General features: G+C 49.7%; 9 protein-coding genes across 15 annotated transcripts in view; 5 read left to right on the top strand and 4 right to left on the bottom strand.

The window, feature by feature from the left end:
• LOC119227003 (probable global transcription activator SNF2L2) overlaps positions 1–250 on the bottom strand; it is a 5,313-nt gene extending 5,063 nt beyond the window's left edge. Inside the window, exon 1 of the mRNA XM_037485444.2 lies at positions 77–250. Within this exon, the coding sequence (XP_037341341.1) occupies positions 77–232 (156 nt within the window). The 5' untranslated portion in view covers positions 233–250. The remainder of the gene's footprint in view (positions 1–76) is intronic.
• Positions 251–1,214: 964 nt separating this feature from the next.
• On the bottom strand, positions 1,215–11,431 carry LOC119226970 (KN motif and ankyrin repeat domain-containing protein 1). Its single transcript, XM_062559009.1, has 11 exons — positions 11,425–11,431; positions 10,574–10,666; positions 7,275–9,821; positions 6,836–6,991; positions 6,291–6,384; positions 6,050–6,205; positions 5,862–5,949; positions 5,276–5,495; positions 4,895–5,037; positions 4,246–4,446; positions 1,215–4,066 (listed from the first exon to the last, which is right to left on the bottom strand). Exons 1-11 carry the CDS (start codon positions 11,429–11,431, stop codon positions 3,914–3,916), a joined length of 3,858 nt encoding a protein of 1,285 aa, XP_062414993.1. The 3' UTR covers positions 1,215–3,913.
• A 1,753-nt stretch (positions 11,432–13,184) lies between these two features.
• Positions 13,185–15,425, top strand: LOC119227055 (fructose-1,6-bisphosphatase 1). Of its 2 annotated transcripts, none has more exons than XM_037485501.2 (8): positions 13,185–13,443; positions 13,671–13,833; positions 13,928–14,020; positions 14,156–14,296; positions 14,405–14,542; positions 14,618–14,737; positions 14,840–15,029; positions 15,188–15,425. In XM_037485501.2, the coding sequence occupies exons 1-7, from the start codon at positions 13,274–13,276 to the stop codon at positions 15,026–15,028; spliced, it is 1,014 nt and encodes a 337-aa protein (XP_037341398.1). In that variant the 5' UTR covers positions 13,185–13,273; the 3' UTR covers position 15,029; positions 15,188–15,425. The 2 variants fall into 2 exon arrangements, with proteins under 2 accessions (XP_037341398.1, XP_037341399.1); XM_037485502.2 differs by having other exon boundaries at positions 15,177–15,425.
• A 5,215-nt stretch (positions 15,426–20,640) lies between these two features.
• Positions 20,641–22,066, top strand: gas1b (growth arrest-specific 1b). The gene is made up of 2 exons (XM_037485440.2): positions 20,641–20,723; positions 20,882–22,066. Exon 2 carries the CDS (start codon positions 20,999–21,001, stop codon positions 21,776–21,778), a length of 780 nt encoding a protein of 259 aa, XP_037341337.2. The 5' UTR covers positions 20,641–20,723; positions 20,882–20,998; the 3' UTR covers positions 21,779–22,066.
• Positions 22,067–27,034: 4,968 nt separating this feature from the next.
• c9 (complement component 9) lies at positions 27,035–30,779 on the bottom strand. Its single transcript, XM_037484714.2, has 11 exons — positions 30,629–30,779; positions 30,421–30,511; positions 29,888–30,038; positions 29,609–29,750; positions 29,368–29,506; positions 29,048–29,278; positions 28,722–28,962; positions 28,497–28,622; positions 28,150–28,325; positions 27,571–27,805; positions 27,035–27,467 (listed from the first exon to the last, which is right to left on the bottom strand). Exons 1-11 carry the CDS (start codon positions 30,775–30,777, stop codon positions 27,310–27,312), a joined length of 1,839 nt encoding a protein of 612 aa, XP_037340611.2. The 5' UTR covers positions 30,778–30,779; the 3' UTR covers positions 27,035–27,309.
• Positions 30,780–30,889: 110 nt separating this feature from the next.
• dab2 (DAB adaptor protein 2) lies at positions 30,890–41,654 on the top strand. 5 transcript variants are annotated; one of them, XM_037484708.2, is made up of 15 exons: positions 30,890–30,938; positions 36,155–36,442; positions 36,536–36,675; positions 37,025–37,123; positions 37,220–37,351; positions 37,468–37,551; positions 37,833–37,859; positions 37,951–38,001; positions 38,076–38,138; positions 38,941–39,510; positions 39,996–40,113; positions 40,203–40,832; positions 40,909–41,078; positions 41,169–41,256; positions 41,337–41,654. In XM_037484708.2, exons 2-14 carry the CDS (start codon positions 36,286–36,288, stop codon positions 41,241–41,243), a joined length of 2,316 nt encoding a protein of 771 aa, XP_037340605.2. In that variant the 5' UTR covers positions 30,890–30,938; positions 36,155–36,285; the 3' UTR covers positions 41,244–41,256; positions 41,337–41,654. The 5 variants fall into 5 exon arrangements, with proteins under 5 accessions (XP_037340605.2, XP_037340608.2, XP_037340604.2 ...); XM_037484711.2 differs by lacking the exon at positions 30,890–30,938 and adding an exon at positions 34,028–34,261 and having other exon boundaries at positions 41,172–41,256; XM_037484707.2 differs by lacking the exon at positions 30,890–30,938 and adding an exon at positions 34,028–34,261.
• Positions 41,655–42,322: 668 nt separating this feature from the next.
• zgc:162472 (uncharacterized protein LOC553495 homolog) lies at positions 42,323–52,106 on the top strand. Of its 2 annotated transcripts, XM_037485182.2 has the most exons (26): positions 42,323–42,432; positions 43,102–43,292; positions 43,368–43,980; positions 44,117–44,220; positions 44,329–44,394; positions 44,546–44,707; positions 44,804–44,937; positions 45,029–45,123; positions 45,223–45,277; positions 45,355–45,489; positions 45,591–45,827; positions 45,947–46,010; positions 46,100–46,301; positions 46,383–46,483; positions 46,627–46,969; positions 47,178–47,312; positions 47,545–47,581; positions 47,662–47,763; positions 47,852–49,136; positions 49,281–49,420; positions 49,554–49,771; positions 50,146–50,215; positions 50,308–50,634; positions 50,721–50,931; positions 51,151–51,400; positions 51,483–52,106. In XM_037485182.2, the coding sequence occupies exons 2-26, from the start codon at positions 43,108–43,110 to the stop codon at positions 51,579–51,581; spliced, it is 5,370 nt and encodes a 1,789-aa protein (XP_037341079.2). In that variant the 5' UTR covers positions 42,323–42,432; positions 43,102–43,107; the 3' UTR covers positions 51,582–52,106. The 2 variants fall into 2 exon arrangements, with proteins under 2 accessions (XP_037341079.2, XP_062414828.1); XM_062558844.1 differs by lacking the exons at positions 42,323–42,432; positions 43,102–43,292; positions 43,368–43,980; positions 47,178–47,312 and having other exon boundaries at positions 44,098–44,220.
• A 536-nt stretch (positions 52,107–52,642) lies between these two features.
• On the top strand, positions 52,643–60,036 carry LOC119226791 (rhotekin-like). The gene is made up of 13 exons (XM_062559008.1): positions 52,643–52,689; positions 53,333–53,572; positions 54,102–54,148; positions 54,236–54,289; positions 54,465–54,582; positions 54,671–54,916; positions 55,007–55,101; positions 55,184–55,290; positions 55,387–55,515; positions 55,817–55,964; positions 57,747–57,845; positions 58,523–58,610; positions 59,686–60,036. Exons 1-13 carry the CDS (start codon positions 52,643–52,645, stop codon positions 59,690–59,692), a joined length of 1,425 nt encoding a protein of 474 aa, XP_062414992.1. The 3' UTR covers positions 59,693–60,036.
• A 581-nt stretch (positions 60,037–60,617) lies between these two features.
• arid6 (AT-rich interaction domain 6) lies at positions 60,618–64,042 on the bottom strand. The gene is made up of 6 exons (XM_037485144.2): positions 63,933–64,042; positions 63,141–63,297; positions 62,711–62,763; positions 62,487–62,584; positions 62,230–62,386; positions 60,618–61,971 (listed from the first exon to the last, which is right to left on the bottom strand). The coding sequence occupies exons 2-6, from the start codon at positions 63,283–63,285 to the stop codon at positions 60,745–60,747; spliced, it is 1,680 nt and encodes a 559-aa protein (XP_037341041.2). The 5' UTR covers positions 63,286–63,297; positions 63,933–64,042; the 3' UTR covers positions 60,618–60,744.
• Positions 64,043–65,844: the final 1,802 nt, after the last annotated feature.

The following is a 65,844-nucleotide window of genomic DNA, read 5'->3' as shown; positions in this document are numbered from 1 at the left end:
TCCTCTGTTCGCGTGCGATGTAGCCCGGCGGAATCCCGGGCGCGAGGAGGCGAAAGGCGTGCGGGAGGATATTTACCTGGCTGCGGGGCGCAGGCTGGCTGCGGGGATCGGCTGCAGCTGTGGGGGAGAGAATTAGCACGCCAGCATAGCGGCGAGCTGCTAGTCTCTTCATCAGCTGATCACTCAGAAGCGGAGCCCAGAAGGGGGGAGAATAAAAGCGCGATGTTTTCATACACAAGTCGGCGGGCTGGGGGGGTGGTGGTGGTGGTTGTTGGGGGGGAGGGAGGGGGAGAAGGAGACATGCCAGACCCATCGGCCGTCTGCAGCTCGCACGCGTCTTTTTCCTCACTCTGGAAGGCCGCGAGCTCGTGTCCCTCTGCATCTTTTTAATATCGACTGATGCCGGACGGGCCTTTGTGTGTGTGTGTGTGTGTGTGTGTGTGTGTGTGTGTGGGGGGGGGGGGGGGGGGGGGGGTCTTCCCTCCCTGCTGTCGAAGTTATCGGGCCCATTTTTGTGTATTTACTTATTTCCGCATTGCATTCCAAAGTGAACGTGGTCACTGCAGGACAGTTCACACGACGTGTGTGCACGGGCGCGAGCGCGTAACAGTTTCGCATCCAACATGTGGCCGATGGCTGATTGCTTTTTACACAACGAGCTCAAATTGGCTTTGTGCCAGACGCGTGCGCATTTGGACACGCGCGCGCCGGACTGACCGTGGAGACGAGTGGTTCCACCTTGTGGACCCCCTGCTGAGGCCGCTGGGACAGAATAGGCCTGTAGTACAAAGGTCCTCACGTTCCTTGGGGAAATGGGCCAAATGGCATTCCTTGCTTGGTGTTTAGCTGCGGAATCGCACCAAGGTTACTAAGGAAAATACCAATGACTCACATCACCCTTAAATTAGAGACAAGAAATAAACATATCTCGACCCGTCGGAGCTGTGACAATTGCAGAAATATCAGTGTTTGTTCATCAAGGGCAGCTTCCCACTTGGAACATGGATTTTTAAAATGAAATGTTCATTCTGAAGCCTTTTACAGTGTGTCTATGTCTTTTTAGAATGCCATTACTTGACCAGCTGACATTTAACAAAGCAAACCGTAAAAAAAAAAATGAAATGTTGAACGTCATAATTTAATCACCATGTTGTTTGATGAGTACATTACAGTACATTACATTACATGTCATTTAGCTGACGTTTTTATCCAAAGCGACTTACATTGCATAGAATAGATGGATTCTGTGATATATCCCTATATACCAATATGTGACTTATTGTTTTGGATGTTATGCAGCAGGGTTCACATACACAGGAACTTGTATTGGAAGAGAAAATGTCAGCCCTGAGATCTGACATTTGATAAAAAACCTGCAGTAAAAACTAACTAGAAAGAAAAGTACAGTCACACAGCATTCGTTTGATAGACAACAGCCGTCAGGCCGCACACCAGCAGGGGAAGAGATCACTGGGGCAGTAGCTCACAAAGACGCCCTCTGAATGGAGCCGAGTGACGTTTGCACTTAAGGTTGTAAGCTGTTCGGCGTGCCGCAGCTGATGGGATAATTATCTGCTCTCGATCTGAAGTCAGACCTTCCGTCTGAAGTCAGACCTTCTGTCCGAAGTCAGACCTTCTATTCGTAGTCAGACCTTCTATCTGAAGTCAGACCTTCCAGCTGAAGTCAGACCTTCTATCGGAAGTCAGACCTTCTGTCCGAAGTCATACCTTCTATCCGAAGTCAGACCTTCTGTCTGAAGTCAGACCTTCTATCCGAAGTCAGACCTTCTGTCCGAAGTCAGACCTTCTATTCGAAGTCAGACCTTCTATCTGAAGTCAGACCTTCCGTCTGAAGTCAGACCTTCTATCTGAAGTCAGACCTTCTGTCCGAAGTCAGACCTTCTATCTGAAGTCAGACCTTCTATCTGAAGTCAGACCTTCTATCCGAAGTCAGACCTTCTGTCTGAAGTCAGACCTTCTATCCGAAGTCAGACCTTCTGTTCGAAGTCAGACCTTCTATCTGAAGTCAGACCTTCCGTCTGAAGTCAGACCTTCTATCTGAAGTCAGACCTTCTGTCCGAAGTCAGACCTTCTATCTGAAGTCAGACCTTCCGTCTGAAGTCAGACCTTCTATCTGCGCGGGCGGAGGCTGATGGAAGAGGCTCCATCTGTAAACTTTAGGTCTCTCCTCAAGTTATTTCTTGCCACAGTGTACAAGGAGAGTTTCTTTCTTGCGTGCCTGTTTCATACCTCAGGTTTGAAAGAATTATGGCAGCAGGCATTTTGTTCGCTCTTTTAATTAGTGGATTGCTTGTGGGAAAATGTACTCATTATTCATTATAAGATGTAATGAAGAGCATGCCAAAGTAAAATGCCCGGGTCAGCTATATGAAATACATCATTTCAGTATTATGTTCCCACGAACCACTTGCTCAAACCTGCTGATTGTTACCATGGCAACTGAGAATCTTGATGGCGAACCTTGTATATTATTGTATTTTATTGCTGTTGCTGGGAAATGACTCAGAGTCCTCTCAGTCACACATTGAAACGCTCCCGATAATGGGACACATTACCTTGCAGCACGAGCCTCACTTTCCAAAATTAAACAAATGTGCAAAATGTAGAGAAAACATATGCAAAGAGACAAAGACAATAAGTCACTGCATGTTCCCAACGTCAAAAAATATCGTGTGATTGAACATCTTGCAAATACTTGTGTCTATAATACGAATCTGTCTGTTTCAGGGCGGTCACAGAAATGAACTGCTGGGCCACACACTCTCCTAAAACTCTTTTCTCTGTAGCTGGCTCCTTTATGGAATGTTAATTCCAACAGCCTGGACTGCCCGAGGCCACATTTGGAATGTTTTATGAATTCTTCAAAGCTCATTCGAAGGTGAAATTCAATTTAAATGTGAGCATTGGTGAAGGCAACACACACTTTGATGAGGCAAAGCCGCCTAAAAAAAAGTATTTTATATCAGTCTTCTGAAAAGAGGTCTAAAATTTGAGGCATTTTGTGAAATAGACCTCATGCATTGGTCGATAATAGAAAAATACGAGTGTACCGAGTGGATTCGGGATGAATAACAGAGTGTCCCTGATTCGGACCGATATCCTATGGGCTGGAAGTGGCTGAAAGAAGCATTGAGCACACACACCGAAGGTCCGCCGGGTTTCTCTTAATCGGTTGAGTCACGTATACCAAGCAAACATTTTTTCTGTAGTCAACAGCAGAAATACACTAGAAAAGATATTTGGGGCAAAAAATGGATGTAATGAACGTATAACAAACAATTGTCAACTAAAAAGGCACAGCAAAGAAACAAGACTTTCAAATCCCACGGAAAAAAATGTTGTCGAGTGATAACAGGAGGGATCGAAGTCGGAAGGAGAAGTCGCTTCATTCGCAGAGGAGGAAACACGGGGATGTCCAGCCTTGATCGCTGTCCGAAAGTCCAAAGACATCCTCTAACATACAATACTCACAATATACCTATTGTACCCTCAAATGAACCATGTTTAAAACAAACTGTATTTAAGGCTACGTAGTGATTCTCCTGAAGCTTTACCGATGAAGCAAAAGTATCAACTTATGAATATAAAGATTCATTTCTTTACATTACAATGAACAATATGGCCGTTTTTGAGAAATATTGTACGGAATCCCTGCTTTTTTTGAAGCTACCCTACCGTCATATATTACTGTTATGCAAGTGCTTTCACTGGAATGCATGTTAACATTCTGTCAACTGTTGGACGTTGAAGAATCACCACACGAAGACGATCCAGGAAGCGTCCGTTGCCCTCATTCCAACGGATTCCGGCCCCCGGGGACGCAGGGAGACTTTGAGCCGCCGAGACGAGCCGCTGCCTGTTAACACACGTAAACAAAAATTAAAGGTTTTCCTTAAAACCTCGCGGTTCGTATTGGTTCGAATGAGAGGGAACATCCAGCCACATAGGTCGCCTGTCCTCTGGAGAAGTTGGCACGTGCATAAAGGAGCACCGCGATGTCGTTGTGTCCCGCCTCCAGAGCGATGGACAAGGCCGTGCTTTCATCCTGCAAACACACGGTGGGTTATTACGGCCGCTTCTCTTTTGCACGTTCACACACTGAAAAATCACATTGAACGTCTCCAACTTCTGCGCGCCCCCCCTCCCCCCCCCTCCCCCTCCCCCGACGTATTTAACGTCAACTTCCTGTCAGCACACGTGGCGACCCGGCGAGGACTCACGCACAGCGTCAGTCAGCGCGGCGTCGCAGTCCGGCCGCGCCAGCAGCAGCCTCACGACGTCGGCGTGGCCGTGCTCGCTCGCGCACATCAGCGCCGTGGAGCCCTCGTCGTCCCGCAGGTTGACCTCCGCCCCCCGCGCCAGCAGCGCCTGCACCACGTCCTTCCTGCCGTGGCTCGCCGCCAGCATCAGGGCCGTCTGCCCGGCCTGGACGGCGGGAGGAAACCGTTAATGGCGCCCCGAACTCTTCGCTCGCGGAATCGCATTATTACACGAGACGAGCACAAAACAAAAAAAAAGGAACTTTTCATGGTTTTGCAATTTTCTAGTAATAACCATAATCTTCCTGGACTGATTGTGGGTAAAGGAGAGAAACTGATTAATTGTATTCAAATCTATGCAGGCAATTTCCGAGGAATTAAGTCCCCCAAATCCTATGTCTTTACTTCACTTTTTCTGTACCCTCACATCATGTGAAAAAAAACATTCAAATCAAATATATATATATATATAGTATCGCCAAAGAAATAAAACACATGTACTTATATGGTAATAATAAAATCACGAGCTTGGGAATTTTAGTCGTAGCCATAGCAACTTGAGGACACAATGCAGAAGCAGCAGGACTTCTGCGGTAACCTTGGCGGAGACAGACCTGGCCGGCCTTGGCGTTGACGTCTCCTTTTGTGAAAAGCTCCTCCACGACTCTCATTTCCTGATAACTTTCCACAGCGGCGAGGGCGGCCAGCATGATGGGCGTGTAGCCCGCTTTGTTCTGCTGATTGACGTTACACACACCTGAAGTGATTGTGACCCGGAGAAAAGAAGAGACATAGAAGTGGGAAAGCGGGTAAATTTATGGAAGAAAAAGGTTTGATTATTCAGAGGATCTCCCTCGATGACACATGGGGGGGGCTATTTCCTCCCCTGGTGGCTTTCACAGAGCACAGCAAGGTCATCCGTCAACGCCGAACCAGAGAGCAAATAGCCACAGTGTTTGAACATCATGAACATCTGTATTTCAGTCTCACTGTACCTGCGTCAAGCAGTTTCTTGACAACGGCAAAGTTGGCGTTGGACACGCTGTAGTGAAGCGCTGTGTTGCCGTTGCCGTCGACCATGTTAGCGACATGCCGCAAGACCTCTGGTGAAATGAGCCGGAACGTGGACAGATGGTCCCCCACGGTGTCGGGGGCCGCGGACTTGTGGCCGGACACGCAGAACCACTCGCGCAGGAGTGTTTGCAGACAGTCGTGCTGCGAGGGACCAACACACGAAAGAGGACGGAGAAACAAAAACATCAATGTGTTTGTGCACGTTTATAAAAGCCCCATAATTCAAAGAGGAGAGAAACGTGCTGCCACATGATTGTATTTTGTCAGCATGTCTGGTTATGAAATCTTGATTTTCCTATTTGTGTACCAAACTATTGTCAAAGGCTCTCCACAACTAATAAATGTCCCTGTTTTGAAGTTCATAAACGCAATGAAGCATTGCCAGAGCCACTTATTCTTAAATGGCATAGTTGAACACACTCGCTCAGTTCCATGCACACACACATACGCGCACGCACACAGCGGCTGTCAAGGGCTCTAATGCCAAATATAATAAACAAAACGTACCAATTCCCCGCTGGATAAACCCGTACTGTCACTCAGATGAACCTTCAAGGCTTGACAAGCGGAAAACATCGTTTCACTGATCTTACCCCTGAAAGGAATTTTAAAAAGTCAGTTTCAGATCGGAAATTTCAAGAGTTTGTCGCACATTGACAAAATTCTACCACGGAAAGCCTTCTGCACTTCATTACCTCTGGGAATGTGATTTTGAAGAACATCTCGATTCCTTTTTGGAGCCAGCTTTGCCCTTTCTACCGTCTTGAGAAGCTTCGCTTGACTTTTTGCTTCTTCTGCTCTCCGATGCCTCAGAGTTGGCCTTCTCGCTCGGAGGCAGCTGGTGAGATGATCTATGGGCAAAACACGGGAGCCGTCACGCTGACAATGAGTTCTCAATAGACTTAAGTCTGAGGGGTATGGATAAAAGACGATTACCCTGTGGTCACCCTCTCTGGCTTCACGCTCTTCCGCTTGCTGCTGCAGCCTTCTTCACCGTTTTGTTTCTTTATTACAGACCGCATAGCAACTTCTGAAAACAAAACAAAACAACGTATTACGCTTTTAACATGCAACACAGCTAAACATACAGAAACCCACAAGTTCAAACTAGGCCGGAAGGTGATCAATTGTGCTTTGAATAAAATCTCATTTAAAAAAAGATGAGGCTTTTCTTCTGCTCCTCGCCCTCAGCCTTTCAACTCCAGAAAGGCTGGTATGTGGTACGCAACGCCCTCCAGAAGCAGATATCCTTCCAAAAGTTATAAGTGCATCCCCCTGAAAGCCAACATTCCAAGCAAAAGGCTGACACCTCCTCTTTACCCTAACGCCAGTTTAAACTCAGCATGGTAGTGGTCACATAGTGAAGAATATCTTAAACTTTACTTTCACAAAGACAGAACCCTCCCCCACCAAATTCATATAGCATTTCTCATGAAAGGGAGCTTAATGACATGTTGACGCGCAAAAACCTGAGTGTTTACCTTTCAGAGCTGCTGAGGACGTCTGTTGTTCCAACATCTGTATCATTCTTCTCACTTCTGAATCATTGACCCCATGTTGGGACATTCCTTGGTCTGCTTTGTCACAGGAAGAGGAGTCGACTAAGAGTTGGGAAGGAGTCTGAAGCTCGCTGCAGACTGTGGAGGAAGAGGATAATGGTGACGCTTTTAAGTAGAACCAGCATTACAGATCTTACATTCAGTACATAATGTAAATCGGTTTAGAAAGCTGTGTGGTGTTGATTAGCTATTCCACTGGCTGAGAACTGGTAGCCGAGGGACGGGAATAAACAAAAGCACCGTACCAACAAAAAAAGACAAAAAACAGAAGACTGCAACCCAACTTAAACATGCAAGGCTCTGAGTGTTTGAGCTATCTGCTCAGGGGCACCTTTCACACTAACTAAACCCATGATGTTACCTGTTTGCTGAGGATCCAAAGCGCAGACTTCTGTTCCTCGGTGCGCTGCCGCCTCGCCATTGCGGCGGAGCTCGCCGTTGGCCTCTCCTCGGCTACTGCGCTGCTGGACGAACCCGTCCCTCTGAGGGGCGTGGTGGTCCCCTGTGAGCAGGTCCCCGTGCTCCCGGAGGAGCCAATGCATCTTCTCTATGTAGTGGTTCAGCCCGGGTTCCCATTCGGACTGTGAAGACCGCCGGATCGTCTGGCCAGGTGAGCTGGACGAAGCCGTCAAATCCCGTACCCTCCCCTCCCCAACGCCGATGCTCCTTGTCTTGATGGGGTCAGGGAGACGGGAGGGTCCGGAGGCCATGTTTCGAGTTTTCAACCCCACCAGGAAATTCTCCTTAAAGTTCGTGAATCCAACGCCGGCGTCTCGGGTTACCCTGGCGACTGTCCCTGGCAGATTTTCTGTTCCTACGCCAACGGTACGGGTCTCCGGGTCGTGTTTTGGGTCTTCGACCCTGTTGCCCACTGACACTGTCCTAGTGACCGTCTGAGTGGTGTTGGTGTGCTTGTTCTGGGTACATAGGACGGTGTTGGTGCTGGACTCTGTGCTGAAGGCGTGTCTGGTGTTGGTGAAGCGAGACACTGAACAGGACACGGTGTTGTTGCGCCGACAAGCTGTCTGGGGTGAAGCCATGATCCCCAGATCCACTCCTTTGACTTGATCCGTGGCGGTGCCTTGAGAAACCACCTCCTTTGCCCGGCAGATGATCACGTCAACCGAACAGTCCCCGCAACCCACCGACTTAGACTTGATCCTTCTTTTCTCCAGTGGTGCCTCTGTGTTTGTTTCTGCATCACGCAACTTTATCTCCATCCCGACGCCCTGTGTGTTTGTTAAGACCTGGATCCCCACGCCCTTCTCCGCGGTCTCCACTCGCTCCCTGACCTCCCAGTGGCTCATCGGCACATCTGGTCCTGCGCAAACATTCTTCATCTCGGGCCCGCAACAGGACACTCCAACAGTCTTCACCTCTGTCGCCTCCCCTGTGCTGGCGTCTCGGAGCTCTGTGTGATTGCCAACTCCCTGGCTTGTGGTGTGAGGCCTTGTCTCGGTGCCCGTGCTCACAGTGGAGGGTCTCGCTGAGGAGGCTTTATCGGCTCGGTTCCTCGCTCCCGCCGCCAGGAGCTCCAGTTTCAGACGGCTCATCTCGGTCTGGAGAGCGGATTCTTTCAACTGGGTTTCCAATTGACGAATTCTCTCTTTTGAGGCATTGATTATGAGTTGTTGGGCATCAATCTCGGCTTCCCGTTCTGTGTAAATTCCCAGATTAACTTCAGACACTTCCGTCGCAACGGACCTCATCTCTACCCGATCAGTGTGAACATATTTGTTTTCTTTTTTTGGTTTAGACCAGGCTGTGTCTAGGTCTTCATCGGTTCCAACTGCGACTGATTTCATGGTTTTGTCGGGCAGGAGCTTTTTGTCTCTTCCATTCCACTCTTGCAAATGTCCGCCCTTGATGGTTATTTCCAGTGCGTGTATCTCCTCGGTCAGTTCCCTGAACTCCTTGAGGTCGGCGCAGTCGCTACTCGTTGTGCCCTCGAGTCCTTCCTCCACATTCACCGTGCTCTCAATGTCAGACCTGACCGCGCCACACGCCCTCTTCCAGATCACATCATTGGCTTCCTCGTTGTCATTACGGGTCTTGAGCTGGGAGACCAGCTGCCTCTTTTCCTCCTGGAGGACTGCGATTTTCACCTGTAGGATGGGGATGATTGTGACCTGCTCCTCCAGCTCCTTCAGCCTTTGCAGAGCTACCACCATTTGGTCACGGACGTGCTGAAGGTGCGTGGGGCCGAGACTCAGGGCAGTAACCGAGGCGGTCCTTGCGGAGCTCTGTGCGCCCAGCCTGAGGCATCCCGTGCTGCCTCTACTGCCCATGGACGAGCGAAGGTGGACATCCACGTCGCTTCCTGAGCCAGCTGGCTTGTTTCCGTTGTTGTTCTGGTTGTACGCAGCCAGGCCGGTGAAGGGGGAGCGGGACCCACGCGAGCTCACCCCCCCGAAGCTGGCCAGCCGACGACGGGGATGCGGCTGAGGCGGGAGCCGCCTCGTCGCCTCCTGATCCGGAGGCTCGAGGGGCTCTTCCAGCGTGGGGCTCGGCCTTTGTGAAGCAAGAGATCTCGCAGCGGGCCGAGGCCTTGACTCGTCGGGTGTCTGCGAGGTGGCTGCTCCGTCATTCCTGGAGGGTTTGTTATCCGACGAGGAACCATGCGGCGGGGGAAGGGGAGGTCGGCCTCTGGTTGAAGAAGACATGCCGAGTAGTCTTGTATCATCACTTAATGAGGACGAGGATTCTGTTGAATGCCACTGGCTGGAGGAAATGGTACCTGGTCCGGTCTCCTCATTATTGGCGGCCCCCCTGGGCTTCCCCTTAAGACTTAGGCGCTTAATGGTGTCGCCGTGCTGGAAATTATTCACAAACTTGAGGAAGTCCACATCCCATTGATAACCGTAGTCGATCCCCAGGTAGTTAGGAACACACTCTTCAGTGTTTTGACCTGCTAGAACCACAGTGGGAAACCATATTTTATTACATTTTTGCAAAAATGAGTCCACTCAAAATGTTCCTTCTGTCATGTCATCAAAAACAAGTTAAGAAAAGCTCCTCCATAAATACTTACAAAACTAAAGATTAAGTTGATATTGAGAACGATCCATAACAAAAAAACAAAAATATTAAGCAGAAGCTTAATTCTCTTTCATACAGGTTCTTGCTGTATTCCCTCTTCGGATTATTTTCTTACCTTAGTGTTACGCTCTCATAAGCGACCTTTTCTTTTCGAGTCTACACCCTTCCTTCATATCGCCTCCAAACGTTTTTTGACTATGAACTCCTTCAGGCTGTCCCACCAGAGGAGGAGGGACAGAGGAGGATTTAGCCTTTGTGTGGACACTGTTTTTGGTCAGTCACTTCTCTCCAAATGCTATGTCTCCCTACATAGACCGAACCCACTCTATAATTACTGTGCAACTCTCCCTCAGAATGCCTCAAAAAACACAGGTTTTCTCAACCACAGTCATCTCCCAAGTATTTCAGCTCGGTAAACACACATAAATCGTTAAAAAGTACACTATAAAAAAAGGCGTAACATATTTTCTGCATTATAAATTCCACATCAAGGAAAGTAAATAATAGTTACCTGAATCCGTTCTCAAGATGTAGCTGCCTTGAGCCATGAATGTGATTCACAAAGTATCAAGTACCAGTTAGAACTGTAATAAAAAAAACAATGAAGCATCTATAACTCACATTTTGATGATTTGCTCTTGCTGTTGATGTCTCGTCCATCCTCATCACTCTCTCTCTCTCTCAGCCCAGGTGCAGCAGTCAATAACAGCTGACCTTACAATGCTTACACACAGGAAATGCAATACCGGGCCCTCAGTGGTTATAGTTAATCCTGCAAAAAAAAAAAGTACAGCAATGCACAACCGCTCCTCACCGCATCCCAGTGGCGTATCACTTTCTCACCAGTAAGCAGCACCTCCTGTCCTCAGCACACGGGGGGGGGGGGGGGGGGGTTGAAGGAGGGCAAAGAACGGACAAAGACCCGTCAGCTTCTGGTTCTGTGGTGGAGTGAATAGTAGAGTTGTGTCTTAAATATAACATAGTGAGAAAACAGGAGTTAGTTTGTTCTAGGAACAAAAGACAGATGACTTAGAGAAAAGAACAACAATGTACAAGGAAAATGTATAAATTGTATGGCAAAAAAATATGGCAATATGGCTTGGTATATGAAGATGTGGCCAACAGGTGTTTTTCCAATATTCCTGTTATCTGTCTCTGAGCCAGCTGGTCAGTCAGCCAAACCCCGGGATGTTGAGCCGGACATTCTTCTCTCAGCACGCTTTTACTCACTTTAGCTGACGTTAGCTCATAAGCGATGTGACGTCACTCACCTGTGCACGAGAAGGTGACAGCAAGATGAAGTAAAAAAATTAAAAAAAACGGCCTCAAAGTGCGCAGTAGGGAAGGGTCGAACGGCATTGTTTGGACATTCGTGTTAAATAGGAGCTCGTGTTTCCTCCTTTTCCATCGTTTATTTCGTATGTGTCTGTGAAACCACTGAAGTTTTCACGGTGCGGCAGTGGGAGAGCTACTGCGCATGCGCAGAGCGCCGCCACCGCGCACCGCCGCTCTGGGAGTCAGGTGATGAGTTCTGCTCGCTGAAATATTGATGGTGTCCTCTCTTCCACGACTAAATTGTTTTTGTTTGTCTCCTTTGTCTCTGAGGCGACTTTCTTACAACTTTCTGCAGACTTCTGTCCAAAAGAAGCGCTGGTTTAGTTGCATATTTTGACCAATAATAATCACGAATGTTGTATTTTTTAGAACGTGTTGTTGCTCTTAGAGTGCATTCGCAGTGTATTCACAAGGCAAAGGGGCTTGGAAAACATAATAATCCTAATAATTATATTGGTGTGAATATTCATTTTTTCATGAATATTAATAATAATTCACTTCTACCTCTACTGACATAATTTGAAGACTCAATAAGCCGAATAAAACTACCCAATGTTCTTATTTTAAATATTCTAAAAGTATATAACCACAGTATTCCACAAGTGAAATGGTATCAAATGACAAAAAATAAGTTGGTCATGTAGTTACCAGCAGGAAATGGCCTGCTGCTCCTCAGAAGATGAGTCTTTGGGCCACACTTCATTTGCATTCAACGGCTTGTGAACTGCACAGCGACACCATGTGGACAAATGGGGAGAACGACACCTTGCACACGTCACTAAACCAGCCATACCAAATGTCTTCTCTGCAAGTTTGAGCGAAATAACCGGGACAAAGCATGTTTATTTTGTATTTTGATTATGGTGTGTGTGTGTGTGTTGTGATCAGTGGTGCATGCGTATTTGCGTTGCTCTCACATGATGTTCCGCTTCTGCGGCTGGATGGTTATCATTAACCTGGAAACGCTGTGAGCGGTGTGTGATCAACCATCACGCCTCTATCACGCCGGGCATCTGGTTCGGTTCAAAGTTCGTGCGCTCCGTTGTGAAACGGGTCTCCGGCCCTCTTTCACGTAGGCTTGGAACGCACCACGTGCAGGTCCTCTCACCCCTCCATGTTGGTGTCCCAGGCGGAGACGCACTGAGGGCCGAGACAACGTGCACTTTGAGTGCCTCTTGTCTGTTACCTTTATCAGCCCTTTATCTTATTAATACTGGTCAATCCAATCAGGTAGAGTCAGCAAGGACAATTTGAACTTTACACCTCTTCAGGACCATGCACAGAAGGAATGTTATGGTGCTGGTCGGACATATCTACTACAAGCCGTGCAGCATTCTGTTCCAAAAGTCTTTATTACAGGGAAATGTTAGTTACTCTACTTAGAAAAGCAGTTAAATCCATAGAACTAACCTTTTTGCAGCTTGAACTAACACAAGTTGTAATGATAACAGCCATCGAGCATTTGAGATGTAAGGAAATAGGAAATAGGAGGCTAGGTGATGAATGTAGTGCTGCGTCAACATTGAATATATTAGAAGCTTTTGGAATAATTATGCACTTCTGCACCGTGAAGACAAACAAGATCAAGTCGTGTTGTTTTAAGTTAAACATTCAACAACACTCGACCACTCACTTCCTTGCAGAAGAGTAGGAACCGGAAAAAACCAACAACACAAAAGCTGTGATCAAGGTGAACAGGACATTGAATGAAGCCGTGACCATTGTTGCTTTAAAAAACAAACCGCTATCTCTGCACTTTGCCCTTTTAAACCCGCAGTTAAAGAAGTGATCACACCAACTCCCAGCGGTGTGCAAAGGACGCTTCTGATTGGTCAGAAGAGTTGCACACCCCCTCCCCCCCCCCTGTCCCTTCCCTTCCCCTATCTGAGTTCTAGAGTCCACCTTTTTTGCTAACTTCGGGTCCACGCTCACCTCACCTACTTCAGGCACTCAGGTCCCAGTCGCGATCCCACAGCCGACGGCACGATGTCCGACCGAGGCGCCTTCGACACCGACGTGCAGACCCTCACCAGGTTCGTCCTGGAGGAGGGCAGGAAGGCCCAGGGGACCGGGGAGCTCACCAACCTGCTCAACTCCATCTGCACCGCCGTCAAAGCCATTTCCACCGCCGTCAGGAAGGCCGGCATCGCCAACCTGTGAGTATTCTCCGCTTCAGCCGAGTTCTCAAGGCACACCCGGATAGGAAGCCCTGTGAGACGTTTGCGAGTCAATCAACGTTGTTCATATCATGTAAACGTGGGATTAGTAGGATTTTTTTCTTTTAGCTACATGCAGTCGGACTTAAAACTCTGTTGAATTAAAACGCCTCCTCCACCGTGTCGCAACGGCTCTGATCCCCGTCTCCTCCTCCCCCGGCTAAAAGGTACGGCATCGCCGGCAGCACCAACGTGACGGGGGACCAGGTGAAGAAGCTGGACATCCTGTCCAATGACCTGGTCATCAACATGATCAAGTCGTCCTTCACCTCCTGCGTGCTGGTGTCAGAGGAAGACGAGAGGGCCATCATCGTGGAACCGGACAAGCGGGTACGCACCTCCGTGGCTTTTTTCCTTCTTCTTCTTCTTCTTCTTCTTCTTCAAAGCTCTGCTGTCATTAAACGTCATTTAAATATTTGAACAGGGAAAGTACATCGTGTGCTTCGACCCCCTGGATGGATCCTCAAACATCGACTGCCTCGTCTCCATCGGGACCATTTTCGCCATCTACAAAAAGGTCAGCGGCGACAGCGTTTTTTGAGCAAATCGCTTTTTAACAAATCACACAATCAATGAAAAAATTTAAAAAAATGCATCACTTTGTCGCGGCTTCCTGCCTTCGACATCGACCCCGCCTCTGCGTGCTCCGTAGACCACAGACGGCGAGCCCTGCGAGAAGGATGCTCTGCAGCCCGGGAGGAACCTGGTGGCCGCTGGTTACGCTCTGTACGGCAGTGCCACCATGATGGTCCTGTCCACTGGTCAAGGAGTCAACTGCTTCATGCTAGACCCCGTAAGGCTTTTAGGATAGGTGGTATATATAAATGGTTGTTTGTTACTGCGATTGCTCCTTATTGCCGTTGGTTTGTGTCTTCGTTATTGATATTTCTTTCTCTTCCAGTCCATTGGTGAGTTCATCTTGGTGGACCGAGACGTGAAGATTAAGAAAAAGGGAAAGATCTACAGTTTGAACGAGGGCTACGCGCAGCATTTCTATCCGGACGTGACCGAGTACTTAAAAAAGAAGAAATTCCCAGAGGTAAAATAACCGTCACCGCGCTGTATGAGCGGCCCGTTATCACTGTCGCGTAAATAACGTCACGCGTGTCCCCAGGATGGTTCCGCTCCCTACGGCAGTCGATACGTTGGTTCAATGGTAGCCGATGTGCATCGTACTCTGGTGTACGGAGGAATATTTCTATATCCCGCTAACGTCAAGAGTCCCAAGGGAAAGGTGAGCAGCAGTGCAGCTCACACACACACACACACTTTTACATCATGTGCACACACAAAGCGGCGTGTGTGTGTGTGTGTGTGTCTCTGTGTGTGTACGCAGCTGAGGCTGTTGTACGAGTGCAACCCCATGGCCTTCATCGTGGAGCAGGCGGGGGGCGTGGCCACCACGGGAACCATGAACGTTCTGGACATCCAGCCCACCAACATCCACGAGCGAGTCCCCGTCGTCCTGGGGTCCCCCGACGACGTGCACGAGTACATTTCCATCTGTAAAAAGCATAACAAATGAGGTATTAAGCCCCGCTATTCACCGACCTTTACCCAAATCCATACATATATATATATATATATATATATATATATATATATATATATATATATATATATATATACATATAAAGTCTGTCAATTAGCAAACTGTCTGGAATAATGTATAGGTCTCCTTTAGAATGCAGCGGGTTGGGGCTGAGCAGCGTGGAGCAGGACCAAGGGCTCAACCCAGAGGCTCCGTGTGGACGTTCGTCGTTTGGTGCTTGGTCCTCGTTCCCCCCACTGATGACGGGACCTGGAGCCTCACTGAAGCCTGAACAGCCTGCTTGTGTCTCATTCCATCTGGGAGTGCTTTTTGTAGAGACCCTGCATTTCTTTTTCTTTTCTTTTTTTTTAATTAAAAGCTGATGACAAGATGCTGCTGTTCTTCATGAGTTTCCAAAAAGGGTGCTGTGAAGTGTGGCTTTGTGTTTTAACAACGCTTCAGCTCCGCTACAGATCATCTGGCTGCTGACGTCATCTGGAAACTTTTCTATAACTGACATCTCGGCCAATCGACAAACCCTTTTTCGAATATTTCACATGAGTCATGCGACAGTTAAAATGATGTGAATTGAGAGCAGATGTATCATCCGAAACGAAAAAAGCCACGGGGGGGGGGGGGGGGGGCGGCGCAAAAGAACCTCTCTGTGTTTCTAGAGAATATGAAGCGATTCGTGCCGCTGCGGCGCTTTGGATGGAATTCACGCCGCCTGGTGTCGAGTAAGAAACGCAACCGTTTCCTCCTCTCGGTGTGCGTCCAACAGCGTGTCTGCATCCGGGGGCCTCCGTGCCCACAAGACACACACCGACACTTTACATTGCAGGCCCGTTTTGTTTATTTCCATCTTGTTACCACTGTGTATGATTATAGGTTACTGAGTCAATATTTAGATTTTGCAGGAAAAGCCAAACCCGGCCTGTTTATTTTTTCCCTCGCTACTGTGTGTGTGTGTGTGTGTGCGCGTGTGTGTGTGTGTTTCTCAGGCAAAAGGTGTTCCGAGGGAGGTACTTCTGCCGCATCCCCGTCTAAACTCTTCATTTCGCTCAGACAAAAGCAGGACAATGAAGAGTTTAATTTCATTAAAAAAAAAACGGGTCTCCTTACTTTAAACAAGAGGCACGTGCTGTGAGACAATAAGTCGGCCGGTGTCTCCGCCGCTGTCCCCTTTTTGTCTCTGTCTCGGCAGGACAGGTCAGTACCTGCTGCCTCGTTCCCGTCTCTCTCTCCCTGACATCCAGCCCGTGTCCAGACAGGCTCTGTTTACTTTCCACCCCCGACGAGGAGCGTTCTAGCCGTGCGTCTGTGGTGTGTCTCTGCAGCTGACAGACAGCTCAACCCAACATCCTCCTCGTTTTGGGCAGTTTAGGGGAGGGCGGCGATGAGCTACAAGCCAACGCTGGCCTTGGATTGGATGGCAGAAAGAGAGATAGAACAACTGGAGGCACCAGACTACGCATCGGGCCTATACCGTCGACATGGCTTTCCTCAGCACGGTGACAGTAGGGGCAGACTCCGAGAGCCAGTGTTTAAATTCAGAATAAACTCCGTATCCCAGACCACCCTGACTGGAGCGAACTGCTAATCCAAATAATGCCCAGAAACCAACCCATATTTGAGCCTGATTCATCCCCGGTTCTGCCCCCACCCCCCCCCCTTTCCAACAGAATAGATATTTTAATTATTTAGAAAGCAGCAGTCCAAGTTTCCTCACAGACGCTATTACTGTATTTCCACATCCACAGTCCGTCTAAGCTTTTTTTTCTCTCTCTCAAGTCCTGAGATGGTTCAGCTGCGTCTCTCAATTTCATTAAATATTAAAATAAATGAAACATCGCAGCCAGAAATAGCCTCCAATCAATACGCACAAGATCAATCTCCCCTCTTTGTTTCATTCATATGAGACACCGGGGGGGCCAGGAACTACATTTTGTCTCTGGATGTGAGGAAGGAGGTGCTGATTCTCTTTTTTGTCATGGATCCGGACCGGTTGGACCGGACCACCGCTGGTGCTGCGCCTCACACACACACACCGAGTGGCGTGTTTAGATTGAGAGCATGTGGTTACTGTCTCCCGGTGACAGCATCATCTGGGCTCTGACCACCAGAGACACGTGTGTCCATTAAAGCATAAATACGTATACGGGAGGAATGGACCCTCCAATCTACAGAGCTCTACATTAATGTAAAATATGGAATGATAAAGGAAGCTGTTGGGTAGCTTTGTGTTGGTCTGGAATTGTCGCTCTTCCCATGTAATGCATCTCTGCAGCTATTTATGTGCTGCTTTTACCCGAATGACACAAGAGGGTGTAGCTACGAGATTACAACAACAAGTGACTTTACGGTGACTAAAACGTTAAAGTGTACTTCCTGCAGACCCTTCTGTTAAGGGGATCAATTTCTCCCGGGCCCGGACAAACGCTGGGGTTTCAACCTGTCAATCAAAAAGTAGTCCCGCCTCAGAGCACCACCCTGCAAACAAGTTCAAGGCTCTGTATTCAGACCCTGAAAATGGCCGCCAACTGTAGCCTAATTACACACAGTGTCCCCTTCGCCTCGTGTAATGTGGACGCTTGGTGGGTTTTTTTTCCCGTCTTCCTTCGGAGACGTCTTTCTGCGGCCTTGATCTCGTGAACAATGACTTCTTTTGTTTTGAGGTGCGGGGCGGCATGTCTGTCTCTGAGGAGCGATATCCTTTTTGGAGAGGGACGTGATCATGAGTTTGGAGAGGAAAAGTAAGGTTTCATACAAAAAAATACCTCCCCCCCCCCCCCCTGTTTGCCTTCTCTTTTCATTCGAGAACAGCTCCTCCTTTTTTTGTTCTACACAGATACCCTTTCACCTCTGGGGGAATTTGTGGGACTTCATTATCTTCCCCTCTTTGAAGAGACATGGCTCCGTTATCTTATCGTTAGCAGACCCCTGTGTTTCTGCACTGCGGGGCTTAGCATTGTGTCTGATAGCGCCGGCTTTTACTGCGAGTGCCATCAATCTACTGCAGCAGCCGCTATCGAAATACCATCCGCCGTGCCAGCGTCTGCCTCCTGTCTGAAGTTTAACTATCTGATCTATTCAACAGCCCCCTCGGCTCTCCTGCAAGATCCGTGAGTCAAACAAAAATCCCCTCTGGCTTTCTAATGTAATGTAATCCAGGTTTACTTCCTGTCCTGTTCCTGCCTCGCTGATGGAGAACAAAAATTACAAAAACAATAAATCTGTTCATCCTCGTAACGCACCACCGAACAATCTTCTGGTTCCCGAGGGGCTCTTGGCTACTTTTCAGCCACAGTGACCCGCGTTTGAACCTGTGGCTCGGGTCCTCTTTCGTAGGGTTCAAGGTCTGGGAATGTTCCCCCCCCCCCCCCCCCCCCCCCTGCCCCCCCCCCGCAGGGATGCTCCCTGGGAACGTGTGGTACCAGCCCCAAACGTCTCCGGTGCGGTAGCAGCTGCGTGTAGGGTGCTTTCAGGCGGGCGAAAGACAACACCTGGGGGGGGGAAGAGACGCCGCTCGGGCCCGAATGCTAAACGCAGTGAACGCTGTGAACGTCAACCCGATTTCCTGAGAGGAGAAAGACGGGCTCGCCGCAGACATTTGAAGGCATCGCCCTGGAACGAAAGAGTGCAAGTGTGAGGTTCTGTCACAACTGTATTTTCGAGTGAAAACCGTGACCTTTTAGTGGCGCAAGATTAAAAAAAGAATCACACCAAAAGTGGGCCGGCTTCGCCTCTCCGGGGCGCCCGCGAGGTGTCCGGATACCAAACGTCACGGCAATCCATCCGACAGTTGTTGATACATTTCACAACAGCAAAAAGCAGACAATGCAGCGCCTCGAGTGCCGAGTGGTTGCGTAACCGCAGAGGCCCCCCCCCCCCAAAAAAAACTGAAAACAATTGTTGCTGATCGAACTTCACCCCAAAACACACGGATTGACTCCAGAACACCGCGTGGCTGATTCCCTGCAGGAAACCTATAGACTCCTCTGTTATGGGGGACAAAAAATAAAGCAGCATGTCAGACGGACATTTCCATGAGCCACGGAGAAGTGGAAAAATGCAGGCAGAAAAAAACCACTTGGCAGGTTTTTAATATTCACCCCCCCTCCCCTCCCCCCCCCCCCCCCCTCTGGCCTCTCTCCTTCTCCCTCTGCCTCTCCACGGGCTTGAAAGCACTTGAATACAAAGTGTTCTGGGGTCGCAGCTCGTGTGCAATGACTTCTGACAGCAGTGGAGACAAACTGAAGAGCACGTCTGTCTCTGCATGAGCATTTACAAATCCACTGGGAGGGGGTGGGGGCCGGGGGGGGGGGGGGGGGGGGGGGGACCGCATTCCAATTCTGGAAACACGATTATATTATATTATATATTATAAGCAGGCCGCATGCAGGACGGACGGACTCCAAGTTTTGGGCTATGAAACTCTTCTGCACTTGTGTTGACTCCTGTCTGATCTCTCTAATTGGAGTGTGAGGGCCCCCCTGAGAGCTGTCGGATCTTTGTGGCCGGCGTGACGAGGGGGGGGGGGGGTCAGACGAACACACAGCTTAGCAGTGCTTTGCTTTTTTTCCTGTTGACCCTTGAAGCCCCCCCCCACACACACTGTTTTCATGCTCGCTGTTTGTTGTTATTCCTCTTCGCTCCTCTTTTTTTTCCTCCACGCCCCTCAGAAAAAGGTAAAGAGGGGAGGGGTCGTTAGGATTTCACACCGCTGCTCACAGTTGTGCAGAATAGGCAGTAAAAAAAAAAAAAAAAAAACAGGCCAAATGTGTTTTTATTTGTTTTGCTTATCCTTCCTTATTAAGGCCTGTGGTGCATTCCCAGCTCCCGCTCTGGAAACCTCGTAAACCTCCGAGCTGACATGCCTTTATTGGTGTGTGTGTGTGTGCGCAAAATGTCCCCGGGGGGGGGGGGGCAGGGGGGGTATGTTGTAGCTGGGTATGTTTTTAATGGTGGAATAAGACAGGGGGAGGGGGGGGCACGCGCGTGTTGCAGCAGCTGCGGGGGAGGCGACGCGATGCCGGGGTGTTCCCGAGGAATGTGTGAGAAACGATCCGGGAACCAGGCACAAAGTCATGTACGGGAGATGCTGAAGTTGCACACCTTACAGGTACTTTTCACGGGAGGATTTCTACGTTGTGATACTTCTGCCCCGGCATGCAGCAGGTAATTAAACAAAATGCAGGAGAAGATTGCTGCAAATATCATGTGTGCCTATACATGTTAAAGAATCACTTTCCTATAGACCATACATCCATATAGATACTTTTACGGCCTTCAGTGTGATTATGAATAAGAGTATTTTAAGCATTACTTTATGCCTTAAAGATCTTATATTATAAAGTTATAAAGTAGATTGACTCAAACAATTAAATAAAAACCAGCTGTTCTGTGTGAAGTGGGTGAATACATTAACGTTTCAGGTCATTTAAGAAGGTAATAAAAAGTTCTTTTTTTTCCTTTTTTTTTTACATACTTCCCTTTGAAAGCAGCTACTTGCGTCACAGCCCGTCGGACCAATCAGGGCGGGGCGTCGCAGGAACGTATTGCGCGCATCGCCGCCCCGCCTCCATCTCACAGCCGCCGCAGCTCGGGTGGATGCGGGTCGGAGGTGGAGTTGGATGAGCGCCTTCAGGCACAAGGATACGTACTTCTCCTCTCGATACTTTTCGGAAAGGTTTGTGAAATCCCAAAAGAACAATCCTAAAGTAGCGCGAGGTCCACTAAGCCGGACTGACGACGACTCACACACTTTTCTCGCGACGTGTTTAGACTTTTGGGGACTTTTGGCTCGTTATGGTCGTCGTTCGTTGACCCCCCCCCCCTTCCCTCCAGGCTCCGGCTGTGACAGGATATGAACCCGTCCGGGAGGACCGTTGTTTTGACGCAGCGCGCGGGCGCCGCAGAAGCCCACATGAAGTCCGACTTTTTGAAGACTCACTCTTCCCGGAGATGGCAAGTCCCGCCGTACTGATGGGCCGGACGGCGGCTTTGCTGAGCGCGGTCTGGATCCTGCTCACCGGGCTCTGCGTCGCGTCCCCGACCCACGGCCGTCGGCTGGTCTGCTGGAAAGCCATCCTCAAGTGCCACGGGGAGCCGGAGTGCCATTACGCGTACGACCAGTACCTCCACGCCTGCGCGTCCGTCCTCAACGGGGAGCGCAAGAAGTGTCCCAGCCACTGCATATCGTCCCTGATTCAGCTCAACCTGACCCAAAGCGGCCCGGCCCTGGAGGACTGCGACTGCGCGCTGGACCCGGTGTGCGTGGCCACCAAGCGGGCCATCGAGCCGTGCCTGCCGCGGACCAGCACCGTGGGCTGCACCGAGGCCCGGCGGCAGTGCGAGATGGACCAGCCGTGCAGCTCCGCCATGAGGGACTACTTGTTCCACTGCCGGAAGCTGTTCGGGGGGGAGAGGTGCTCGGACGGCTGCCGCCGAGTCATCGCCGACATGCGCTCCATACCCAAGGCGCAGCAGCTCGACACATGCGAGTGCGACGGCGCGGAGAGGAACATCTGCGAGTACATCAAAGTCAGCATGAAGACCTTCTGCTCCGAGCCGGGCGAGAGGTTCGCGGGGAGCGGCTTCCCGGACGCCGAGGACGACCCGGACGACTATTACGCGGACCAGGAGGATTATCACTACGCGGAGAACTCCGGCGACTCCCCGCCGCCTCAGACCTCTTTGCTAAATGTTCTGACCACCATTTTGGTTTTAACCAAATGCATCTGAAAAGTGTGTGGGGGGGGCTGAGGGCAGCTAGACAGGGACTTTGTTGTTATCAGCCGTGGTTTCTCCTTAAACTAACAACACTAACACCTTCTGATCTGCGCAAAATGAATCCAATCCAGCACCCTTGTATGTTTGTTACTCACTTAAATTTGATCATCTGATATCACCCGAAGGAGATTTTTTTTTGTTGTATCCCACCTATGTAAAGATAGATTGTACAGTATATTGTATAAAATTTATTTTTTTGTGAGAATATATCTTTATGAGCAATAAACGATTTGCACTGTATGAATAGACCCCCTCACCCACCCCAACTCTCTTTTTTGTTTAGTACATCTAGCAGCCCCACACGGACCTTCATTAAAGACCAAAGTTGACGCGAGCCGGGGGCCGGATACACTTGACCCCGTAAACGTTGATGTTTGCAGAGGGGTTTAAAACCCGCTCAAAGAGTCGAGAGGAAGGTGGATTCCTGAGGAGGAAGGAGTTTGTTTATCCTCACCCCGGGTGTTTGTTAGAGGTCTTCACAAAAGACCCGCTGAGAAAATAAAACGGTGCGTGTGTGTGTGTGTGTGTGTGTGTGTGTGTGCGTGCGCGCGCGCGGGTGGGTGGAGAGATTAAGCGCCCCGACACACTCCTCTGAATGTACGTGCACGCTAAATAAAGACCGGTTTGCTAATGGTTCGTTTGGGGCTCTGTCTTAACGTTTTTATCCCATTTCTTTCACATAGTTCCAGGCTTTGTTCTTTAAATCCTCAGACTACACCATCTGAAAATGTCCCTATCTTGTTTTAATTTTGTTTGTTTTTACCACTGCTTTTTGCATATTTGCATCGCCAGATGGATCTGAGACCAACTCTTTAACACAATTATTTACTCAAAGCAGCAACCTCAGAAACGTTTCACTGTGTTGTTTAAACACTTTGCCTAAATCACCCCTTTCCAGTCACAGCTCTTTGGGTATTCTTGATTTTACTTGTTCATTCATGAGATGCATCATCTGAGGTTAGAGGTCTACTAAGAGTAGACTAAAAAAAAGTAGCATTCTACCTACTTTGCTTCCTAAATTTAACAGCTGAGAAGACTCACTGTTTTAAATCTGTACAGTTGTTCCAACACGCTGAAAATATCCTGACGATGCGAGACGTGTACTTTTGTGCAACACTACTTTTTTTTTTTTTAGAAGACAACATGTCGCAATCTGCAAATAGAACGTCGGTTTTCACAGTGTAGTGCAGTTTTTTTAAAGCGTGGTGCTGAGGACGCACCCGTCTGTTTACACGCCTTGAGACGGTCGGCTCTCTGCACTTACCCCCCCCCCAAAAAAGCCAGTGCCCTCCTTCACTTGTGATAATGGCCCTCGAAAACTATTGATGGCAGCCATGTTGCTTTTCAAGGAGAAAAAGCCACGGGCCCTCCGGCCCATTGATGGGGAGAGAAGTCGAGTGGCACTTCTATTGTGGAGATGCAAAAAAAAAAAATACACAATGGTGCAGCGGCACAATGTGGGGGCCACTTCATTCACCGTGTCACCTCTTTCAGGGCGCGGGAGGGGGGGAGGGGGGGGGGGGGGAGCACGGAGGAGGCTGCTATCCCAGAGGAAGACGGAGGAGCTATGTGAGAAAGTTCAGCTCTGTTTCTCCGCTGAAGTCCAGCGGATGCATTCATCCTCGCAGTCTCTGACCATGAGGATTCTGTGAGGATGAGGATTCTGTGAGGATGATGCTGTTAAGGTCGAAGGTGAAAAAAAAAAAAAAAGTAAGCTATCATTGTTTAAATACTGCCACTGTCACTTTAAGAGGGAAGGCCCCTGCTCCAACCATTAATAGTTGCAATGCCTTCTTTATCATTGTTGAGGATTCAAAAAAAGGCATCCGTTTCATAGAGGGGGGGAGGGGGACAGACCATCATTTGCCCTGAAATGTTTTCAATTAACTTTTGGCAACATAGAAAAATAGGAATGTTGTGGGGGGGGGGGGTGGGGAGGGGGGGGACTGAAGAGCTTTTGGTCCGGGAGCCCGAACATCATTAAAATTGCCTCAGCATTACTCAAACTGCTACTTGGCTGACCTTAACTCTGCCCCGCCCTGGAGCACCCCCCCCCCCCCCCCCCCCCACTCCACCCCCTCTCTAGGACACACTCGGGAAAAGCAAACAGGCCACGGTACCTGGGCTGGAGTTGATGTATTGTTACCTCAGCATCCCGTGAGACTGAGCGCGACTATCTAATTAAAACGGAGGGTTTTGCTTGGGCCTATTCCCGCTAGTCTCAGGTGTGACGAGTGCAGGTGGAACGCAGTAACTCCCTGCTGAAATCCCAGGGGAACTTGGCCAAATAATTCGCAAGCTGCTCGGCTGCCAGACTCACTTTTTTTCCACTTTTTGAGCCGATTTTGAAACTGTCAGTCATTGATGAAAGAGGAAGATGATTTTAATCCAGTTGCACTCGGCCCGGGTTGCAGTCTGCGAGCTCACCACTAGGTGGCGCTGGGTCCCACGCGCTGCCCCCCGTGGAATAAAATAAGCCGGTAAATGTAAAGTAGAAACCTCGTCGACTGACGTTCATTGTTCAAGGTAAAACTTTTGGGATCATTTTAACATCGCAAAAGTTCCGTTTAGACTAAAATACAAAAAAGAGGCAAATGGAGAAAAACCCAATTGGGGTTGGGGGGACTTAAGGAAGGCAGCACCCTTAGCTTTTACACAGTTGGGAAAGGTGGAGGAGGGGTTGATTTATGATTGAGGGTTCCCGGGGGGAGGGGAACGCTATGGGGGGGGGCTGCTCTGGGTTGAATGTCAGGGATTTTAAGCCTCTCGGTATAATGACGCTAAGAGGGAGTATATTTAATCAACCAATCCGATGGGTTTTGTCTACCCGCCTTGCCTGGAGGAATTGTCCCTGATCCCCCCCCCCCCACTCCTGCAACCAAAGAGCACTAGCGGTGCAAAGGAGTGCGAGAAGAACAGGAGGTGGGGCCGTGGGGGGGGGGGGGGGGGCACTCAACAAAACATAGCTGACAAGGGCATAACTTCATTTCCACGGTGCCGGGACAGCTGTGTGGAGTAATCTGCCGTAGCAGCCCCCTCAGACTTCAATGCCTTTAGTGACCCGGGGGAAGTGGGGAGGGCGGGGGGGGGGCACCACCAACTGTGTCCAGGCGTTTAGGGGTGCGAGGGGGGGGGGGGGGGGGCTCCTTTCACACCCTTCTAAGGGCTTTTGTCTGAAAAAATATCCCTCAACTCTCCTCCATTGAAGGCCGGGACGATGTGTTTATGACGGCAGGAAACAATGGGCGGCGTTCTGAAAGCGGGCCGTGGATCCTTTCTTGTAGCGAGTGGGAAACAGGTTGCAGAGTAAATAACCCGGGCTGTGAAATGAACTCACTCCGCTTGCCAACCTGCGGTTTTTTGGACCTGTTTCATCTTTGAAGAGCACCTAGAACATGTTGCCGATGTCGTCCAGCCTCACGTTTTGCAGTTGGACACGAAGATGTTTTTTCCCCAGATCGCACAATAATCTTTTCAGAACGGACACAGATAGAAAATGTTCTTCCACATAATGAAGTGTTTTGGACGAATAACCCTAAAGTGCCGTTGGTTCCCTGCAACTCAGTTTCAGGAATGAATAAATATTAGTAAAAGGAGAATTGGGCGGTCTATGGACGCAGAGGGGTTCATTATTTTGTGCTAACTGCTCTGTTGAAGGCTGACGAAAGAACAAAACATTTTGGACTAAGATAATGGGCCGAGGCCGGGTCGCTGTCCGCGGTGAATGGGGTCTCCCTGGAGCTCAATAAGGTCCCAAGGTTTTACTCCATTATGCTGACATACTAAGGGCCAGAGGGTACCACCCCCAGTGGTTACCTCTCAAGTAGCATTCATCACCCCCCACTACACACACACACACACACACACACACACACACTCGGATTTAAACTCCTCTCTATCTATTAAAAACGTTTTGATAACATCCGGGGTTGGACTCGTAGGGTTAAGAACCAGGGCTCCAAGATCTCACCCTAACCCTCTACGAGAGGGGAAAAAACTAAACAACACTTTTAAATGAGCCAATTCCCATCGTGCCGCCCTGTGTGTACATTCCTAAATGCAGTGCAAGGCCGCAGCAGCCTGCTGCTGTTTGGTTAACAAGGCACGAGGATCTCCAGTCATGCCTGCAGGGTTGCCGCTTTAAAGGACTAAAATCCGTGAGCAAACACGGAAATCAAAGGCCGTTAAGCTCGGCAAACATCGGCTGTCATCCTTTTTTGGGCCCAATCCACCGGCGTGGAAGCAATAACTCAGCGGTAATGATTTTAACAGAGGCCTCCCTCTGCAGACGCTCCATCATTCATACCTACCTCGAAGGGCCTTTTATTTGGTATTTGTCTCCCCTAGCAAATACAAAAAACATGCACTCATGTATCCAGAATCGCCTTTTATGTGTATATATTGTTTTGAACAATTGAAGGATTTGTACCCTGATATGTTACCAATCACAGAGCCCATTCAAAGCAGATCCTTTGTATTACATTTAAAACATGTACTTGTATCCTGGTGCCGCTTCTTTCAAAGTGACTTTGACCAACATTTTAAAAAAAAGACTCCATCTCCTTTTTCTGTCACCACATCTATCGAGAAGAACTGTAAATTAAAAATACAACACCTACACATACAATGCCTCTCTTTACGTAATTTTCATGTCCAAAGCTGAAAGCCTAGTTGTTCTCCGTCACCCTCCTTCTGCCCATCTGGTTCTCGTTTACGCAGCGCGGCCATCTGGAATGTGCTCAATGCCTTTAACGATGAGTTATTAGCCCATTTATGCATTTATACTCCGGCCAACACCATTTTAACCCGTAAAGTGTATTGTTTGTGGTCAAAGTTCTTCTGGGTCTAACGGGAAGACTGGTTAATGATTGAATGTGAGATCTGCAATACTTGACTGATGTGTTAAACGTCCAAAAATGGATGTTTGTGTTGTTTCATTTGTTCAATGTGAGGTTTGAATGAAGGATTCCTTCGTTAACGTCATTACAAAGATGTTTATGTGAAGAGCGCTGAAATGACCCTGCTAATTCAGCCTAGTCTAGTCGCCTTTCCATTCATTCCAAATGTTTAAAGTACCATAACGTAGAGGTGTGTGTGTGTGTGTGGGGGGGGGGGGGGGGGGGGGGCAGACTTATAAACTCTCAAAATGAAGAGAACTTATAGGCACTTAAATCTTGATCAGTGTTGATATGCAAACATGGAGTGAAGGACCGTGGCAAAACATCTTTATTCAAACCAAACAGTGGATTTGAACTGCTTTTTTTAAGTTTAAAAAATCACATTCACGCTAAATACCTATTTGCCGTTGATATTGTCTCCTCGAACTTTAAAATAAAAAAGAAATTAACAAGACATGAAAACCTGCATTATCTATTACTGACCTCAAGATGGCTCTGTTCTCCTAACAAAGAATGTCACTGGCTTGAAATGCTCAAATCTGTGGCTCTGTGTGTGTGTGTGTGTGTCAGAGGTGTAGCCTCCTCTCAGCAGTGGTCTTCATTGCTGGTGTCTCCCCTGCACACAGCTCCCGGGAGCCCATCGGTGTTGCAGCTGCGTGTCCTGGTGCGCCTCGCTCCCTCACAGCCGGACCAGCTTGACCAGCACGACCAGTTGCCCTCCTGGGTTACAGCCGGTCTCGTACCTGCGAGAAAAAGAAGAAGAAACACGAGCTAAAGTGCTACGAGCGGCGCAGGTGGCGTTTCGGGACACCCGCCCCGCGCCGGGACGCATCCGCCCTCCCTTACCCGGGTTCGGAGCTCTGTCGGCCTTGTGGTTCTGGCAGGCCAGGCCTTCGTACAGCAACGGGCAAAGGCACACGCACTCCCCCCCCAGCAGGGCCAGGGTGGCCCCGTTGTGACAGGGCTTGCACTTGCACACGTTGTACTCTGCAACGTAGTCGGCAGTGGCCCGCTTCAGGTTTGATATCCTGGTGTTAGCGTCAGGCATGTCCAGTGGAACTAAATTATAGATGGGCTCTGGCTGTCAGGATAAAAAAGAGAACTTTTTCACTTGCCAAAGTAGGATAATGATTATATTTAGTTCTTTTAACAAAGGCTATGGGAATATATATGGCTCTGCAAGGCCGTACTTGAGCTAAATGCTAATGCTAGCATGCTCTGAGGGACAATGCTAATGTGCTAATTGCTAAGCAGGTATCATTCTAACCATATTGAATGGCTATATGGTATCAATCCAACGTGAACCTCATGGAGGCCGCTAAACAAAAATTCAGAGGATCACCAAAGTGACAAGAATCCATCCGGCATACAGAATGTCCCGGTCATCGTCCTCATAGCGTGACACCTGTAAAGAGTCGAAGCTACCTCGCTGTAGAGCAGCGCCGGCAGGTCGGCGAGCGTCCGGGCCCAGTTCTGAAAGGTGGCGATGTCCATCACGCCGTCCCTATTCAACTTGGCCCGCATGGCCACCGCACTTTCCAGAGTGCCTCCCCTGACCGACGTCAGCACCTTGTCCACCGTTGCTTTCCCCTCATCATCAACTGTGGGGACAGGAGGGGATAAACTTTCACACTAGGTGCACAGCTGTAAACCATTCTCTTACTAATCACAATGTATTCATAGTTTTTTGGGGTTGAGAGGACTACGTACACCCATATCGTGTTTTATTAAGATAGTCAGCGTGATCAAAAGCCAAAACAGGGAAAGCACACCTGAGGCTTTGTTCGTCACAGGATCGCACTTCTCGAAATTGAGGTGTGCCTCGACCGGAACGACGCTCGTGATGTCCGCCGTGAGGCCTACTTTTATGCACTCTTGGATCTTTCTCTCCGTCAGATCTGCGAGGATCACAAAGTACAGGCGGTGAGGGCATCTCGCGGCGGCGAGTCCGCGGGCGGGGGGGGGGGGGGGGGGCGGACGGCGGCGGGCTCCTTTACGTTTCTTCTTGATGGTGTCCTGGTTGAGGACGTAGACCAGCTCGTATTCGCCGCCGGTCTTCCCGTTTTTGGTGTAGTGAGTTCCGTAGTCCTCCAGGAAGGCGAAATAAACGCCCCTCTCGTACTGCGCGGGCAGAGATCGGACATGCTCAAGGAACTCGTCGGCGGTCCTGAGATCCCGGGAGCGCATCCTGTAGGTGCTCAGCTGCACGGAGCCCTTCACCGTCATGAAGCTCTTGTTCTGAGTGTGTGCAGGCGAGAAGCATCGGGTCGCAGAACACAATCACATGGCCCGGATTTTGTTGGAGGAAAACACTTTTTTTTACCTTAATTGTTGAGTAGGTGTTGACCTCCCTAATCATGGTGTTCCTGTCGAAATTGAAGTTCGCCCCAATCTTTGCAGAAGAGTTGACCCCCTCGGTCGCGGGTGCCGAATTCAAGGCGAAAGTGAGGGAAACTCCGGCATCAAATTTAATGCTGCTCTCTTTCATCAGTTCTCTCATGAGGGTGTGTGCGTGCTCATAAATTTCCTTGGAGGCGGTTTCTTCCACTATGGTCTGGAAGGACAGGTGAGCATCAAAAAGGGGTGGACGGAAGTCTCCTACATCTCCATTTTTTCACAAATGGACAAATGGTGGCGGCTCACCTCGTAGTTCAGCACGCCGACGTTCCAGGGAAGCCGGTCGTGCTTGGAGGTGTACGGGTTCCTCACTCGTGCGCAGCCCCCGTTGAAGAAGTCGTTGTAGAAGGGGTTCATTCGAGGCTCCACGCCCAAGATGTTGATTCTGGTGCAAAGACACATTACGCAGTGTGTTACGGCTGAGATTGTGATGTTGAGTCGCGGGTGGGCTGACGTTTGCGAGCCAAAACGGCGCCGTTTGATTCACCCGTATCCCGCCGTCCTGCCTTGTTCGTTGTTGTCCAGGGCGGCCGCGCCGCAGGGCCTGCGGATGGGGTCGCAGTCCTCATCCGATCCGTCCTCGCAGTCGTAGTCCCCGTTGCACTGCAGTCTTTTGCTGATGCAAGTACCTGCGTGAATCAAGCGCAATGAGGCCCACCCCGGATACCCAGACAAGGTACTTGCACAGGTGCCCCCCGAAAGGCTACACCCACACCTCTGAGGCATCGTGCCGGTGTGAAAGGGCAAAAAAATGCGGGAGGAATACCTGACTCGCACTGGAAGTTGGAGTCGGAGCACAGAGGCGCAGGCGGCTTGATGCAACCGCCGTCTGTTGGACAGGCCTCCCTGTCCCCCGTCGAGCCGTGGCAGGGGTTACCGCCGAACTGGCCGAACACTTCCACGCTGCGAGAGCGCCTCTGGGGGGGAGGGAGGGAGGGGGGGGGGGGGTGAGTCACAGGTGACATCGCAGCTTGTTGAGCGTCAAGGGGCAGTTTCGTTGACTTTACAATGTGTTACTTTTAGGCTGACGGCAACACAGTGTGAGATACCGTCTCAATGAATTTACCATCTGTTTTTGTAAATAGACAATGTCAATTAATTACATTTAAATATGTAATATGTTATTAATTTGACCCCTTTTTGTACAATAGGATTAGATACAGTTGCTTTATACAAGATAACATTACATTTTCAATAACCAGATTGTCAAACCATCACATTTGTTTTCTTCATTTCATTAGTTTATTAATATAAGTTATTGAGGTTTCTGCTCAGTAACTGCAGTTTGAATGGACTCACCCTGGCCTTTGTGCAATTATCACACGAGCTCCACTCTGACCAGGGGCCCCAAACGCACTGCACCGCCGGCGGATCGGGAATCTCCACCCCCCTACCGGAGTGATGGTAAGTGATGAGAGAAAAGCCTTACTACGTGAACCAAAATCAAAGATCCGCGCTGCTACTGTGCAAATTAAATAACCATATATATATATATATATATACGTACATTCCAGTTCCGAGAAGCACCAACGTGAGACATAGGCCACAGAAGCCCAGCTGCAGAGCGACTCCGGTCCTCATGGTGAACGCCTGAAGAGACGAATGGCGCTGCGTGTGCGTTCTTATGAAGTCTCTCTCTCTCTTTCTGTCAATCATTGTTCAAATGCAAAAGGACCACGTTGTTGTTGTCGTCGTCGTCTAAGTCAACAGTTTGGATTTCAGCTGGTATTTGTTCAGTGGCCGGAAATTCCAAGTTTCAAAGTTCAAAGTTGTTTGAAAATGTGTTCTTCACTGCGTGAGCAAAGGCCACAACATAAGTAAGTTGATTCATTTTTACACAATTGACTCAATGCCCGAGTCTGCAACAGATATATTGAAGGTAAACAAAATAAAAAGTTAATTTTTATTTTTTTAATGCTTGAACAAGGTCAATTTCTAGTAAAATGCGGTTTTTCAGGCAGGGTCAGAGAGGTCAGGGCTAATATTGAAAGAGGCCGACCCGTCCATGGTACATTTCAAACACCATCTCGGATTGCGTAACCCTCTTTCTCTTTTCCAAAACGACTAACTAACTTCTCTCTCTCTCTGACCACTCAAAACGCTGCTTCAGGGGACACATGGTATCCAAACAAGCCCTGCAACCCGTGCACGGGAAGCTTCAGACCGTTGCACCCAACGATCCGTCATGTGACCCGAGCGGCTTTTGCTGAGTTGGCAAGTGCTCTGCTCTACAAAAGGAGGGACTGAAGATGAAAAAAGATGAGGCGGCGGGGGGGCGGGGGAATTAAAAAGCGGATTTGTCGGGATTGTGATCAAATTAGACAACAGGTTCATGAAGGAATTCTGTTCCAGCGCATCTGAGCGAGTTGAACTGACGTTGAATTCTGTAGGGTTCAGCATTCTGACAGGTACTTTCTGCTGACTTACATAAACACACTCCGACCGTTCCCCGATGTGTCCAAAGTCAACGCGGGAGGGGGGGGGGGCAGTGTATCTGCGAGTATAGTAGGCTGGGGGCTGTACAAATATGTGCTGAGGTCACCTCTTTTTACGACGTTGGGCAGTTTCCTCCCAGCTTTCTCAGGAAGCCAGAGGGTAGGTGAGGTGCTTGGCCAATATTTCTCCTGAGTGGAAATACTTCCTGTTTTTTTGGTGGGTTCGAGGGGGGGGGGGGTATTTGGAACTGTGTGGAAACACTTGAGGAACAGCCAATATTGCCCGGCTCTACTCTGACGCTGCTTCCTGCGATGCCTCCCGCTACTGTGATGTGTGCGGTATTTTTAGGCCCGAAGCACTTCGCTCCACAGCAGCAGTGAGGGAGCAGAGTCCAGGATAAAAAAGAGAGGATCAAATCTGAGACCACCTCAATTACGGACTGGAGATCAGTGGCTATCTTAGGTTCCGGCCGCCCTAAATGCTGCGTGTTTGGATAGAGGCCTTCACTGGAGGGGAGGACGCTTCCCATTCGATTGTCTCCGTCAGCATTGCAGCACAAAAAAATAAACCCCTCTGTGCTGACTCGCGCCATCTGGAATCTTCTTCTGGAAAAAAAAAAAAAGAAGAAAAAAAACGAACTCCCAAACTTTTGCTTTTCCCCACACAGTGTTTTCTACATGAGTAACGCAAGTAGCATCCAACGCGTCGTCCTCTATGCGAGCGTGGGTTTGCATTGGATGGGCCACCGACCTGGAAGTGCGATGAATCACATTTAGAAGAAAAGGGAAGCATCATTTGGAAGCGTCATCGGTCGGTGATGCAGGACCGGAGCGACGCGTCATTAACGAGAAAGGGTTACATGATGTTATCATATACAGGGTATGCGTATTGTTGCGTTGATGTACTGGTGATGAAAGGCAAACATGACAATATGAATTGCATTTTGAATGTCAAGTGTGATGCAGCTGCAGATACGCACGCGTTTCTTCCGATGGTTCTAAATGTTGAATGGGATGTTAGGAGGGAGATCGTTCCAGTGGTCGCTGGCTGAAGGGGAAAACAGACTCTCAGCCGGTCACTTATCTGTCTTCCGAGCGGCTCATCTCCAAAAAATCAGCCTCCGTCAGCAGAGCACAGGATGCAAAGGCAGGAAGCGAGTCCTTCCTCTGGCCCCTTTCTCCCCGCTCGCAACGCAACATCCAGAACCCCTGGTCCATCAAGCAGTTTTACATGAAGAACTACATAAAGGACACAGAATAAATACTACTGTAGACTGTGTGTGTTAAAGTCGCTGATGGCACTGCATGATGTTAACATGTGCACAAGTGTGACCACGTGTGAGTGATGGAGAGCAGTGCTCCGTCAAAGTCACCCATCGGCCGTCAGAGGATTGTCGGATATGTAAAATGAGACGGGTCTCTGGATTAAAAAGACAAAGTTTTCGGAAGTGAAACCTACTAGTCGGCATCACCAAAAAAACGCAACATTGACGTCACCTTGGTGCAGATCTGAGTGTAGAATTATATGTTGCGTGTGATTCCCTTTCCGAATGATGCTTTTCTACGTCTTTGTCTTTTTAATGGTGGCTATCCCTGATTACACTAACAACCTGGTTCTTCACTTAATCATCCCAAACAAACAACGTATTAATGCTTCCGCAAACACGGATCAAAACGCTTCCTGAGGATTTTCAATCTGGGAACGTCCCAACTGGCATTCAGAGAAGGGAAGGGTAAATATAAAAACCATCATTAGAGGGCTAAATCCCCGCACGGTATCGAAAAAGCAAAATAGACATTAATGCCGAGGAAGTTGATGACCCATTTTCAGCCATTGGCTGTTTGTTTCCCCTCACTCCGTTTGTTCTGTGATACAATGAGAATGACAGAAAGTCATCCGATGCTGATGTTGAGCAACAAAGCAGACCTTGCTTCATCTCAGCTTTCGCCATTTTCTATCAAATGAAAATCATGTGTTTTTAACCACGACAAGGGTGAAATAAACGCTGTTTTGAGCAAAACCCAATAAAAGCTTTATTTAAGATATTGGAACCTAAAAGCTTAACTCATTTTTAGGGCCACCTCGGGCCGGTGAAACCACGTGAACACATCACCTTTTAAAGGAACAGCGTGCATTCTTTGTTACCTTAGAACGAGGCTTTTATTCCTACTTATGGCCCTTCACAGAGCCTTCATTTTTCAACAACAAATAAGCTGAAAGAAAACTGTGACGCGCCATGGAGCAGTCACGTGGGTTCGTGAAGCAACGCCTTTTCAATTGGCCTGTTTTTAATTGTTTGAATCTGCATAATTGGCTCTTTGATTAAATGTCCTCATATGTCCCCCCCCCCCCCCCTCCCCGTGACCCGCGGGGCCCAATTAACCGCCGTCGTTTGGCGGTGGCGTCCCGCACCGCGTCGAGAGAGCCCGCCCCCTTTCTCTTTTTAAGGCCCGCAGCTCGTTGCGGGTGTCATTCAGCGCGTGAGGGGTTAAGCGGGCAGTTCGCAGCGGTCTCTCTCCTCTCCTCTCCGTGCGCGGCGTTCAGCGGATACTCATCGGACTCCTGCCCGGTTCGGTCCGGTTCGGCTTTTTCAGGGTTTTTTTTGGTGCGCTTTTCCTGCGGAGGCACAAAAAAAAAAAAAACTTTGGGAACAAAAGTGAAAAGTTTCTTCCCCCGAACTGCGGCACGTCTCGATTTCACGCAGGTAAGCGCACGCGCTGTTATTTTTTTTTTGAAGTGTTAAAGTAATGTCGCTCTTTTGGGGATCAACCTTCTGGGAGGCGCGTGCGCGTTGCGCTCAGCCTAAAAAAAAAAAAAAAACGAGCCTACGTTGAGCTGCTTCCTCCCGGGACTTGATTCGTCCTCGTTGGTGTCAGCTGTGTGAAGAAAAACAACAAAGTCTCACCATATGAACATCGTTCACACTTGAGTTGTCGATCTGGTGCATCTCCACGTCGTGGTTTAATGATGCAGCCGTGGAAGTGGTGTCCACGGCGGGCCTGTGCTATTTCACCATCTCGCTCACTTGCACACTGAGTCATTCCCTGATTTCCTCCAGATGTTGCAGCCGTTTACGTTTCCTGACGGCGCAGCATTGTGACATTTCTGCCCTTTAGCTGCAGTTTTTCTGCTGACCAATATGAAATGACCCTGTTTTTTTTTTGCTTTTCTCCTCATTGTCCATCTGGCAGTATTTTTAAGATCTTAATCTAACTTTTTTTTTAAACTCTAATCTACAATGAACTGCTGACATCTCAATTCTTCTCTTTATTAGCTTCCCCTCCAGCGAGCGGGACTCTTGACACCGCTGTCTACAGGACTCGTGTCTTGCTGGACTCGTGTCTTGCTTGTGTGTCTTGCTGATCGGTGGGGGGGGGGGGGGGTGCATCAACTCTTTGACCCCCCCCCCCCCCCCCCCCCAACTGCCTTGTTTCATTCATGCTTCTTGGCACAGCGGTGTCTAAATGTCACCTGAACCGTGTGAGGTGGACGTGACTCCTTGTGTGTCCTGCTCGGAAGGAAATCGGCCTTTAATTGTTTTACAGCTGTGCAGCGGCTCCTGTGCGAGTCGACCTTCATTCAAACCGCAATTTTGTTTTAAATTCATTTATTTTGGAAAACGTGCTCCATCAGAAATGTTTTCGTTTACTGAATCGCTGCATAATTGTGAACGTTTTGGTCTCATTTGCTACATAAAGATGCAGCAGTTTGCCCTCGATGACCTGGTAGTTTATCTCAAGTTGTATGGCTGTCATTTCCTTTATGGATCACCTGATCGGATCATAAACGGTACCTCTAGGGGGGACCTTTTGTTTTTGTGTATCTTTGGATGAGAATAACGGATATCTATAGTTTGGTTTTTTTTTTTTTTTCTCCTTTTTTGAGGCTCTTACCCCGATTACACATTTTTAGGCCCAATTGTTGTGGATGAACAGCCAAATGTCGACCTCCTCCAAAGGCTCTCGCTTCCTTTCGTAGCCGCTGAACCGAGCATCACGAGATCCTGCTGCTGCTGGCGTAACATTAACCTCGGCTAATTGCTCAACCTTTGCCCGCCTCCAACCTTTGGTCCGTCCTACGGTCCTCGCTCACGGCTTCGGTCGTGAAGCCGCTGCCTCTTAAAGGCTCAGTGCGTCCCCCGCGGCGGCGGCGGCGGCGCCGCCTTCGGCCTCGGTTGTGCCTGACTGCGCGCAATTGGGTCCCACTTTGTTTTATTCGTGCACTTCTTGCCTCGGGTTTCCTGCAAAGGGCCTGTGTGGTTAACTGGGATCCTGGTTATTGTCCTTGATAAACCCTCCATAGATAACCGCCACGTTTGATAGCAGGAGGACGCTATCTGTTAGGAAGTGACAGAGCAGGAACTAGTCTTTTGTTTAGAGGGTTGAGGTGTGCGGTCTTGGTCGGTTCACCTCATGATGCATCATCATTCGTCTCGAGGCTTGTCCTGTGGTTGTAAATATTTTTATGCCGTGTGTAACCTTCAGCGGAACTTTAAATTGTCTCTTTTGCCGTCCAATATCTGCAGTTTCACCAATAACTACGTATTCACTTTTCATCCTTTTTTTTTTGTTGCCACACTTCACTTTTTCTCCCTCAGGCGAAAGCCAAGGAAAGCATGTGTGGGTGTTGACTCGTCTGTCAGGTTGACCTCGCCGCTGCCTGCTTTGACCCCGCCCCCCCCTTACCCCACCCCACTGTCCACCTGTCCAGTGAGGCTCGCTCCACACCATGTCTGCAGAGGTGGAGAGCAGCGCGGCCCTCCCCGCCGAGCCCAGCGCCGCGTCGCCCCCTGCGGCCCCGGCCGCAACGCCTCCCACGTCGCCTCCCACGTCGTCGCCTGCGACGGCCACGTCCAAGGTCCCGTTCAAGAGGGAGAAGAAGAAAGGTGAGCGGCACGTTGGGGTTTGAGACGCGTGGTCTCCGCTGGTGGAAATCGCAGTTTACTTGATTTTTCTTTTTTTCGTTTTTTTTTTAACAGTCTCTGAGAAAACCGATGAGTACCTGCTGAGCAGATTTCAAGGGGATGGCGTGCGGTACAAGGCCAAGCTGATTGGCGTGGACGACGTCCAAGACGCCAGAGGAGACAAGATGTCACAGGACTCCATGATGAAACTTAAGGTGCAGCGTAGGACTTTCACTTCGTTGCGAAATATTAAGGACGTGGCGTTTTAAAGAGGGTGCTTTTCGGGTTAGTCGCGTGTCGTGGCTGCACTTTCGCATCCTCTGCGACGCCATGAAGTCCGCATCGTGCCGATGGGTTTGGGTTGTTTGCAGAATTTGCGCTGTGGCAGATGTTTGGCTACGTTTTAGAACTGCATCGCGTCAAGGGAACGACGGCAAAACATGACAAATGCACAGGTTTTTAGGCCTCGTTCCTGCAGCAGTCCATTGGCTGCAGTGTAGCACAACTTGGTTTGCTTTTCAAAAGGGGCGAAAAATCCAACTGCATGCGTTATATTGACACCAGGGCATGGCGGTGGCTGCTCGGTCCCAAGGAAAACACAAACAGAGGATCTGGGTCAACATCTCCATGTCGGGCCTCAAGATCATTGATGAGAAAACGGGAGTAAGTTCTGCCATCTCCTTCCTCTGCCCTCACATCACTCAGGTTTCTTTGTTCGGCCTGCTAACGGAGCCTTTTTTTTTTTTCCTTATAACTCAGGTCATCGAACACGAGCATATGGTGAGCAAGATCTCCTTCATCGCCAGAGATGTGACGGACAACCGGGCGTTTGGGTACGTGTGCGGCTCAGAGGGGCAGCATCAGTTCTTCGCCATCAAGACGGCGCAACAGGTAACGCTCGGGCCGACGAAGAAGGGGCGCACAACGCCGCTCGCCGACGCAACGCCGCCAACGTCTCGCTCTCTCTCTCTCTCTCTCTCTCTCTCTCTCTGTGTGTGCCCTTCCAGGCAGAGCCGCTGGTCGTTGATCTGAAAGATCTCTTCCAGGTCATCTTCAACGTGAGGAAGAAGGAATTGGAGGCCTCTCAGACGGTAACGCATCCACATTTAACTGCACTTCAGACCCGAAAAACGGTTCAGAAGTTGGACCGTGAGAACATTTTTCCTCTATGGAAGAAGAGCGTTTTGGTGTGGTCACCCTGGAGAGGTGGGGGGGGGGGGGCTGCACACAGTTTTGACCCTCCCTGAATTTCAACACTGCCTCTGTGTTCTCCCAACGAATCGCATCCTCCGACATTCCATTGAAATGACGCGGGCCTCAGCGAAAATTAAGAAAATAAGTACAGTCATTAACAGTCCACCTCTGTTTCCAGGGGGAAAATGGCAGCACTGTGGTGGAGGTAAGCACTTGGGTGCGCTTGTTTTCTTCAACCGTATTTCTCCGGCTCGGTGCCTGACCCTTCTGGCTTGTTTTTGTTTTTTTATTTTTAGAATGGCGGCGAGGCCCTGCCCGGTGTGGCAGGAGAAGTAAAAGCTTCTCAAGTGAGTCTTTCTCCACATTTGAATAACGTCTCGTAGACGCGAGATCATGTCTGCAACTTCTTTTCTCCATCCAGCCGGTGGAGCAGCTCGACCTTTTTGGAGCCATGTCGACCCCTCCAGACATCCAGTCTCCGAATGTAAGTGCCGCCACAAAAAGGTCCCTTTTTTTTTTTTTTTTTAAATCTGGGCATCAGAGCGGAATTGTGCTTCATCAACGAGGTGCAGCTGGGTATTTAAAACGTTTTACTTGCACATTTTAAATGCATATGTATGTATGTATATAAGAAACGGTTTGCTACACGCGGCCTAAAATGTGGTAAGATGGCTCTGATTTGTCTGCACTGAATAACATCACCTCCCAAATCATTCCATATGTATGAACTCAATTCTCGAGATGTCTCAATATGATTGGTAGAGTGAATTGGCTTGTTTGTAAATGTGATTTGCATATTTTAGACTTCAAAAGGCTCTTCAAGAATTGAGTTTGTACCATTCCAATTGTTTGTCCAACCCCTTTTTTTTATTTTTTAAAGCTGCTACAAGTAGAACCCATGACATTGTCATTTCCTCTGACACGTGCACTCTTGCAGTGATGAGGTTTCTGGTTGCTACGCCAGCTCACTAACTGGGCCTCAGGCCAGGAAGCGGTTGCTGACTTCAGCAGTTTTAAATACAAGCCGTCCAAAAGCCTGCAAGAAATTTAGTACGGTCTTAAATTGTCAACTTGGAATATGGACCCTAGACTGTGCTTCACTGCGGCGTTTAACGTGCGCGGTGAATATTCTACAGGTAGCAGCTTTACGTTGTCTTTTCACACCATGTGATTTCGTTTTGCTAACGCGTGTTTTCTCCTTCTGCAGAACTGACTCATAAATCAATTTTTTTTTTCTCCTCTTCTCTCCCACTGTTCCCCCCCCCCACCCACCTCACGTTAACCAGGACTCTAATGATACGCTCTTGCTGGACTTTTCCGCTGAAGTTGACAGCAATCAGAATTGCATAAAGGGTCACTCCTTTGCCACTTCCTGCGGCCCCGAGACAGAGAATCCCTTTTCCTCCACGTTTGGCTACTTTCCGACCCCAGACAGTGACCCTTTCAGAGACGACCCCCTCTCTAAATCGCCCGCTTGGTCGGAAGCCGATAGTTCCCAGAGCTCCGCCGGCAGCGCCTGTAAGGCAACGCTCAACGCCGGTCTGACCGGGGACCCCGAGCGCCTTGCCGAGCAGGTGAAGGACTTGTCCGGCAAGACCATGATCCTGGCCCTCAATAACGGACAGTGGCCACTAGGGGGCGCGATAGCTCAGGGCAACGCGATCAGCGTGATGGACTTGGGTGAATCGGGGACGGTCCTCTCGGCCAAAAACCCCTTTTTTGACCCTCTTTTACAAGCCGGGGCCGCGTCGAGCGGCGTAGCGCATCAGCCGCCGGCGAGTCATAGCCGGGATTCGGCGGTCATAAGCCCGCCTCCGCAGAGCTCTAAGGCCGGACGAGGTCGACGCAGCGCAAAGGTGAAAAGCCGCGAGATAGACGAGAAGTTGCATGCGTGATGCCTATAAACGGGTGGAATGCACTTTTTTTTTTTTTTTTTTTTTACGGGACACCACTTGGGTCGCTAACATCTCCCTTTTCTCAACGTTGTGGTGTCTGATGGGGGGGGGGGGAAATGCACCAGGGACGGTTGGGATGAGCTGCCAGGCCTGTAATTTAGTTGTATTCAAGGGTTTGATCCGTTGTGTCTTCCTGCATGCACCGGTGGTCACTTGCTTCTCTAACTGGCTTGAAGACAAAAAAAGACACTTGAACTGTACCTTCTTTATCTTCTCTGCTCTAAATCTATTTTCTGACGTTCACGCTTCAGGGACAAAAGCGCTGGTAAGTGGCAAAGCATGCGTCAACTCTCCTACCGTAGCGTTTAAGTCATGGTGTAGGGAGATGCACACATACTTGTGTATGACCCTGTAAATGATACGCATGTTCTATTTTGTGTGACCAGTCCACAGTGAGTGACCTGTTTGGAGCGGAGCTATTTTCTGCTCCGGTTCACTCTGAAGGCTCGTCTTCCTCGGGTGACTTTTTCAACAGTGCAACGCCCCCCTCCATCGCCGCGCTGGGTAATGCACAGCAGGAGAACTCGTGTTCTAAATGTTTGTCTTTTTTTTATATTTCATTTTCTTTAAACCTAAAATTTCACAATATTCAGGAAATCTCCAGTTGGGCCCTCCGGCTGCGATGGGGATCCCCGCTGCAGGCATGTGGGGAGCCTCCATGGCGCCGCCCTCCATGTTCCCGCTGCAAGGCGCTCCAGGGCCGATGCCCGCCTACCCCCAGCCGTCTGCCTTCGGCGGCGTACCCGTCCCACCCGCCGTCTGGGGCGCTCCGGCGCGCCCTCAGTTCGGCGCCGCGCCCTTATCTCCGCCCCACCTCAACTGGGGCCAGCCCCCGACGGCCGGGGGTCCCGGCTGGGGTCAGCCAGCCGCGTCCAATCCTTTCCAACCCGTCCCGTTCCCCGCGCTGGTCGACCACCAGGGCCCGTCCCGCCCGCCTCCTCGGCCGCCCGGGAAGGAGGTGCCGGCGAAGGTGGAGAACAGCGCCTTCACAGCCTTGGACCCCCTTGGCGACAGAGAGAAGAAGATGGGGAAGGACATGTTCAAGGACTTCCAGATTGCCAAACCCCCTGCCATCCCGGCGAGGAAAGGGGAGCTGGCGGCCGCAGGGCCCGGTGGCGACGCCGGGGCCTTCGATCAGTACTTCAACAGCAAAGTGGGCGTGGCTCAGGACACCGCCGACCACGATGACTTTGACATCAATCAGATGTCGGCGGTTGTAAACGGTAATCCAACCAGCGTTTTGTCCACTTGACGTGTGACTGAGACTTGTCACTGACTTTGTACGTTTCCCTGAACCAGCGCCTCCTCCGGCTGCCGCCCCCGGCTTCAACGCCGGCCTCCTCGACGCCGCCTTCTCCTCCGCCGCTCCAGTCGTTAACAACTCTGCCCCGGGGCCCGTTCAGGACATGTTTGACAACGCGTTCGGGTCCCCCGATTCCAGTCTCTTTGGGGCAGCGCCTCCAGCTGTGGTACATTTCTAAAGATGCATATTTAAACTTTATCCAGCAGCCAAGAAACAATTTGCTAATGGGCCTTTTTTTCTTCCCTCAACCTTCCAGCAGACTGTTGCAGTTGGACAGTCTTCTGTTTCAATGGCTGCTTTTGGGGATTCTTTCGGGAATCCCTTTGCTTGAACCCAACTTGTGTGTAAGTATATGCTCATGTTTGGTCATTTTCTACAGGATGAGCACAATTGTTCTCACTTTTGGTTCTCTTTGCCCTCACAGTGAATGGAGCAAATAGAAATCTTCATATTGAATGACCACCTTTGGGACGACCTGCGCGAGACAATCCAAAAAATGAACTTTTCTCACTCTTGTCCTTGTCCCACCCCCTTTTTTTTTTACCCTTCCAGGTAGAATGCTTTTCCTTTCTAAACCAATCGGTAGTTTCCTTATTTCTGAAGACCACTGATCTAAGAAGTAAATGTTTTGTACTGATCTGCTGAGGAAAGATGTGTGTTTGTATACGTGTGTGTAAAGTTCTGGCCAAAGATTCACTGCTGATGCTGTCTGTGTTAAATAAATAAAGTAATTCAATCGTAATCCTGTGAGTTTGTCAAGATCAATGCTTTCTTCATACTAGTTTTGAGTACAGTAACAGATATAGATGCTTCTATAAACTATATCAATGATTACTAAAGGTCCATATCACTCATGTATGGCAATAAAATGTGTTCAGCAGTGATCTAATGGCAGGGTATGAAATCTAGAGTATCAAAAGTAATCCTTAATCAGGCTCTTAGTGTCACGGTCGTCATTCTATTGCATTAAACATTTATTTGTTGACCCACCTGTCACTTTTTTGGCCTGAGGTAGCTGATTAGAATAACTACCTTTGGGTTCTCATTTGCAACTCGTGAGCTCAACTAAAAACATTTCACTAGAGTAGTCTAACCTTTTTAATTCTCCTACTTGGCTGTTATTTGATGGCTAATAAGCCTGCTACATTTCTATGCATATTTAATTATACACTAAGTAGCCTACATCTATAGCCAACATGTAGTGTAAGACTTTTTTTTGTATTGGCATATTTAAGACTTACTGAAGAAAACATGAAAATACACAAATGTACAACCTTTTGCCAAATAGCAGAAAAAATCTTACATATCCCTTGCCAAAAGCGCACGCTCTGTTATGAGATCTTGCCTCATCCACCACTCTGCATCAACCTGACTACATTTCCCACAAGCCATTGCGACGCGTGACACTACCGCGTCACAAAAACATGGCGGATTAGTGTGCCCATGGGGTCCGCTGCTCGCCATCCGTCGTCGACAAAAAAAAGCTTATTTCTCCCAACAAACGATATATTGTTGACCAGGTAAGTTGTTTACAGAAAATGAACACAATTCGACGTCACTCAAGTATGGAAGTACTTGTCTCAGTTACACAACATTATCGATAGGACGGTCCAAGTCGGGATGACCGCTAGTGTTGTCATGCGAGTTTGAGCTTAGCCTTGTGCACATGTCGACATGTTTTGGCCATAATTGGCGCATTATTTTACTTTATTTGTTGTGCATTGCTTTGAACAGCTAATTTACCTCTGTTGGTATTCCCGGTCTTCACGACCAAATGTGACACTTCTCCAGGGTGAACGTGACTAGTGCTGTCCATTGAAAGAGTAACGTTAGCTTAGGTCTGCACTTCAGAAGACCGAAGCTTGTTTAAAGAAAACAAGGTACTATTTCTAGTGGGTCCGAAATACGTCCATCACGTATAATGTTGCAGTAGTTAACTTAATGATGCACTAAAAATACATCATGTACACTCAAAAATGAGATAAATTAGAGAAAACCGCAACTTTTTACACTCAGATAATGTAAAGCATTCGTACTGCAGACTTAACGTTATACTTGTGCTTCGGGGTTTAAGTTCACTTGAGCCTGCAAAACCACTGCATTCTGGGAAATGTTCTTCAGTAATATTTCACTCCGAGCTGCTTGTCAGCTTTCACACGCCGACGACGCACCTTCCTCTCTTCTCTCAGGGCAAAATGTTTCGTCGGTCACGATTTAGCGCTCGGCCCAATGTCGGCGCAACGGGCAGAACGTCTCAGGAAGCCCCCCCGGCGAGTCAGGAGGCCGGTGAGGCCCCCAGAGATGTTGCCGCCGGCAGCACTGCCGCGGAGACAGGCGGCCAGTCTGTCGGGACCCCGTCAGAGAGACCCGAAGCCCCGGGGTGAGTGTCAAGCAACACGTGGCACGATTACTTCTTTTTGTCACGCGAATGTGACCATTGTCGCTATCGTTTTAGGGATGGCAACGAGCAACACGGGGAAAGCACCGGCACCCCGGCTGCCCTGCAAAGGAGGAAGCGCTTTTCCATCAAGCCCAAAGTGGCCCCGGGACGCCCCTCCGCAGCGGCTCGCACGCAGAAATCCCCCCTCAAGGCGGTGTCGGAAACTCCCGCTGAGGCCCCGGTCTCGGGCCCCGACAAGCCGACCGCGTCCGGCCAAACGGCGGCCGCAGTCGCCCCGCGAGGACTGCAGTCGCCGAGGCGACGGAGGTCTTCAGAAGAGAGCAAGCAGCCCAAAACGCAACCTAAACAGGCCGCCGAACCTTCGGCCGAGTCGGCGGAAAAAACCCCGCCGGCGGACGGCGGCAAGGGATTGCAAAGCGCGTCGGACGGTCAAGTTGAAGGAGTACCGTCCAAATTACCGGACACGGTCCCCTTTTCCATCCTGGGCAGAGAAGCTATGGAGCTTTCGGAGAGAGCAAAGACTCTGGTGTCGTCCACGAGCAGGCGACGTCTCTCGTCATCAGCGCTCTCCTTGAGCCGGCTCCTGAATGACCCATCGGACATCCAGAGGATCGCAAAGGCCCAAAAGCTCCGAGATCTGCTCAAGCAGGAGATGCAAAAAGGAAAGGCAAGTTCCGATTATTCATGAGTGTGCTGCTCCTCGTTCTCGTCCCTCTTTAAGTTAAGTAACACATTGGTGAGATATGGAAGAGACATATTTTGGGTTGATGCATTAAAAGAGCGTAGTCATTTGATTTTTGCAGAAACGCAAGAAAGGAAATGCGCGCGTAAAGGAATATAACCTAGATCCGGCCAAAATGACCATGAGCGACCTTATCCGCTATCTCCCGGAGTCTAACCCCATGACGTAAGTGTCTCTGCTGCAAAAGTTGAGCTTGCGCAGCATTTAATCCATATCTCTTCACAATTTAGGTTTTGTATTGATAAAAACCTAATTTGCACGGCTTGCTTCCAGTTCGAGTATTGAAGAATCCGCTCCGGAGAATGAGACCGTGGTCCCACCTTCTCCAGAAAGAGATGCGTAAGTTCATCCCGTCATATTTCCAAAAGGCTCCAAATTTGACTCGAATGCCAAACGTTTTGAATGTGGACATAAAAAGCTTGATGAGACGTCCGTGTTGCCAACCAACCCCTTCCTTCTGCCTGGTGCCTTTTGGACGTAATCCCTGCAGGTCACCAGAGAGATCGCAGACGCTGGAGGTGATCCCTAAAATAGGTACCCCGAGGCAGGTGGAGGAGGAGCTGGATGAGGAAGAGGACGACGAGGATGACAGCGTGATGGTTCCCCAGGTCAAAGTAGCCGAGGACGGCACCCTGATCATCGATGAAGAAAGGTTAGTGGACTCCCGACAGCTTGCAAAAGTGCACGTGCTCGTCTACGTTCACGCTGTCTCCTCCAAATACAAACGTTGCTACGTGCTCGTCTTCAGCTTGACGGTGGAAGTCCAGCGGGCCAAAGGACCGAATCCAGCCAACGATCGGGACCCCATATTTGAGCGCGGCTCCACTACAACTTACGCAAGCTTCCGGAAGGGGACCTACACGAAACCCTGGTCCAGTGAAGGTTTAACCGACTTGATTAGTAGATCAATGAATCATGACATTGTCACGGCACACGTTTTAAAATGTTGGATTTTTGCCGTTTTACCCACCAGAGACAGACATGTTCTTCCTGGCCGTCAGCATGGTGGGAACCGACTTTTCCATGATTTGTCAACTGTTTCCTCTCCGAGCGCGATCAGAGATCAAGGTTGGGGATGGACACAGATCACCATCTATTCATCGAATATGATATAAACACACAATGTGATTCTTGTCTGTATTGGTTGTAATTATTTCAAACTTTCAGAACAAATTTAAAAAAGAAGAGCGAGAGAATTCCTGGAGGGTTGACAAAGCTTTCCGTAAGTATCCTGTGGGGCAAAATGTTTAGCTAGTTTTATATGTTTAGTGATTAATGAGTGTACCTTTATTCCACAAGGGGAGAGGCGCAAACTGGACATAGAATATTTTTCTAAGCTGCTGGAGAAGATTCTGGAAGTTCAGGAAAACCGGAAGAAACTCAGGTCGCTTGCTGGGAGGAAATCTCCAAAGAAGAGAACGAGAAAGGCCAAGGGTACCAATGTCCTTCATGCGTACTACTCCGTGAGTCTGATTCAACAGCTGCTCTCCTTGTCTCGCTTCAACAGTCCTCCTCTATTTTAAATCCCTCTACAGGCAAAAAGGCTGCAAGGAAGCTGAGCGTTGTGGAAGAAGAAGACGAGGAAGAGCAAAACGAAATTGCCGACTTGGAAGAGGAGGAGGGTGAGAAAGAGAACGAGGAGCTCGTTAACGAGGGAGGAGCTGATGTCGCTAAGCCGAAGAAGAAACGTAAAAGAAAGAGCAAAGAGGAGGTTTTGACCGAGGAACCAATTGAGAAGAAAAACAAAACGGGAGAAAAGAGCAACGAAAAAGGTACAAAAACACTCAGTTAATTTATCAAACATTTCTTTTATTTACTAAAGTAGGTTATTCAATAATTTCTAAAGAAACAAATGCGTATGTAATAATATGTTGCCTTTTTATATATTCAGATGATGCCTGCACACCGGGGGACACTGAGGCAGCACTTCCTGAAGACTGTCCAACATCCGACATGTAATTCTACTTTTTTTAACAGTTTTAAAGACAGAATGATTTGCGGCTCGGTCCGACCACAACGTTCCCCGCTTTGTCCCGTCATTCAGGTCTAAGGAGCCTGAGGGTGTGAGTGAAGCCAAAGAGGCCAAAATCAAGCCGGCTAAACTGTCACGAGGCAGAGCCCCAAAACCGCTCCTGCCGCTGGGCCGGAAGTGGGGCAAAAAGCCCCCAGCCCCCTCCACAAAGAGCAGCGCCGCGGCGCCGGACAAAGGGGAGGAGGGCGTAGCGGACGGAGGAGGCGAAGATCAGGTTATTAGTTATTCCTTCCCATGGTTCCGAGTCATCGGATGTTTCTCTGCGTTGTGACTAATCGGAATCCAATGTTTCCAGGTCAATAAAGACGCTTCGCCTTCAAGTCCAGCGGAGGAGACGTCCGCTGACGACGACTCCGAAGAAGAGGATGCCACCGTTCAACCTCCGAAGCCCACCAGGTATGATATTGAATGTTTTCATGACTTGATGATAGCACGGCGAGCATTGAACGTCTCCATGAAGGACGTGCGTATATTAGGACGGAAGCATTCAGTGTGTGTGTGTGTGTGTGTGTGTGTGTGTGTGTGTTTGTGTTTTAAAGGTATGGCAGATTGCCTAAAGCCGTCACGCCCCTGAACTACCCCGCCAAAGAGGCCGCCCCCGAAGCCACCCCCGCCCCACCCGAGGGCTCCACGTCTTCTGCCGCCAAATGCACGGCCAAGAGGGGAAGGACACCAAAGCTGAAATCCTCGCGGGAGTCCAAAAAACCTAAACTGGTCACCATCGTGGCGTCTCAGTCAGACTACAGCGACGAGGAGGAGGAAAAGCAGCGAGAAGAAGACGAAGAGGTGGAGGAGGTGCCCCCCGCTGGAGCACCCTTTGTGCCCGCCAGCCTGCGCTCGCTACAACCTGTGGTGTCACAGGTGGAGGAGACGCTGGAGGAGGTACGTGGGACTGCCCCCCCCCTCCCCCCCCGCCCCCAGTGTTTTGCACAGATCCCTCCATTCATTCTTTCTTATTGCTATTTTCTTTTCTTTACATAGTTCACATAAGATGTACTTTTAGTTTTTTTTGGGGGGGGGATTAGTCATTCTTTATGCATGCTTTTCCATTCCATAATTCACACCCTCCATTCTGACTTTCCACACAAAGCTTGATATCTTTGCAAATATCCCCGATGTGTTGGGCATCTCCCAAGATGCACTGTGCCGTGAAGTCTCTTGCGAGGGGGCAGAGCACGAGGCAGACACAGCTAAACCCACTGACCATCAGCTGGATCTGCTTGTTGTAAGTTTATAATGCCTAATTCATTGTGTGCAACGGGAATTGTATTATTAAGCCCCAATTACACTGATTAAATATCATGTTATCTCAAACATGATGCCGCGAGCCGTTTGAGCTCAAAGCCTCGTTTTTGGCGTCCAGGTGTAAACAAAGAAGTGATATTGGTTTTCCTTAGAGAGCACGTGTCTAGTCTGACGTTTTAATGTGACTTACAATATATCCGTTTCCCTTACAGGACGTCATAGACCTCTTTTCCGTGGACCACACAGAAGGTACATTTTAAGAGCTGATCCCTTAAGTCCCTTGTTGTTTCAAAGTCTCACACATTTTCTTTTTTGTCTGTCTGCTTTAGTATCTGAGGACGAGAGCTACAACGAAGCTGCTCAGACCTTGTTGACCATCGGCAACCTGGCTCACCTCCCTCAGGATCAAACAGTAGAAGATCACGTTACAGGTTGGAGGCGCAGAAGAATGATCGCTTTCCTTTTTGATTCAATTACAGAGAACTAAAAAAAAAAATGTGCATTTGTGTTGACCTGCAGGGACAACTTTGGCCAACGTGAAAGAAAGCATCGCACACCTGAAGGGAGAGATTTCATCAAAGCCTGCTCTACTTGATGAAAGCAGCGTGGCTCCTCTTACGTCTGCAGTCTCCAATCACGAAATGATGGAAACATCGGGTAATGTTACCATCCTACACAGCGGAGGAGAAAATGAGGACATTCCCCTCGTCGAATGCAGTGATCAGAGGGCGGATTGCGACGCGGACCCCGATCCTCAGTTGGCAAGAAAGACAAAGAAAGGCGGCTCCTCCGAGGGGAAACCGAAACCTAACCTTGGCCGAGCCTCGAGGACTCCGCTTCTTTCGGAGGAAACCCAGAAAGCAGCGGAACGTAGCGAGAAAACGTCCTGTTTGGAGGCCAAAGGCACAGATGAGCCACGTGGCAGCCAGGAAGGGTTTGTCGGTGAACCGCATTCGGATCAGAGTCCAGGTGATTCCCTGGTCGGGGCGCCGTGTGTTCCAGCCGTAGTCGTTCAGAAGGAGGAGAGTGAGGTGGGATCTACTCCCCCGACCAGGAAGAGTCGATTCCAGAAAGTCAAACCCAAACTCCACCTGGCACGGACATCAAGGACTAAACCTCAAACCACGACGGACGCCGACCCCGCGGAGGGCGGCGGCGGCGTCCCTCCCCCCGCTCCGTGTTTTTCGTTGCGCGTGGAGGAGCTGCCCACCGCTCCGAGAGAAGAAGAAGAAGATGAAGAGGAGGGCGCCGCCGCCGCTGCGTCCGCTCGCCAGACTGTGAGGCGTCGATCACAGAAAGCCACACCCAAACCCAATGTGCCGCCCACGTCGAGAAGTGGGCGGTCTAAACCTGAAACCACTGAGGACCCTGCCCCCCCCGCGGGGCTCGCGGAGACGCCCCCCAGCCGGACACCAGGGCCCGAGGCCACCGAAGAAGCGAGGCCGACTCGCGGTAGCGGCCATCTTGAAAAGGCAAGCCCAATTAAAAGTGCAGCCTCGGTGACGGAATTGCGCTCTTCCCCTAAAACCGCGGAGGAAACGTCTCCAACCGAGGAGCAGAAGACGGGCGCCGGGCGCGGTCCCGGCTCGGGGAAAAGTGTTCCTCAACGACGGCAACGCTTCGCCAAAGTCAAACCCAATGTGGGATCCTCCCCCCGGTCTGCACGCGCTAAACGCCAGTCGTGCGACCCGCGCCACGCGGACCCCCCCGCCGGGGCCGCGCTCCCGTCCACCGCGCGCTCATCAGGTGAAAGCGCCGAGCAGCCGCCCGCTGGGAGTGAAGAGGATCGACCAGCTGCCCCAAAGTAAGACGCACGAACCCCGTTTCCCTGATTCTGTCCTCAAAAAGGCCGAAGATACCGTTTTTTTTTTGTTTGTTTTTTCATGTGTCATTTACGTTGTTCGGTTCCCTTTTAACGCCGTTTACTTTATTTTTTTTCAACCTTGAGCACCGAGTCCCCCGACTCTGCCTCACGAAAAGCTCCTCAGGCCCTTCGAGGACGGCTCATCCGACCCAAGCCCAGTCTGGCCCGCAGCGGCCGACCTCCACCCCCCCGACATGTGCCCGAGATCAAAGCGGCAGACCGAGGTGTGACTCTTTTTTTTCTAAGATGAAAGCTCAGAGAATGCTGAGCAGAGCTCAGAATCACCGCCCGCCTGTGACCCTGCGGGGCCTTTTTTTTTTCGACCTCCCCCCCTCCAACGGTTCTTCTCCTCCACAGATTTCGACGCGCCCGTTTGCCTCCGTGTGTCCGGAGTACGGCCCGACGCCCCGCAGCCAGCAGAGGGCGCCGCTGCGCAAGGCGCTCTCTCTCGAAGCGGTACCGGCCCGACCCCGAGCGGCCTGGCGCAAGTCCCCGAGCAACCGGGGCAACGTGCCCCCCCTACACATGGACCCTTGCTGGGCTGTCTGACACGAGCCCCCGGCAGTTGTAACCAGGTAAGGTGCCGTGTTGATGTAGTTCACAGTGGGCCATAGTGGGCGGATGTATTAATAACAAATCGCAACCGACAAGTTCATATCGTAAGGCAGTAATTACCCGCCTTCGGTAATTGCCCCACAGGTGATGTTTCTGCGGTTGCCCGTGGGTGTGTTTAAAAAAAAAAAAAAAGTGAGTCAGCTTTAACAAAACAATGCTGCTTACTTAAATAAACCTTTTAGCTTGTTGAAAAACGTCCCGCCCCAAACATTCCTGGCGAAGTGGAGCTTAGTTCTGCGTCCAGCTGTCATGTTGCAATGCGCCTCTGATTACCGCTGTTCTAAGGAGGGATCATTTGTTGAGCACTAAAGCCGACAGCTTTTTCTTTTCACAGTTACAGGGTGCATCCACATCAATCACAACGGAGATACAGACCCAGACAAATGTCTCAATATTTCCAGACTGTAAGTCCGATTTCGGGTGACTTTTGTCCGGGGCCAATTATTTACGGAGGCTGCATTTTTGGGGTAAAAACCTCCCTTCCTTTCCATCTCAGTGCCGTTGAAGGATGAGCAGAAAGATGCAGATGAGCCGTTCTTCATCCTCTCCCTGACTGAGATCCCCGTCGCCGTGCAGGAACCCCCCCCCCCCCGCCGCCCCGCGGCCGAGCAAGACGGGCCGCAGCCTTCCTCGCTCCTCATCGCCGTTCCCGGGGGGGCGTCGACGACGACGACGGCGGCCGCAGAGGGGCCTTCCCTCAGTGCCGCCGCGGCTGCTGCGCGCCCGGAGGAGAGCGGCGAGACGGGCGGCCGGGACGCTGGGCCCGACCCCGATAGAACTCCCCCTACCAAACCCGATGGGCCGAGGGCCACCAGGAGGAGAGGTAGGCGTCACAAGGATGCTCGCTCGCCACGGCGCACTCGTCTTTTTTTTTCATTTTTTTTTTTCATCCCGTTCTCCTGTAATCAGTCAAAGAGCAGGTCGAGCCGAGGACTTCAAAGAGGAGGCAGGCCGGCAAGAGCCTCGCCGCGGACGAGGCGGGGCCGGCTCCGCGGGGGGAAGGGTTTGACGACGTCGCCCGGGGGGGGCGCGGTGATCGTGTAGCTGTGGGAGAGGAGGCTCCGAAAGGCGAAAGCGGCTCGAGGGCACAAACCGCTCGGCGGAAGGGAAGCCGGAAAAGGTAAAAGGGTGTGAGGCGTCCCCGCGATGTTTCACGTGGGTTTATCTTTCTATTTAAATTGTGCCAAGCCTTCTAGTATCTTTTGACCCATCAAGGCCACCGTATTTTCTCCTTAATGCAGAGGAGGGATGATGTAATCTGCATCGACGGTTCATATAGTTCTTGGTAAACGATGAAAAGCAAAACGGTGAGAGTTTCTAACCCTCCGATACCTGACAGAAACCCCAAAGGCTTCCCCGCTGTGACTCCTGAGACGATCGTCACGGCCCCTCCACCCGACGCTGCGCCCGGCAAGGCGGCGGCGTCAAAGGGCCCGAAGGCCAGAACTCCCCGGGCGGCCGCGAAGCGACCCGCTCCACCCGCAGCGTCTGCGTCGCACGCCGCCGCCGTGAACCGCTCCACAGTCAGCGCTTCGCCGGCAGAAAGGAGGAAGGGCGGCCGAGCGCGCTCCGTCAGGTCTCCACCCGAGGTGAGGGGGGGCGGGGGCCAGGGGCGGGGGGAGAGGTGGAGGAGACGTCGCAGTTGATTCTGTTCTTCTTCTCGCGCTGCAGGTGTCCGCTTCTCGGCGGAGTGACGCCGCGGAGGAGGAGCCCACCAGTGTGTCTCAGTACTTCTTATGTGACATCTTTACAGATGTGGAGGAGGGATGAAAGCAGCAACCAGTGGGGGGGGGGGGGGAGGGTTTAGTTACGTCTGTCTGTAGGTTAACTTATGACCAAATTAGTCTCACAAGCACTTTGGATTAGTGTGGTTGTTTTGAATTGACTGAAATTGCTTTTTTTTATTTTTTACACATTAATAACCAAAACAAGCATTTCATTATGTTTCCATCCTCCGATCCCTCAATTTGGTTATTCAAAACCTGTGAAAATGTAAATAATATCTGTTCCGTTTTACTAAAGACAGAAAGACCATTTGATGCAATAATATTGCATCATCGATCTTGTAAATGCAACCAAACAAGCAGCAGGGGATGTCCAACTATTTAAAGAAAAAGGTTCTGTCGGCTGGTTCAGTGTTCAAAGCGGTCCTTTGCATTTATTTATTTGCATTACTACGTTTGATACAAAAAACGCTCATCGCGTGTTCTCTTCCTTTTAAATGTTTCAATAGTTTTATTGACCAAACACACGGAAGTCTGTAAGATCGGAATAAAACGTATTCTTCCACTTCCACGTCAGAGTTTGTCTTTGTCCGACGCTTGCGTCCACGCCTGGGGGGATCGGGGGGGGGGGGTTACAGAATGAGCTGATGAGACGTTGGAGGTCAAAGGTCATTCGCCCCGTGAACACAATATCTCAAGAGCACCGGGATGGAATTTTTCTGATGTGACGCAAGCTTCAAACCACGAATCAAAGATGAACGGATCGGGTTTTTTGTGGAACGTTAAAGCAAGTTCTCCTCAATCAATAGAAACTGCCTCATTACGAGTAAGTTGTAATAATCCTTAACCTTTTATTTCAGTCTTAAATCACTTAATCAATGAATGAAAACATTTAGCAGCAGGATGAATGGATGCATGTGATGCCGGATTCGAAGGCCTGAGCCTCTTAATCCCTGGTGCTGCAGCCTTTCCGTGGCCGGGCTTAAGGCTGTTGTGATCTCCGTCCACGGGTCCACTGCAGCACGCCGTGCTCCGCTGGCTTAAAGGGGCTGCTGACCGCACAGAGACCGCAGCAGACCTCCAAGGGGCCCCCCGCAGGGAAGGAGCATGAGCAGTAACACCCGGGTAAGTGAGAGGAGTCTTTTGGATCTACGGTATGTACCAATCAGACCTTGATTTAAATGTACAATTGTTTTATCTTCAACGATTTGTGTACCGTCATTCTCTAAAAAAAAAAAAATATGGTTGAACAATTGATCAATAATCCCCATTTTGTGCTTCATTCTATTTTAAAGTCATTCATTAACGTTTTTCTGTTTTGTTTTTTAACCAAATCAGTTGATGGCTTGTACAGAAATGGCCACTTGTTATGAGGTTACTCAACAACCTTCGGATCCCTAAAGCTGTACCTCACCGTACAAGTATGGCGTGTAAAAGTTATGGTAAACCTAAAAAAAAAAAGAAGCGAATCCCACACAAGATGAAAAGAAGAACCACTGTGAAACACGCTTTTCCTATTGCTCAACACACGGCTTTTCCTCACTAATCAAAGGAGGACTTCAGGCTGTTACAGTCCATTGTGGCTTCAGCTAAATCCCAAACAACATGTGCCGTGTCACCGCTCACCTGAGAGGAGCTAAGTCCTGGGGCTCTGACAGCTGGAACACATCCAGGGATTAATGTGACGCACCGACTGACCCCCCCCCCCCCCCCCTCGCCGCGGGGTCGAGGCTCTTACGCAACGGGCCTCTCTGATCTTGAGATCGCAGACATTGTAATCTGTTCTTTACTCAAAAGTATCAATAGCTTTGATAAAATAACATGTACCCTGGGCCAGGACGAAGAGGTGCTGAAGCGGATCGAGAGGGAGGTGCGCATGCGGGAGGGGGCCAGTAAGCTCCTGGCAGCGTGCTCCAGGACGGAGCAGGCCCTGGAGGCCTCCAAGAGCCTGCTCACCTGCAACGCCCGCATCCTGGCCCTGCTCAGCCAGCTGCAGGAGATGAGGAAAGACCAAGTCCTGCAGAGAGCGGGACGCAGGTCGGACGGAGTGCAGTGACAGTTGTTGTTGACGTTGTTGTTGACGTTGTTGTACATGTGGCACGTGTGGATAAATAAGACGGGCCATAGCTCTGCTGCCGGTGGAGAGTAGGTTCCTCCTAGCGGCCACCAGAGGGCAGACCGGTTGACCTTTTCAAACCTTTTTAGTCCCTTTGTGTGCATGTGTGGATTTACCTGATTACGTGTACAAGTCAATGTGGAGGTAACCTTAAAAATATCGACACTGATTTCATTCGCACTAGTTTAGTTAAATTGTGGACATGGTGGACACTTGAAATGTTCGATATGAGACAGAAGAATCCAAACGTTAACAACACATTTTTGGGTTACATTACCGATGTGTTGAATCTGCTCTGGTTTTTGTGCCGGGTTTTTACTGGATTGCGTGGGTGAGGTGTGCAGAATGCACGTCAGGTGTTGTGTGTGTGTGTGTGTGTGTGTGTGTGTGTGTGTGTGTGCGCGTGTGTGTGTGTTGTTGAACCATCGATGTTCTCTTCTTTTCTCGCAGGCCATCTGAGGATGTTCCACCCTGTTTGGGGAAAGTATCCCTTTCAGGTGAGTGTTGATCAAATATCTCTGAACAAATAAACAAATAAATAAATAAATAATTGAACCTGCGTCTGTAATTGTCCCCTTTTGCAGACCTGCGGATCCCACTCATGTGGAAAGACTCTGAGTACTTCAAAAACAAAGGAGGCGAGTCAGCATTTTGTTGTCAAGGGAACTAATGGCACAAATGTGAATGAACAAAGCTTTTTGGGGGGTTTTTTGTGCACAGCGCCGTAACGCCGCGTCCTCCCGGCAGGTATCACTTTGGTAGAACTAAACCAAAAGCACCTGTATGAATGCACGCCTGTGCTCTCACCTGCAGAGCTGCAGCGCTGCGCCGTGTTCGGCCTGCTGCAGTGCGGCGCAGAGATCCACGACACAGACCTGGTGATGGTGGACAGGACGCTGACCGACATTTGTTTCGAAGGCGCCACCTTATTGTAAGTCACTTTGTTTTTGACCTACAAGACAAACCCCCCCACCCCCCCCTTTTGTGACGCCCCTCGTGTGACCGTGTTGTGCGAGCAGCAACCAGGCGGCCCCGGGCTTCCAGCTCCGCGTCGAGCTGTACAGCAGCTGCGCGGCGGCGGAGGCGGCGGCGGCGGTGGCGATGGCGGCGGGCCCGGGCCCCCGGAGGGTGAGCTGCCTGGGGGGCTCGGTGGGATGCTCCTCGGGGAAGAAGATCCGCGCCGCGTTTGAGTCCGCGGCCGCCTGCGGAGGCAGCGCGGGACCCGGGGGCGCGTCGCCCCCTTTGACCCCCGCTCCGCTGGCACTGTGAGGATGACGCCCGCCGCCCATGCAGAGCACACCCGGGGGGGGGGGGGCAGGTGCGTGGTGACTGAGTGTGACGCTTTCTCTCTGAAGGGGGCCCAAGTACCACCTGCTGGCTCACGCCACGCTGAGGATCGAACACGTCCAGGACGGGTTCAAGACCCACGACTTGTCCCTGGCAGCAACAGGCGGGTTACGGAGCTTCTCGCCTCCTTCTTCTTCTTCTGGTCGTCTCCTCTCCTTCTGAACATTCATCTCTCTTTTTTCCAGAAGATAATCCCTTCTGGTTGCCTCTGTATGGAAATATGTGCTGCCGCCTAGCAGCGCAGCCCGTGTGCTTGATCCATCCCGTCACCAGTGGCCACCTCGAGGTTAAGGTGACTTTATTTTCCTGTGAATGTGTACGTTTTTCATATTGTGTCCCGCAATTGTTCCACAGTGCTCTCTCTCTCTCTCTCTCTCTTTCCCCTCAGCTCGGCGAGGAGCTTATCGGTGGCGAAAGCGTCTACGGCGTCCTCAGGGGCCAAAGTCTTCTCTGTTATGCGAACCAAGAGGCCTCGGAGTCCGAGGGCAAGCCGTCACTAGAAATCCCCATCAAAAGGGTTGGTTCTAAACCATTAAGTCTCACAAATAAACAGGTGGATCAATTTGCAACCACGCCCAAAAAAAACACAGATCTTTGTGGCAGCAATTTATATTTCCTTATTCAAATATACTACCACGGCGGCACCTTTTTCTTCTAAGGCATCAAATTATTTCCATTGGAAAAATGAGCAATCGTTGTGTGAAAAATACACCTGCTGTTCAGAGGAAATCCAAACAGGGTTATCGGAATAATCAGTTTAATTACTTAATCATTTTAATTATGATTATACCGGATGTTTTTGTCTTATTTTCCGTCAGGATACGACTGTGACTCAGTCGGAGGGAGACGCCGTCCACATCGGCACGGAGTGTCAAGGACGGCGTGTGACCTTTGCGCTGAGGGCGCCGACACCCGAGGACACGCGGCGCTGGAACCAGGCCATCGGCCGCCATGTTCACAACATGAGTGAGGCCTCCTGCTCTACAGCTCCCGTCTGCTCTGTAGCTCCCGTCTGCTCTACAGCTCCCGTCTGCTCTGTAGCTCCCGTCTGCTCTTTAGCTCCCGTCTGCTCTGTAGCTCCCGTCTGCTCTGTAGCTCCCGTCTGCTCTGTAGCTCCCGTCTGCTCTACAGCTCCCGTCTGCTCTGTAGCTCCCGTCTGCTCTTTAGCTCCCGTCTGCTCTTTAGCTCCCGTCTGCTCTGTAGCTCCCGTCTGCTCTGTAGCTCCCGTCTGCTCTGTAGCTCCCGTCTGCTCTGTAGCTCCCGTCTGCTCTGTAGCTCCCGTCTGCTCTTTAGCTCCCGTCTGCTCTTTAGCTCCCGTCTGCTCTGTAGCTCCCGTCTGCTCTGTAGCTCCCGTCTGCTCTTTAGCTCCCGTCTGCTCTTTAGCTCCCGTCTGCTCTGTAGCTCCCGTCTGCTCTGTAGCTCCCGTCTGCTCTGTAGCTCCCGTCTGCTCTGTAGCTCCCGTCTGCTCTGTAGCTCCCGTCTGCACTGTAGCTCCCCTGGGCTAACGGCCACAAGCGGGGAATTTACGCCACATGGTCATGAAAAGGTCGTGAAAAATAAATTCCCCCCCTCCAACGCCCTGAACTTTTTATCAAGTCACCTTGAATTTTTATCAAGCTGTTGCTTAGTTTATTTTAAGGACTTTGAATCGGCCCAGACGGCATTCTTTCGTGACACGTTACTAGCAGACGTGTCAATTACCTTAATAACATGTCCTCGAGGAAAAAAACGAGTCCGTCTTGAGTTTGGCTTAGTTGTCAACGCATCCTCATCTCGTAAATATGAACAAAAAGCAAGATATCAGTGACAGTCGGTGTGGATTTCCATCCAGTCTGGAGCTTCCATGCGCTGAAAGTAGTTAGTTAGCACACATTTAAAGGTAATGATTAGGAGTGGTAATTATTTTAATTACGATGACACCCAAACAAAAAATAATAAGGTACTAACCAGAGTTAATTTGACGCTCCTAGGTTTTTAAAAATGTTTTGGTATTCCAATGAGTGGATTGGGTGTGTTTTTATTTCCATGTGCACACACATCAAAATTTCCATTTTCATAAAAAATAAAAGAGGCCATTCCCCCCCTCGTATGTTTCTGGAGGAGCCGCTCTACGCGCCGGCTGAGTGACGGCCGGCAGACTGCGACGCCTGGCTCAACGCGCCTGGGCGGTGGGAACAAGCTCCAAACAAAACATCGGCACATAATCGCCTGTAGTTTATGTGGCGGCTTTAGTCAGCACGCAGTTTGCACATCCAATTAATAACTTGTTCAAATTAAGATTTGAACGTCTTCCTCTGGAAAATATGTGCACGATTCGGTGTGGTGCAGAGAGGCTCGGAGATGAATGATGGGGGGGGGGGGGGGGGGGGCCTTGGTTTGACTTCTGTTTAGCGTTCAACTGCCTCGTATTCATTCATTCATTTGTCTTTGGAAAGAAATGAGGCGCATGCCACAAGTAATAAACATTTCTCAGAACGACGTTGCACGTGTTCAAACGGTTTGCTTAACCACCGAAGGGGAAAAAAAACTGCAACATTTGCATCGGAGAGGGATCAAAGAGAATAGGTCGCAACGCCGCGGGGGCCATGCGTCACGATGCGTATCTGTCGCCTGCAAGTGCGCCGACGCGTTGAAATCGTTAACCGAAAAGGAGACGGAGCCGCTGACGTCAGAGCAACTGACAATAAAAAAGCTTTTTTTGCCCCATGCGGCGCTTTCTGAATCCCTGCCCCTCGCTGTTTGCCGCAGACCAGTGGAAGCAGTGCAGCGATCGACTGATGAAGATCGAAGCGCGGAGCTCCAAGAAGGTCGTCCCGGCGCGGCAGGGGTCGCTGTACCACGAAATAGGTAGTGTGACACGAGACGAGACAAACCGCAGTCCCGAGGTTCCTTTCTACGGATTCAGATCCGTGGGCTTTAAATAATGCCCCCCCAACCCCCCCACCGCTGACCATCGAGGGGGAATAGCTGTCTTTTAAGTCACTATTATCTGGTAGTGCCAGCAGTGACCGCTCTCACATGTAAACCTTAAATTTGATCCATTCTTTTACGACTCATTTTCAAATCATGCGGAAAAGTGAGATATCTAATGTCTCGAGCAGCGAATGAGCCATGACTTGCACACGTTGCACCCCCCCCCCCCCCCACCCCTCGAAGGTATCTGACTGTCAGGGCCTACTTAGACATCCAATAATGTCTCACTGTTCAACAATAAATGGGCACCTGCCATGCGATGCTTTATTTGCATATAGCCGAGCACCCAGTCAGACGGGTTTGAGTAAATAGCGAGACCAAAAAGTTACCGACAAGGAGACCGAAACGGGCATGACCGAAACATCCGCCATGCAGGCAATAAAAATGACAATGTAATTGTTGTTTTTAAGCTTTCTTTCGTTCGCCTTCATCCATCTTACATGTTTTCAATCCAAAAGAAAGGCGTTTAAAACGTTTGACCTGTAGTTTTAAATCTGTTAAACTGGAAAGTGACTTCTTTTCTTTTTTTTTTTTTTCTTCTTCTCCTTTAGTAACACCCTCGTCTCCCGGAGAAGGCCACGTTGCTCCCGATTTATCCGTCGAGATCCGCGCTTTGCTCTCTTCCTACTACAAGGAAAAGTAGGCAGACAGTCTGATACGAGTATAATTGTAAGTGTTCTCTCGCGCACTGAGCAGGTCGGCGGGGCGACAGGGTTTAACACCAACGCCTGCTAGGATTAACACCTCTTTCACTCAAACACATCATTCGTCTTTTTAACGACGTGCCATCAAACACGGACGTCTTTTTGACTTGTAAGAACGGCAAACACCCAAAAGTTACCAATGCAATAAAACGCCCCGTGGTGTCGAAAGGCACAGATGTTATTGTTCGAGAGCGTGGTGGTTTTTTTGTGCAGAGATTAGTCGTAAAGAAGAACCGGTTGCACTGGAGATTCTGATAAGTAACAAACGATAGTACAAGGCCGGCTTTGTGTGACCCTGAATGTGGTGTGTGTGTGTGTGTGTGTGTGTGTGTGTGTGTGTGTGTGTGTGTGTGTGTGTGTGTGTGTGTGTCTGAATTCGTCAGTGTTCCAGTCGCGAGTCAGGCCTCCCTCTGCCATGTAGTATCTGGCGCGTCGGACGCCACTCGAGAGGCTCTTGTTGCGGGAGGATTAGCAGCCGCACGTAGTCTTAAATCTCACTTCCGTGAGCCAAGTCCAAAAAAAAAACTTTATTTCCAAAAATTCCCCCAGGACTCAGAGGTGAAATTTTCCCCACGCAAAGAATCAATAGTTCCGCCTTGAAATGGGTTCATTTTTAAGTATCACTATTTTCAAGCAGCCACGTTGCATGAGGCTATAAAAGTGTAAATGAATTTGCCAAACCCAACGTGGAATCAGAGACGCACCTGTATACCTGGAAGTCACCAGTATACCTGTATACCGATGACCTGGTCACAGCGATAAATACGTGCTGGTAAAGAAGAACATCCTCATACCAACTGATGCTCAGGATAGATCGCCCTGTGGCTCTAACTGGTGTTTATCTGCACTGCTGGGAAACCAGGTCTTCTTCCTTCACGAGGAATGTGAATTGGGGTGTGTTCGTACTTGTATAATTTCACACGGATAATTACATGTCGAACAGATGAAGTACAAGATTTGGTTTATACAACAGTTTTCTCTGTCTTTCTCCTTTTCTCTTCCCTCTACAGTTATTGACAACGCTCCAACAGTCGCAGTATTCAAAGTATTCAATGATTTCTTCATCCTTTCAATGATCATCAATTAAACTGTTGAAACCCTGAGGAATGCGCAGCTGGCACGGTTGACTGTCGGTGACGTGGCAGCGCCTCCTGGAACAGATGCCTCTCGGAAAACTGGAAGCGCAATTAATAATGCCGTGGAACTGGAATATGCTACGCTTAGACATTATATCAATGAATAGAGCCACACAAACAAACACACACACACACAAAATGAAGCAATAACCTGCTGTGAAAGATATAAAATACTTGGTCTAAAAAAAATGTAAAAGTCTTGTTCTGCGCCGGTGATGCATTTAAAGTGAGAGAGAAGGTGAAAGGATCAAATAAAAGAACATCGCAAGTGGGAATTATCTCGTAATTTGACTCCCTTCGGTCAAATGAAATGCTTCAATACTTGTTTGAACTTGACTGTTGTGATGTGCATTCATCAGTGTTCGTTAGACACAATGATGGGATCAGCTAATTCCATTCTGAATATGACACCATTAATTACAGGATCATAATTAAATCAATATAAATAATACAATATGTAGCTGTCACAAACAAAGAAAGCGTTCTAGGAAAGAGTTTCGCCTCCATTGACGTCACCGTCTGGTGTTTTCACTCGTTTCAAATATCTGTTCATGTCAAAGCGTAAAATGCAGCGTTGCTCCTCCTTTTAATAATCAAGCAGAGAATCCTAAATATTGGCCTCATCTTAATGCCAAGTTGGGCTTTGTTTGCTATTATTTATATTCTATGATGTCAAGTGTAGCAACTCAAATCATCCAGCTCTCACTCGTTAAAGAGCTTTAAAATCATGAAGACAACGTGATAGCATTGTTTTATATATTGGAATTTATTTAAATTTACATCATTTTGTAGATTATATTCTGTACAGGAGTGACAACTAAATGCGGCTGAATACCGAACCAAGAGCTTCGGTAATATAAAAAAAGATATAAAAGTACATAAAAAGGAGCTCTTTCAAAGTGGTGTTTGAGTTCATTCCTCCGAAACCGTTCTTCACGAGGAGCTGGAGATGATTCTCCTCAGCTTCATCACTTCCTCGTTGGTGAGCTGCAGCACAGGGGCGGAGCCGACCCCGGGCGAGTGACCCGCGTGGGACCCGGCTCCCGAGGCAGCGGCAGCGGCGGCGTCGGTGTTCCCCGAGGTGCCGAAAGCCCGGGCGGCTTTGTCGTAGGCGTCCAACGGACCGGGGGGTTTAGCGGCCGACAACTTGTGAAGATCGAACGGGCTTTTCAGAATGCTGCCCAAAAACGAATGCCTGTAGGGGGCAAAGTGGTTTTGGCCGGCGGCCTCGGCGGGTTGCGCGGGGCTCGCCGCGTTCTCGCGGGACGGCCGGGGGTCCTCGCGGGCGGAGCTGCGGGGTCGGGGGGCGCCGCGAAACGTCGGGTCGCAGGGAAAGAACTCTGCGTCCGAGCGACGTCCCGGCCCGAAGCCTTCCCCCCGTGGAGGGAGAGGCGGCTGCGGCAGTCGCTGTGGCAGTTGCTGCAGCAGCGCCTGTGGCAGCGGCAGCGCCTGTGCCAGCGCGGCCGAGGGCCCGCACTGCCTGAGCCAGTGGTGAAAGACGGACAGCGGCACCTCAATCTCCATCTTGCCGCCGTTCTCCCGAGAGATTCTGGGCAGCGCTTGACCAAAGGGGAGCGTCACGACTTCTGGACGCCCGTCGCCCGGCCGGTCGCCCGGCCCGTCGCCCGGCCCGTCGTCCGTCCCCGCGGCGAGCGAGGGGCTGCCGGAGCCGGACGCGGCCTCTGCCTCGGCCTCCAGGTCGATGACGTACACCGCGTCCGCCGGGCCGTCGTCTCCCGCCGCCCGCTGGCGGTGAGGAGTGTACAGAGGGGACGGCTTGTTCAGGAACTTGGGGCTCGTGTTGGACGAAGGCGGGGCGAACGAGGAGGCGGGAACGCCGCCGTCCTCCTGCCGGGCCGCTTTGACGATGAGGTTCAGCGGCTCCGTCAGCGGCTCCGTCAGCCCAGATGTGGTCCGGTACTGCTCCGCCAGGTAGCGCAACTGCTCCAGGGGCTCCGCCGACCGGTCCGTCGGGTTTGGATGAGATGGAGGGAAAGGGAACCAGGTGGCTGCGGGAGGAGGGGTGCGTGGCGTCAGCACTGAGGAGGAGATGGGCACGTGGGGGGGCAGGACTGCGTGGCTCGGGTGGAAGGGGTGAGCGTAGTAGGTTGCCAGAGGGAAGACGGGCTCACGCAGGTCCGGATGGAGGATTTGAGGGTTCTGTTTGGAGAGACAACAAGCGGCGACTGAGCGCTGGACTACTTTGTGAAAGGCTGCAGGAAACTCATTTGACAATTTGCATAATTGTACGGATTGATAGCCTTGCTAGCCGTTTCACCCCGTCTTAATGCTAAGCTAGGCTAATCGGACTCTGGCTTCAGCCACATTTTTAACAAATAAGTAAATTTTGCGGTTAAGTTTTTGGGAAAAAAAACGTCCTTGTCGTTTAAACGTTTGAGTCCCTTTTTATTCACCAACCTGGAGCAGAGGCACGGAGAGCAGCCTGCGCTTGGGGGGCCCCTGGCCGTCGTCCTGCTCCTTGTTGTAGTTGGCGTAGTGGAGGTGCTTCGGCGGGGTGCGGGGCACCACGTCCACCTGTTTGCCGGTCAGGTGGCACTCGTAGGGCAGAAGTAACCTGCGCGGAAAAGGAAAGCACAAAGCAAGCCATATTATTTTAGGGCGAGTCCTTCCTGTGAGGGGTGTCGCTTTAGAAAGAAAAAAAAACGTGAGCTCACTTCTCGTAGTGGCGGCGGGTGCAGGTGGCCGCGCTGGTGCTCCGGGGGTTCCCCCCGAGCGTGTTGTACACCTGCTTCCACTGCTGCTGGGCGGTCACCTGCAGGTGGGGGGGGATTTAGTGGCTTTTTAGTGGTGTTCATTGGTATGCGTTGACGACTATGTGAAAATGGTTTTCCAAATGAAATGAAAAATAATGAGAATTCAGTTGGAAATAGTTGATCACCTGGTAGTAGCCACCTAACCCAGCGACAACCTTGAACATCAGAAATAGATCAACTGAAAAAAAGGAAAAGACAATTCATTAAGATTATTATTAAAATGTAGTGTTTTTGAAATGAAACACTATTTTCTCAATATCAGATAATATCCAAGAGGGTGTCTTCAGTTAGTACACCAAAATATATTTACGAGTTGATGCAATCTCTGATGTAAGAAAATACTTTTATCTTATCAAAAATCAATTTGAATACAATAATAAAATAAAAGTATGCAGTATTTGAAAACAAAACATATGATTCATAAAAATCGACATTGGAATCACTAATTTATGTCAATATACTGAGCCATTACGCCACATATTTGTGTTATGTGCAACGATTTGGTGCATTAAACAAGTGAAATGCATTTAATATCAACAAAATAGGATCAAGTACTTTGTTTGAAGCCCAGATTTGGGATCCTCTCGATGGGCGTCTCTCTCTTCCTCATGAAGATGTAGAGCTCCTTCAGGAACTCTTCCTCCATCATCTCCTCCCCGGGCTTCTTCGGCTTCTCCTGCTTGATGCCCTTCTGTTCCATTTCTACGCCTCTCTGAGAGGCAAAAAAACACACATGAAATACAATCGCACCGATTACCAAGACTGTTTGATGTTGAGGTATTAAAAAAAAAAAAATCTCATCACAGTGAATAAATCAATATTATAAAGTAACTAAAGGCAAAAAGGCGTCACTGTTCGGAGGTCACGGCGTGGTGACCGATGATTGATTAACGCGTCCTTTTGACCCCGCGTCAAAGTGCCGCGCCGTGTTTGCACTCGTCCCAGTCGAGTCCTTCCTGTCCCCTGAGACAACATGCCGTTGATGTGAGACTCCGGCGCGACATCAATGCCCTCTTTCATTCACTCCTTTTTCCTTTTGTCATCTGAAGTTACTGACGTGTTTGAAGTTTGCTCACACTTAAGATCTGTCCCATTGAAGACACAATATGGCTTCATCAATTAATAGTGTATACTGTGATTAAATTAGCATCATGGTTTTTTTTTTTTTAAGCATGGTATAATGTAACTCTGCACACACACTTTTACCTGGAACAGTAAGAAGAGGAGGTAAAACGCCGGTTAACCCGACAGCTCAAAGAGGCCCCCACATCTTTAAATCCACTTGTAGCAAAAGCATCAGTTGAATAAAATCCCAACAGCAACTACGTTCTGCATTGGCTTCCTCACCTGTGTTTCAGTGGAGAGAAACGGGGACGGATCATATCACGGCGTCGGTGGCGAGAAAATGAAGTTTGAAATCAGTGCAGCCGACTGGCAGCGTCACGCACACACACACACACACACACACACACACACACACCTGTGTGACATCGCAGGTGACTGGCTCTGCACCAAAGGGGGTGTTGACGTCGGACCTGTCCGACCTGCTCTCGAGCACATTTCCGAAAAAAAAAAAAACCCTGCGCTAGATTATTCCGCAGATTATCCCCGAATTAGGAGACAATAGGCGGCTCTACAGGGCCCAGGTGGGTTTAGATATTAATGGGTTTACAACAACGGGTCCATTTAGAGCCCCCCAAAAATGCATCAGATGCTGGAGGGGTGTAATACTTGTTACTAAATATTACTATATATTAGTAAATATACTAATTTCTAATACTAATCATGTGCACTTTAATATGCACACTTTTACTTTTGAATTGTCCAGTGGTTTGACTGACTTTGACTTTTGAAGCTTCCTCAACCTTCAGTGGGCCTTTTGCTCTTTTTTTTTTCCTCTTGTATTCCAAATACGCCTTTAGTAGAACGTTCCTAAAACCAAAGACTATTTCTTTCGACGACACGTTGGACTTGTCGTCCAAACCTTCACAGACCAACCGAATGTCACGAAAGGACAAACTCACATTCACAAAAAATTGAATTAGGAAATTAAACACAAAGTAGTCCAACCAGGTCGTGAACTGCACACACCCTGATTACAGTGGTTGACCGATGAGGGTGAAAAGTGAACTATAATTATAATATAATTATTGTTTAGAGATTGTTGTGCTCGCACATTCCAAAGTTGTTTTTCTAATTGAGGTTTGACTGGAATCTGTGATGTTATTCAGGTTCGGGGGAAGGGGGGGGTTTTCAGGGCGGGGCGTCCGTATCGGACCCAGTGAGCTCATCGCCAAGGAATCGCAGTCGAAATCCGGCTGCACGCTGCAGGAAGGTGTAGCTCGGTCACGGTCAGCCTACAGGGGGGGGGGGTCTGTTTATACTGATAGGACTCAAATAGGACGCCCCTGCAGCGGTTTGCAGCGTGCTGGAGATCGATGTGTTTTTTTTTTAACTTACAGTTTGACGCATTTAAAGTTTTTTAAAAACAAACAAACAGGGATCTGATTGATTATTTGAGAGCATGTTGACCCCCGGCAGAGGGGGGGGAGGGGGGGGGGGGGTCACAGTTCAAATCCAACCTGTGGGCCTGAGCTGCACGACCTCCCTGTCTAACTCATGAAAAAGGTCGACAAATGTCACATGTGAGACACGGAGGTGGGGGTGGGGGGGGGGTGGGTGTTTTAAAAGGCAGATGTTTTGCTTTGGGATCCAGCTGTTGTGGAGATGAATATCAAACATCCCGGTGTGGAGAAACGCCTCAAACACAAGGCCAGATTGGATATTTAAGTGGTGTACTTTTGGGGAGATTTCTCTGTCACACATGATTTAATGCAGCTCTGAAATGCATCGATCATAAACCGATTAAACGATGAGACACAACACAGTTTCTGGGCCCAAAAAGTCTGCAAAAATACTGAGAAACACACAACAATACGATAATAACCTCACTTATACACTATTAGACGTGCTTCTGTACTGTGGAGCAATGTAGTACATTCATTACATTACATTACATGTCATTTACCTGACGCTGATTGCATTATAACCCATGTGTTACACTTTTGCCTGGGGAGCAATCAGGGGTCAGGTGTTCTTCCAAAATGGACAAAATAGTTTTTACGGATTAACACGACTAAATCCGAAAGGTGGTTTCAACAGAGATCTCTCCGCTCCGTATTTCGTTTTCAGAAGGAATGCGAGTCTTCTGGTTCGCTCTCCTTTCGTCCGAGGAAGGCGCAGCGCATTCAGTGACTCC

Source organism: Pungitius pungitius, chromosome 18, assembly GCF_949316345.1.
Source record: "Pungitius pungitius chromosome 18, fPunPun2.1, whole genome shotgun sequence".
NCBI classification, from domain to species: Eukaryota; Metazoa; Chordata; class Actinopteri; order Perciformes; family Gasterosteidae; genus Pungitius; species Pungitius pungitius.
The sequence above is the reverse complement of the archived record's forward strand: the minus strand, read 5'-3'. Positions and strand labels throughout refer to the sequence as shown.

Excerpts from the sequence above, each read along its gene's own strand:
- LOC119226970 (XM_062559009.1), bottom strand. Across the intron at positions 6,385-6,835 it reads GTCCTCAGCAGCTCTGAAAG|AAGTTGCTATGCGGTCTGTA; the intron begins GTAAACACTCAG and ends TTTTGTTTTCAG. Across the intron at positions 4,067-4,245 it reads ACGCCGCGCTGACTGACGCT|GATGAAAGCACGGCCTTGTC; the intron begins GTGCGTGAGTCC and ends GTGTGTTTGCAG.
- LOC119227055 (XM_037485501.2), top strand. The coding sequence starts at position 13,274 with ATGTCCGACCGAGGCGCCTTCGACACCGACGTGCAGACCCTCACCAGG. Across the intron at positions 14,543-14,617 it reads AAAAGAAGAAATTCCCAGAG|GATGGTTCCGCTCCCTACGG; the intron begins GTAAAATAACCG and ends GCGTGTCCCCAG. Across the intron at positions 14,738-14,839 it reads TCAAGAGTCCCAAGGGAAAG|CTGAGGCTGTTGTACGAGTG; the intron begins GTGAGCAGCAGT and ends GTGTGTACGCAG.
- gas1b (XM_037485440.2), top strand. The coding sequence starts at position 20,999 with ATGGCAAGTCCCGCCGTACTGATGGGCCGGACGGCGGCTTTGCTGAGC.
- c9 (XM_037484714.2), bottom strand. The coding sequence starts at position 30,777 with ATGATTGACAGAAAGAGAGAGAGAGACTTCATAAGAACGCACACGCAG. Across the intron at positions 29,507-29,608 it reads GGCAGGACGGCGGGATACGG|AATCAACATCTTGGGCGTGG; the intron begins GTGAATCAAACG and ends TCTTTGCACCAG. Across the intron at positions 27,806-28,149 it reads CGGCGCTGCTCTACAGCGAG|CCAGAGCCCATCTATAATTT; the intron begins GTAGCTTCGACT and ends TTATCCTGACAG.
- dab2 (XM_037484708.2), top strand. The coding sequence starts at position 36,286 with ATGTCTGCAGAGGTGGAGAGCAGCGCGGCCCTCCCCGCCGAGCCCAGC. Across the intron at positions 38,002-38,075 it reads GAGAAGTAAAAGCTTCTCAA|CCGGTGGAGCAGCTCGACCT; the intron begins GTGAGTCTTTCT and ends TTCTCCATCCAG. Across the intron at positions 40,833-40,908 it reads GATGTCGGCGGTTGTAAACG|CGCCTCCTCCGGCTGCCGCC; the intron begins GTAATCCAACCA and ends TCCCTGAACCAG.
- zgc:162472 (XM_037485182.2), top strand. The coding sequence starts at position 43,108 with ATGTTTCGTCGGTCACGATTTAGCGCTCGGCCCAATGTCGGCGCAACG. Across the intron at positions 43,981-44,116 it reads AGGAGATGCAAAAAGGAAAG|AAACGCAAGAAAGGAAATGC; the intron begins GCAAGTTCCGAT and ends TGATTTTTGCAG. Across the intron at positions 46,970-47,177 it reads TGGAGGAGACGCTGGAGGAG|CTTGATATCTTTGCAAATAT; the intron begins GTACGTGGGACT and ends TTCCACACAAAG.
- LOC119226791 (XM_062559008.1), top strand. The coding sequence starts at position 52,643 with ATGAGCAGTAACACCCGGGTAAGTGAGAGGAGTCTTTTGGATCTACG. Across the intron at positions 54,583-54,670 it reads TTCGAAGGCGCCACCTTATT|CAACCAGGCGGCCCCGGGCT; the intron begins GTAAGTCACTTT and ends TTGTGCGAGCAG. Across the intron at positions 54,917-55,006 it reads ACCCCCGCTCCGCTGGCACT|GGGGCCCAAGTACCACCTGC; the intron begins GTGAGGATGACG and ends TTCTCTCTGAAG.
- arid6 (XM_037485144.2), bottom strand. The coding sequence starts at position 63,285 with ATGGAACAGAAGGGCATCAAGCAGGAGAAGCCGAAGAAGCCCGGGGAG. Across the intron at positions 62,764-63,140 it reads AAATCTGGGCTTCAAACAAA|TTGATCTATTTCTGATGTTC; the intron begins GTACTTGATCCT and ends CCTTTTTTTCAG. Across the intron at positions 62,387-62,486 it reads ACCCGCCGCCACTACGAGAA|GTTACTTCTGCCCTACGAGT; the intron begins GTGAGCTCACGT and ends TTTTCCGCGCAG.